A 72,089-nucleotide genomic window follows, 5' to 3' on the forward strand; every position below is an offset into this window, starting at 1 on the left:
GAAATAATATGATTTGTAATAAAATTTGGTCTACTTAACATTCACTAAAAGTGTTTTGTGCATTTCTTTCACAATCTTGGGTTGGTGGGATTTTCTTGGGAATCAGGATCCAGCATCTATGATCAAGCCATGAAGAAGGATATGGAGTCAGAGCTTTGTTAACCCTGTGCTTGAAGACAGAATGGAGCAGAAATGAAAAAGTGTTACTGCACAAGTAGCACAAGTTCACAATCTTCCTTGCATTCAGATAATGGAGGTGGCTGCTGCAGAAAAACATACCCACAGCATGATACTGCAACCACCATGTTTCACTGTGGGGATGGTGTTCTTGGGGTGATGAGCTGTTGGTTTGGTGCCAGACATAGCATTTACCTTGGTGGCCAAAAACTTCAATTTTGGTCTCATCTGACCACAGCACATTCCTCCATATATTTTGGGAGTCTCCAACATGTCTTTTGGCAAACTCAAATCAAGCCTTACAATTTTTAAGCAAAAGCTTTTTTTCTGCCCACTGAAAGAGACAACTGTAGACTGGAAAAGGGGATCAGAGGATGCCCGCAAGCTCGGACACTGAGTTTTCAGCTCCTGCAGTGTCAGTGTGTGCAGGGCTGAGGATTCAATATAGGCAGTGCTGTCAATCATCGTAAGGGGCAGGGCAGAGGATGGAAAGTAAGGGAGGGGTGTAAATGGTTTGTTTGCATAAAAATATAATCTGTACCTAAAGTAGAATTTTTTTTATAGGGGCCAAGATTCCTATACAAATCCATAAATGATTTGAGTATTGGGGGTGACAGACTCCCTTTAAGAAACTGAGACCACCCCATTAACTGGTTGTAGAAAAAACATGAAAGGTGTGAATTAACCAGACAGGTAAAATACAAAAAGGAGATAAACACCAATGGAAATTCTTTGAAAATGTGATCAGTTTATTTTTATTAAGCATAAAACACGTTTTCCTGGAATAGCCCTGTGTTTCCAAATAAATACCAGTAGCGCAGTGAAGGATGGACATGGTGGAACAGGTTTCTATTAAAGTGCTTGAGCATATATTATGGATGCACCAAAATTCTGTAGTATAATAAAGCCTGCATCTTGGAGGGTTTCGTTCATATCTGGAGTAATATTAATAAAAATGTGGAGTTGGTGCATCCCTAGTATACTGCTATATCACTAGTAACACAATGGGACACACACAAAGCACTGTGTGCTGCCACTTAGACAGAGTAGCTGCTCAGCAGTGAGGGGTGCGGATTCGGCACAGATTCTCTATGATGACAGATATGTTGAGCTGTCCTCCACATTTATCTGATCGAAACTAGAGGGCTCCACAGCAAACAGTCTTAGCATATCCAGTTCTAGGGGATGCATGCAGCCGCTGATCACCAGGGAATGAAGAGGACCTCCAAAGTCAACAGTGCTGAGTTGCTGCAGAGTGCCCGCCGCTATATGTTGGCCAGATGCCCCCCACTCGGCCCAGTCCCACGCAGATTGTGTTCTCAGATAGAGCTGAGGATCGCAACAGAAACATTTGTATCTCAATGATATCGCAATACGGTCTTCTATTTAAAAACATTATAAGAAAACTCACATGCAAAAATACTTATTTTATATATATATATTTAATATATATATATATATATACACACAGTTGAAACCAGAAGTTTACATACACTATATAAAAAAGTAAAGAAAACCTTTAAGCACAATGGATATTGATGCAAATCAAGGTATTTATTCAGACAATAAATTGTTCATGAGACAGATGTATGACCAACACTTCGGCCTCAGCCTTTATCAAGGTTTATCTAAAACAATACAAAAATGGGAAGAACTGTATAAAAAACGAAAATCCATCGTCTCATGATAAATCAAATTACAATCATATCTGAGAAAAAGAGGGGGGGTAACAAATAAGTCGACACTCAGCACATGAAAATATCTCATATAAATGAATACAAAGCGGTGCTTCATTCCAGAGTTAACCACTAAAGAGGAAAAATAAAAAATATACACGATTTAGTTATGGATTGTAACACATATATGCTTCAAGTGTAAAACAGCCTCCTTCAAAAGAGTAAAAAGGGGGGACATACTATGAGGTCAGACGTATCACAGGTATCAAAAGAGCCAAAGCGTAATGACACCATATGGTGAGCCACAGCGCAATGGCCCTATATATTGCATTACAGCGTAATGGCCCAATATATGCCCTACAGAATATGCCCCTCATCCTTGTATATGCCCCATCCTGGTATATGGAATATGGTCTCCATCTTGGGTGGGTGTATATGCACCTCCATCCATCCATCCATGCATCCTAGCTAGGTGTAAATGCCCCTCCAGCCATGCATCCTGGATAGATGTATATTCTTTTCCATTCATCCATCCATCCATCCTCGGTAGGTGTATATTCCCCTCTATCCATCCATCCATCCATCCTGGGTAGGTGTATATGCCCCTCCATCCATCCATCCTGGGTAGGTGTATATGCCCCTCCATCCATCCATCCTGGGTAGGTGTATATGCCTCTCCATCCATCCATCCTGGGTAGGTGTAGATGCCTCTCCATCCATCAATTCTGGGTAGTTGTAGATGCCCCTCCATCCATCAATCCATCCTGGGTAGGTGTATCGGCCCCTCCATCCATCCTGGGTAGGTGTATATGCCCCTCCATCCATCCTGGGTAGGTGTATATGCCCCTCCATCCATCCTTTCTGGGTAGGCGTAGATGACCCTCCATCCATCCTGGGTAGTTTATTCTAGTATGTGTTTATGCCCCTCCATCCATCCTGGTTAGGTGTAGATGACCCTCCATACATCTATGCTGGGTAGGAGTATATGCCCCTCCATGCATCCATGCAGGGTAGAAGTATATGCCTCTCCATCCATCCTTGGTAGGAGAATATGCCCCTCCATTCATCCAACCTGGGTAGGTGTATATGCCCCACCTTCCATCCATCCTGGGTAGGTGTATATGCCCCTCCATCCATCCATCCTGGGTAGGTGTATATGCCCCTCCATCCATCCATCCTGGGTAGGTGTATATGCCCCTCCATCCATCCATCCTGGATAGGTGTTTATTCCCCTACATCCATCCTGGGTAGGTGTATACGCCCCCCCCCCCATCCATCCAGGGTAGGTGTATATGCCCCTCCATCCATCCTGGGTAGCTGTAAATGCCCCTCCATCCATCCATCCTGAGTAGGTGTATATGCCCCTCCATCCATCCATCCTGAGTAGGTGTATAAGCCTCTCCATCCTTCCATCCTGAGTAGGTGTATATGCCCCTCCATCCATCCATCCTGGGTAGGTGTAAATGCCCCTCCATCCATCCATCCTGGGTAGGTGTATATGCCCCTCCATCCATCCATCCTGGGTAGGTGTATATGCCTCTCCATCCATCCATTCTAGGTAGGTGTAGATGCCCCTCCATTCATCCATTCTGGGTAGGTGTAGATGCCCCTCCATCCATCAATCCATCCTTGGTAGGTGTAAATGCCCCTCCATCCATCCATGATGGATGTGGATACCCCTCCATCCTTCCTTCCATCCATTATGGGTAGGTGTATATGCCCCTCCATCCATCCATCCATCCTGGGTAGCAGTATTTGCCCCTCCATCAATCCTGGGCAGGTGTATATGCCCCTCCATCCATCCATCCTGGGTAGCTGTATATACCCTTCCATCCATTCATCCTGGGTAGGTGTATATACCCTTCCATCCATCCATCCTGGGTAGGTGTATATCCCCCTCCATCCATCCATCCTGGGTAGGTGTATATCCCCCTCCATCCATCCATCCTGGGTAGGTGTATATGCTCCTCCATCCATCCTGGGTAGGTGTAAATGCCCCTTCATCCATCCTAGGCAGGTGTATATGCCCCTTCATTCATCCATCCTGGGTAACTGTATATGCCCCTCCATCCATCCTGGGTAGCTGTATATGCCCCTTCATCCATCCATCCTGGTTAGTTGTATATGCCCATCCATCCATCCTGGGTAGGTGTATATATGCCCCTCCATCCATCCATCCATCCAGGGTAGTCTATTCTGGTAGGTGTATATGCCCCTCCATCCATCCTGGTCAGGTGAAAATGCCCCTCCATCCATCCATCCTGGTAAGGAATAGATGCCGCTCCATCCATCCATCCACCCTGGGTAGGTGTAGATGCCCCTCCATCCATCCATCCATCCTGGGTAGGTGTATATTCCCCTCCATCCATCCATCCTGGGTAGTTGTATATTCCCCTCCATCGATCCTGGGTAGGTGTATATTCCCCTCCATCCATCCATTCTGAGTAGGTGTATATGCCCCTCAATCCATCCATCCTGCGTAGGTGTATATACTCTTCCATCCATCCATCCTGGGTAGGTGTATATCCCCCTCCATCCATCCATCCTGGGTAGGTGTATATGCCCCTCCATCCATCCACATTGGGTAGGTGTATATGCCCCTCCATCCATCCATCCATCCTGGGTAGGTGTATATGCCCCTCCATCCATCCATCCTGGGTAGGTGTATATGCCCCTCCATCCATCCATCCTGGGTAGGTGTATATGCCCCTCCATCCATCCATCCATCCTGGATAGGTGTTTATTCCCCTACATCCATCCTGGGTAGGTGTATACGCCCCCCCCATCCATCCAGGGTAGGTGTATATGCCCCTCCATCCATCCTGGGTAGCTGTAAATGCCCCTCCATCCATCCATCCTGAGTAGGTGTATATGCCCCTCCATCCATCCATCCTGAGTAGGTGTATAAGCCTCTCCATCCTTCCATCCTGAGTAGGTGTATATGCGCCTCCATCCATCCATCCTGGGTAGTTGTAAATGCCCCTCCATCCATCCATCCTGGGTAGGTGTATATGCCCCTCCATCCATCCATCCTGGGTAGGTGTATATGCCTCTCCATCCATCCATTCTAGGTAGGTGTAGATGCCCCTCCATTCATCCATTCTGGGTAGGTGTAGATGCCCCTCCATCCATCAATCCATCCTTGGTAGGTGTAAATGCCCCTCCATCCATCCATGATGGATGTGGATACCCCTCCATCCATCCATTATGGGTAGGTGTATATGCCCCTCCATCCATCCATCCATCCTGGGTAGCAGTATTTACCCCTCCATCCATCCTGGGCAGGTGTATATGCCCCTCCATCCATCCATCCTGGGTAGCTGTATATACCCTTCCATCCATTCATCCTGGGTAGGTGTATATACCCTTCCATCCATCCATCCTGGGTAGGTGTATATCCCCCTCCATCCATCCATCCTGGGTAGGTGTATATCCCCCTCCATCCATCCATCCTGGGTAGGTGTATATGCTCCTCCATCCATACTGGGTAGGTGTAAATGCCCCTTCATCCATCCTAGGCAGGTGTATATGCCCCTTCATCCATCCATCCTGGGTAACTGTATATGCCCCTCCATCCATCCTGGGTAGCTGTATATGCCCCTTCATCCATCCATCCTGGTTAGTTGTATATGCCCATCCATCCATCCTGGGTAGGTGTATATATGCCCCTCCATCCATCCATCCATCCATCCAGGGTAGTCTATTCTGGTAGGTGTATATGCCCCTCCATCCATCCTGGTCAGGTGAAAATGCCCCTCCATCCATCCATCCTGGTAAGGTATAGATGCCCCTCCATCCATCCATCCACCCTGGGTAGGTGTAGATGCCCCTCCATCCATCCATCCATCCTGGGTAGGTGTATATTCCCCTCCATCCATCCATCCTGGGTAGTTGTATATTCCCCTCCATCGATCCTGGGTAGGTGTATATTCCCCTCCATCCATCCATTCTGAGTAGGTGTATATGCCCCTCCATCCATCCATCCTGCGTAGGTGTATATACTCTTCCATCCATCCATCCTGGGTAGGTGTATATCCCCCTCCATCCATCCATCCTGGGTAGGTGTATATGCCCCTCCATCCATCCACATTGGGTAGGTGTATATGCCCCTCCATCCATCCATCCATCCTGGGTAGGTGCATATGCCCCTCCATCCATCCATCCTGGGTAGGTGTATATGCCCCTCCATCCATCCATCCTGGGTAGGTGTATATGCCCCTCCATCCATCCATCCATCCTGGATATGTGTTTATTCCCCTACATCCATCCTGGGTAGGTGTATACGCCCCCCCCCATCCATCCAGGGTAGGTGTATATGCCCCTCCATCCATCCTGGGTAGCTGTAAATGCCCCTCCATCCATCCATCCTGAGTAGGTGTATATGCCCCTCCATCCATCCATCCTGAGTAGGTGTATAAGCCTCTCCATCCTTCCATCCTGAGTAGGTGTATATGCGCCTCCATCCATCCATCCTGGGTAGTTGTAAATGCCCCTCCATCCATCCATCCTGGGTAGGTGTATATGCCCCTCCATCCATCCATCCTGGGTAGGTGTATATGCCTCTCCATCCATCCATTCTAGGTAGGTGTAGATGCCCCTCCATTCATCCATTCTGGGTAGGTGTAGATGCCCCTCCATCCATCAATCCATCCTTGGTAGGTGTAAATGCCCCTCCATCCATCCATGATGGATGTGGATACCCCTCCATCCATCCTTCCATCCATTATGGGTAGGTGTATATGCCCCTCCATCCATCCATCCATCCTGGGTAGCAGTATTTACCCCTCCATCCATCCTGGGCAGGTGTATATGCCCCTCCATCCATCCATCCTGGGTAGGTGTATATACCCTTCCATCCATCCATCCTGGGTAGGTGTATATACCCTTCCATACATCCATCCTGGGTAGGTGTATATCCCCCTCCATCCATCCATCCTGGGTAGGTGTATATCCCCCTCCATCCATCCATCCTGGGTAGGTGTATATGCTCCTCCATCCATCCTGGGTAGGTGTATATGCCCCTTCATCCATCCTAGGCAGGTGTATATGCCCCTTCATCCATCCATCCTGGGTAGCTGTATATGCCCCTCCATCCATCCTGGGTAGCTGTATATGCCCCTTCATCCATCCATCCTGGATAGCTGTATATGCCCATCCATCCATCCTGGGTAGGTGTATATATGCCCCTTCATCCATCCATACTGGGTAGACGTAGATGCCCCTCCATCCATCCATCCATCCAGGGTAGTCTATTCTGGTAGGTGCATATGCCCCTCCATCCATCCTGGTTAGGTGAAAATGCATCCATCCATCCATCCACCCTGGGTAGGTGTAGATGCCCCTCCATCCATCCATCCATCCTGGGTAGGTGTATATTCCCCTCCATCCATCCATCCTGGGTAGGTGTATATTCCCCTCCATCGATCCTGGGTAGGTGTATATTCCCCTCCATCCATCCATCCTGGGTAGGTGTATATGACCCTCCATCCATCCATTCTGAGTAGGTGTATATGCCCCTCCATCCATCCATCCTGCGTAGGTGTATATACTCTTCCATCCATCCATCCTGGGTAGGTGTATATCCCCCTCCATCCATCCATCCTGGGTAGGTGTATATCCCCCTCCATCCATCCATCCTGGGTAGGTGTACGTGCCCCTCCATCCGTTTATCCTGGGTAGGTGTACGTGCCCCTCCATTCATCCATCCTGGGTAGGTGTACGTGCCCCTCCTTCCATCCATCCAGGGTAGGTGTAGATGCCCATCCATCAATCCATCCTGGGTAGGTGTAGATGCCCATCCATCCATCCATCCTTGGTAGGTGTAGATACCCCTCCATCCATCCTTCCATTCTGGATAGTTGTATATGCCCCTCCCTCCATCCAACCATTCTGGGTAGGTGTATATGCCCCTCCATCTATCCTGGGTAGTTGTATGTGCCCCTCCATCCATCCTGGGTAGGTGTATGTGCCCCTCCATCCATCCTGGGTAGGTGTATGTGCCCCTCCATCCATCCTGGGTAGGTGTATGTGCCCCTCCATCCATCCTGCGTAGTTGTATATTCCCCTCCATCCATCCTGGGTAGGTGTATATGCCCCTCCATCCATCCTGGGTAGGTGTATATGCCCCTCCATCCATCCTAGGTAGGTGTATATGCCCCTCCATCCATCCTAGGTAGGTGTATCGGCCCCTCCATCCATCCATCCTGGGTAGCTGTATATACCCATCCAGCCATCCATCCATCCTGGGTAGGTGTATATGCCCCTTCATCCATTCTGGGTAGGCGTAGATGCCCCTCCATCCATCCATCCATCCTGGGTAGTCTATTCTGGTAGGTGTATATGCCCCTCCATCCATCCTGGTTAGGTGTAGATGCCCCTCCATTAATCCATCCTGGTTAGGTGTAGATGCCCCTCCATCCATCCATCCATCATGGGTAGTCTATTCTGGTAGGTGTATATGCCCCTCCATCCATCCTGGTTAGGTGTAGATGCCCCTCCATCCATCCATCCTGGTTAGGTGTAGATGCCCCTCCATCCATCCATGCTGGGTAGGTTTATATATCCCCCCATCCATCCATCCTTGGTAGATGTATATGCCCCACCATCAATCCATCCATTCTGAGTAGGCGTATATGCCCCACCATCGATCCATCCATTCTGAGTAGGCGTAGATGCCCATCCATCCATCCTGGGCAGGTGTAGATGCCCCTCCATCCATCCTGGGTAGGTGTATATGCCCCTCCATCCATCCATCCTGGGTAAATGCATATGCCCCTTCATCCATCCATCCATCCTGGGTAGGAGTAAATGCCCCTCTATCCATCCATCCATCCATCCTGGGTAGGTGTAAATGCCCCTCCATCCATCCATCCCTCCTGGGTAGGTGTAAATGCCCCTCCATCCATCCATCCATCCTGGGTAGGTGTAAATGCCCCTCCATCCATCCATGCTGGGTAGGTTTATATGTCCCCCCATCCATCCATCCTTGGTAGATGTATATGCCCCTCCATCAATCCATCCATTCTGAGTAGGCGTATATGCCCCAACATCGATCCATCCATTCTGAGTAGGCGTAGATGCCCATCCATCCATCCTGGGCAGGTGTAGATGCCCCTCCATCCATCCTGGGTAGGTGTATATGCCCCTCCATCCATCCATCCTGGGTAAATGCATATGCCCCTTCATCCATCCATCCATCCTGGGTAGGAGTAAATGCCCCTCTATTCATCCATCCATCCATCCTGGGTAGGTGTAAATGCCCCTCCATCCATCCATCCCTCCTGGGTAGGTGTAAATGCCCCTCCATCCATCCATCCATCCTGGGTAGGTGTAAATGCCCCTCCATCCATCCATCCATCCATCCTGGGTAGGTGTAAATGCCCCTCCATCCATCCATCCTGGGTAGGTGTAAATGTCCCTCCATCCATCCATCCATCCTGGGTAGGTGTAAATGCCCCTCCATCCATCCATCCTGGGTAGGTGTAAATGCCCCTCCATCCATCCATCCATCCTGGGTAGGTGTACATGCCTCTAAATCCATCCATCCATCCATGGTAGGTGTAAATGCCCCTCCACCCATCCATCCTGGGTAGGTGTAAATGCCCCTCCATCCATCCATCCTGGGTAGGTGTAAATGCCCCTCCATCCATCCATACAGGGTAGGTGTGAATGCCCCTCCATCCATCCATCCATCCTGGGTAGGTGTATATGCCCCTCCATCCATTCATCCAGGGTAGGTGTAAATGCCCCTCCATCCATCCATCCATCCTGGGTAGGTGTAAATGCTCCTCCATCCATCCATCCCTCCTGGGTAGGAGTAAATGCGCCTCCATCCATCCATCCATCCTGGGTAGGTGTAAATGCCCCTCCATCCATCCATCCCTCCTGGGTAGGTGTAAATGCCCCTCCATCCATCCATCCTGGGTAGGTGTAAATGCCCCTCCATTCATCCATCCATCCATGGTAGGTGTAAATGCCCTCCATCCATCCATCCATCCTGGGTAGGTGTAAATGCCCCTCCATCCATCCATCCTGGGTAGGTGTAAATGCCCCTCCATCCATCCATCCTGGGTAGGTGTATATGCCCCTCCATCCATCCATCCTGGGTAGGTGTATATGCCCCTCCATCCATCCATCCTGGGTAGGTGCACATGCCCCTCCTCCATCCATCTATCCTGGGTAGGTGTATATGCCTCTCCATACATCCATTCTGGGTAGGTGTATATGCCCCTCCATCCATCCATCCATCCTGGGTAGTCTATTCTGGTAGGTGTATATGCCCCTCCATCCATCCTGGTTAGGTGTAGATGCCCCTCCATTAATCCATCCTGGTTAGGTGTAGATGCCCCTCCATCCATCCATCCATCATGGGTAGTCTATTCTGGTAGGTGTATATGCCCCTCCATCCATCCTGGTTAGGTGTAGATGCCCCTCCATCCATCCATCCTGGTTAGGTGTAGATGCCCCTCCATCCATCCATGCTGGGTAGGTTTATATATCCCCCCATCCATCCATCCTTGGTAGATGCATATGCCCCTCCATCAATCCATCCATTCTGAGTAGGCGTATATGCCCCACCATCGATCCATCCATTCTGAGTAGGCGTAGATGCCCATCCATCCATCCTGGGCAGGTGTAGATGCCCCTCCATCCATCCTGGGTAGGTGTATATGCCCCTCCATCCATCCATCCTGGGTAAATGCATATGCCCCTTCATCCAGCCATCCATCCTGGGTAGGAGTAAATGCCCCTCTATCCATCCATCCATCCATCCTGGGTAGGTGTAAATGCCCCTCCATCCATCCATCCCTCCTGGGTAGGTGTAAATGCCCCTCCATCCATCCATCCATCCTGGGTAGGTGTAAATGCCCCTCCATCCATCCATGCTGGGTAGGTTTATATGTCCCCCCATCCATCCATCCTTGGTAGATGTATATGCCCCTCCATCAATCCATCCATTCTGATTAGGCGTATATGCCCCAACATCGATCCATCCATTCTGAGTAGGCGTAGATGCCCATCCATCCATCCTGGGCAGGTGTAGATGCCCCTCCATCCATCCTGGGTAGGTGTATATGTGACGCGCCCCTGGGCCTGTGTCGCGCTGCGTTGCGCACGCGGGAGCTTACCCGGAGCCGGATCTCTTGAGGGTTGTAGTCTCGTGGCGGTGATCCGGTCCGTGCCCAGGGAGTCAAACTGAGCGGCGCTGTTTTAGCAGTAGATGTAGGACGACTACGCCACCCGTTGAATGCAGCTATGGAGCTGCCGCTGCAGGGCAGACCGCTGAGGCCGGTGGTAGGATAGTGCAGCGTAGATGGTATAACCCCCAACGGGAGGGGTATGGCCTCAGGGCAGCCGACGTGGATGATGGGAGTAGCAGGAACCACTCAGAGATGGGTGCGGTGTAATTCAGGGTCTTTACTGGTAACAACGATAGACCCTCCCGGAGTACTTGCTAGCGAACGGGGCCTGGTCAGTCCTTGAGCAGATGGGATCTCCCCTGGCCAGGCGGAGTTGTAGGCCTCCCAAACTGACTGTACTCTTCTGGCTACCTTGCTAGAAGCGGATATAAGTAGCCCACGTCCCTGAGTGTACCGTGTGGTGCTCACCCGTATGGCCGGTGACTCGGGGCCTTCTAATGGCTTCCGCCCCACGATGGCGGTCCTGGTCCCACGCGTGTGACCGTGCCTTCGGGTTTCTGGGCCTGGGGACCTGAAATCCCCTGGCGGTCGGCTTCAGCTGCTGGGTAAGAGTTAGTCCCCACAGCCTCGGACGCCGGGTCCGGTAAGAAATCTTCTCAGTCAGGGCGAGCTCTGCAGCTGCCAGCCCCTGACTCTTAGTAATATTGCTCCCACTGAGCTTCTGCTGTTTCTTCCTATGCTGCTTCTTGTCTCTACTCTCCTTGACTGACTAACCCTGCTTCAGCCCCGGGTTTATATAGGGGAAGTTCTTCCCCTCCCAAGACTGGGCAGGAGGTGTGGCATGCACAGGATCCCTGACCAAAGGACCTCCCACCTGCTCTCAGACATAACATTACATTACTGTGGGAACCAGACCCCTGGGGTGCCACATTCCCCCCTAGTAAAATTTAGTACTCCGGGACTAAACACATTTTAGAAAAACATAACAAGGTAAAAACAATAATAATACAATAAAGAAACACATAAAGGTGGTCACGGCATGTCCGTAACCGGGTGCAGTCTTTGAAGGGAAGCAAGGTGTCCATTTCACCAAAACAGGGAGACGTAACCAGGTAGGGGTCTGTCCTACCCCGAGTCCTTAACAGTCTCTAGTCCATCCTGGGTTACGCTCCAACTATGTACAAGGATTCCCGGTAATCCACCAAGGATTCCTAAAAGTAACTGGAAACACAAAATTATACACAAGCAACAATACACAGATAAACATAAATAAAACAATTTATACACTTTAAATCCTCCAGCGTGCGGGTAACTGGCCTCTAGTGGCCCTAGTGGACCTACGGAGCTGACTGTCTGGCCCTGAACTACAGGGTGTAGGAGCTGTCAAGGGTAAACTGGGCAGCTGTCTACCGGCTCTTTGTCTCACTAGGGGTACGGCAGGCTCACTATAAGCAGAGGGTTGATCCTCCTGTTCTGCTTGTGTGGAGTCTTCTGCCTCCTGGACCGGCTGTTCTTCCAGCTCTACCTGTTGCTCCGTAGGTGCTTGGGATGCTGGTTGGAGGAAGGTGAGTACGGGTACCACAACTGCACCATTGACTTGAGTCCAAGACCGAGGGAAGTCCCCGAGCACAGTACTAACCATATCTTCCCTTTCCTCTACGGGTCGATGATCTTCTTGTTCCTCTTCAGGGTTCCTCAGTTGTTCGGGACACTTCTTCAGGTGGTCCCGGGATACAATGGCTGTGGTTTCCCCTCCGTCTTTACTGATGGTACAAACCTTCGTGTTCTCGTGGCTTGAGGGCAGTACGGTGTACGGGTCCTTCTCCCACTGGTCGTCCAACTTGTGGAGCCGTCTCTTCCTCTTCAAGACCTGCTCTCCGGGTACCAGGGGAACAGCGGGAGCATACTGGTTGTAAGTTTTCTCTTGTCTTTCCCTAGCCTGACAGAGACTTCGCTCCACGCTCTCCTGTACTCTCCGGTACTGCTGCTGCCTCTCTGTGTCCCAGTCTGTTTCTGGTGAAGTGTCCTCGGGTGTCAGGACTCCCATTTCCAGGTCAACAGGTAACTTACCAGGTCTTGCCCTCATTAGGTAAGCCGGGGTACAGTTGGTGGAACCTACCGGGATGTGGTTGTATAGGTCCACCAGATCGGGCAACTTCTCAGGCCACAGACTGCGTTCTTCCAGGGGCAACGTTTTTAGAAGATCCATTACCACCTGGTTCATTTTCTCACAAAGTCCATTAGTTTGCGGATGGTAGGGTGTCGTCCTTATCTTCCGGCAGCCATACAGGTTGCAGAATTCCTGGAAGACCTCCGCTTCAAAGGCAGGTCCCTGGTCCGTCAGCACTTGGTCCGGGTACCCGTGTGGACGGCAAAAGTGCTGCTGGAAGGCTCTAGCTGCTGTTTGAGCCGTTAAGTCCTTGACGGGGACGACAACCAGAAACCGGGAGTAATGATCCACGATGGTTAACGCGTAGACGTAGCCACTTCTGCTTGGGGTCAGTTTTACATGATCCAAGGCTACCAGTTCCAACGGTTGCCGGGTGACGATGGACTGCAGGGGAGTCTTCTGGCTGGCACGGTCCTTCCTTCTCAGGTTGCACGGGCCACAGTCTCTGCACCACTTCTCAATGGTTCCCCTCATGCCTATCCAGTGGAACCGCTCGCGCAGCAGGAACTCCAGCTTCTTCCACCCGAAATGCCCAGCTCCGTCGTGGTATGCCTCCATCACCATGGCTGCGTCCCTTCGTGGCACCACTACTTGCCAGAGTAATTCATGCGTCCGGGAGTTAACCATTCTGCGGCACAACTTTCCTTTGTAAAGGAACAGTCGACTCTCCTCTGCCCATAGTTGTTTGGCTTCCTCCGGAGCGTCTGGTTCAAGGCGAGCCTCCGGCCGAGTCAGCATCTCCTTCACCAGTCGGACGGCAGGGTCGCTGTCTTGCGTTTCCGCCCAGTTGTAGTGGGGTAAGGGGTTCAACGTAGCAGCCTGCTTACTCCTTACCCGGTGGGAATACTGGATAGTCCCATGACGGTGGAACGCAGGGAGTTCAACTTCTTCCAGTCCCTCCAGATCTTCTCCTCCGTCCGGCAGGTTAGGCATCCTGGACAGGGCGTCCGCGTTGGTATTGGAACGTCCTGCCCGGTATTTGATTGTGAACTCGTAGTTGGACAGACGGGCCATCCACCTCTGCTCCAGGGCACCGAGTCTTGCCGTGTCCAGGTGTGTCAACGGGTTGTTATCCGTGTACACGGTGAACCGGGAAGAAGCGAGGTAATGCTTAAAGCGCTCGGTGACTGCCCATACTACGGCCAGGAACTCTAGCTTAAATGAGCTGTAATTCTCGGGGTTCCTTTCGGTGGGTCGCAGTTTTCGGCTGGCGTAGGCGATTACTCGTTCCTTCCCCTGCTGGATCTGGGACAGTACGGCTCCTAGCCCGATGTTACTGGCGTCGGTGTAGAGGATAAAGGGCTGGCTATAATCCGGGTACGCCAGGATTTCGTCCCCCGTGAGGGCCATCTTCAGCTGGCGGAAGGACTCTTCTTCCAGCTCCTCCCATTTGAAGGGCGGCTTCTGGTTCTTGGCCTTCCGGGACTGGCCTATCAGGAGGTCCTGCATAGGTGCTGCCTTTTTGGTGAAACCGGGAATAAACCTTCGGTAGTAGCCTACCAACCCGAGGAACTGCCGCACTTCTTTTACGCTGGAGGGGCTTGGCCATTCCTTAATTGCGGTGATCTTATCAGGGTCGGGAGCCACTCCGTCAGCGCTCACCACGTGTCCCAGGTACTGCACCTTTGGTTTCAGGAGGTGACACTTGGAGGGTTTCACCTTTAGGCCGTAACTCGCCAGAGCCTCGAACACTTCCGCCAGGTGTTTCAGGTGGTCCTCATACGTCTTGGAATATACGATGACATCGTCCAGGTACAACAGGACCGTCTCAAAGTTTTTGTGTCCCAGACAGCACTCCATTAATCGTTGGAAGGTTCCTGGTGCGTTACAAAGTCCAAACGGCATGCAGGTAAACTCACTAAGTCCCATCGGGGTGGTGAATGCGGTCTTCTCCCGGTCCGCCTCTGCTACAGGAACCTGCCAGTACCCGCTAGTGAGATCCAAGGTGGAGAAGAAGTTAGCAGATCTTAAAGCAGCCAAAGACTCCTCTATCCTTGGTAAAGGGTACGCATCCTTGTGTGTGATACGGTTGATTTTCCGGTAATCTACACACATCCTCATAGTGTTGTCTTTCTTTTTGACTAAAACTAGTGGGGCTGCCCAGGGGCTACAGCTATCCCGGATTACCCCAGCCTCCTTCATGTCTCTAAGCATCCCCTTGGCGTGTTGGTAATGTGCAGGGGGTACGGGTCGATACCTCTCTTTTATGGGAGGATGATCTCCCGTGGGGATGCGGTGTTCTACCCCCTTGACTCGCCCGAAGTCTAACGGGTGTTTACTAAACACTCTCTCATACTCTTGAACCACCCGGTAGACTCCCTGTTTCTGGTGGGAGGGAGTGGAGTCAGTTCCCAAGTGTAGTTGCTGACACCAATCCTCCATTACTTTCTTAGAGCCGTTACCTTCCTCCGGGTGAGATGGAGGCAAGGGTTCCACAGACTGTATAGAGTTTTGGTTGATGGTATATAATTTGGCTAGCGTGGCATACCGGGGCAGGTACACTTCCCTCTCCCCGATATTGATTATGCGAACGGGCACCCTCCCATGGCGTACATTGACCACCCCCCGTGCTGTCAAAATGGTGGGCCTACTGTCTGAGTAAACTGGTTCTACCATTGCCTGGTAATCTCTACCTCTCAGACCAATAGCTGCCCGGCACCAAATCATCATTTCACTTTTTGGGGGCATGGCAATAGGAAAAGGGTCACACATTCTTACGCTACCAATCTCACCGCCGGAGAGTTCCACCTGTTGCCGTCGCATCAGTGCCCGGATCTCTTTCTGGAGCACCCGCTGCTCGCCGGAGCTGGCGTTCTTGGCAACCTGCTGTAAAAGGAAAATCACCTCTGCAAGACAATTTTCAATTACATTAGTTCCTAGAGTTATTTTTGGGTGACTCTCATGTTTGTCAATATCTACAATGATCAGTCCCTGTGCTGCCAGTTCGACTCTACCGATTTTGATGGTCACCTCTTTAAATCCGATCTGTGGCACGGGCTGGCCATTGCTGGCGATGATACTCAAGTCGTCGTCAGGGTAGCGGGTAATATCCGAGTCATTCCAGTACTGCTTAAAGAGCACGTACGGGATGGTGGTGACCTGTGACCCAGTGTCCAGTAGGGCACTCATGGGAATGCCATCCAGTACAACAGGCAAGACTGGACATCCTCCCACATATCTGTCGCGCCAGTTCGATGGGCCTGGTGATCTTTTTCCTGGGGGTTGGCCCTCTACCCCAGGTTGTGCCCGTTTAAAGAACAGTACCTTGCCATATGTCCGGGTTGATTGCAGCGGCGGCAGATGGGTCGTCCGTCCTCGCTGTATCGGTCACTGGGTCTTCCTCTGGCCGGTGGGGTCCTCCTTGGTCGACGCCACGGGATGTCCTCCGGTCCGGATGCCAGCTGGATCTTCCCTGGGGTGGAAGCCTGTAAAGACTGCACAGTTCGGGTTAGCGCAGCAATGCTCTTAGCTAGCTCTTGGACCTGATGGTGTAGGTCTGGAGCCGGGTCATTGTCCAAAGCCTGCGCATCAGCTCCCACAGGCCCTGCCGACAAGGGCGCCGCCTCCTGGTGGTAAGTGATAGCAGGGCGCTTGTGGGTCACAACGCCACCCGGTGCCGGTTCTCGGAGCACCCGGATGGCTCTGTCCTTGAACTGTGCAAAGCCCAGATGGGGATCCTGTAAGGCCATTGCCCGCAACTGGGTTCGGTGGGTATTACAATACAGTCCCTCTATAAACTGTTCGGTCAACAGCCTGTCCTCGTTTCCCACTCCATCAGGGTCGGTCTGCTTAATGGCCCTCAGGGCCTCTTGTAGGTTTAGTGCATAGTCCCTTATACTCTCATGCGCTCGCTGCTTGCACCCGTAGAATCTAAGCTTAATCTCGGCTGAGGTGCGGGTATCAAAGGTGTCCTTCAGCCGGGTTAGTATCCCTGCGACAGTCTTCCTCCCAGGTGGCCAGGATTTTACTTCCCTTTTGGCTGCCCCGGTTAGTTGGGCCACCAGGATGCTCACTTTTTGCTCCTCTGTGAGGGGGTACACCTGGAAGAGGCTATCCAGCTTTTCTCTAAAGTCATGCAGGGTATGTGACTCCCCTGAGTACTGGGGTAGCCAAGCTGCTCCCGGGATATAGGGCATGGTGAAGGGCATAACTGCAGCAGCGGTAGCGCTGGCGGGGGTTGAAGCGGTGAAGCTCTCCTCCGTATCCGACATCTTCCTCCCCCCTAGTGGACCGTGGCCTACCTTGCGATGATCCTCTTCCGTAGGCCGCGGCTCCGCAGTGGATCGTCAGGGTTGAGGACCTTCCGTCGTGCTCCTGTGACGTCGGCGTCTGCTGGGCTCCTTCCAGGACCTTACGCAACGTCCGGACGTGAGGCGGGGCTTCAGTTCTCGCGCGCTTTCGGAGTCCACGCCCCTCTTCTACCCGCGTGGCGTGCTCAAGATGGCGTCCAATGGCGGGAAAACTCCACGGATGGCGGGAAGAAGGCAGAAGATGGCGCCGGATGGCGGGAAACTTCACCGATGGCGGGAAGAAGGCTGAATATGGCGCCGGATGGCGGGAATCTTCACCACAGGTAAGTTTGGAAAGTCTCTTTTTCAGGCACGCAGTACCCAGTGGTTGCGGGCACGAGATCCTGCCGACTACGCCAAAGTTGACGCGCCCCTGGGCCTGTGTCGCGCTGCGTTGCGCACGCGGGAGCTTACCCGGAGCCGGATCTCTTGAGGGTTGTAGTCTCGTGGCGGTGATCCGGTCCGTGCCCAGGGAGTCAAACTGAGCGGCGCTGTTTTAGCAGTAGATGTAGGACGACTACGCCACCCGTTGAATGCAGCTATGGAGCTGCCGCTGCAGGGCAGACCGCTGAGGCCGGTGGTAGGATAGTGCAGCGTAGATGGTATAACCCCCAACGGGAGGGGTATGGCCTCAGGGCAGCCGACGTGGATGATGGGGGTAGCAGGAACCACTCAGAGATGGTGCGGTGTAATTCAGGGTCTTTACTGGTAACAACGATAGACCCTCCCGGAGTACTTGCTAGCGAACGGGGCCTGGTCAGTCCTTGAGCAGATGGGATCTCCCCTGGCCAGGCGGAGTTGTAGGCCTCCCAAACTGACTGTACTCTTCTGGCTACCTTGCTAGAAGCGGATATAAGTAGCCCACGTCCCTGAGTGTACCGTGTGGTGCTCACCCGTATGGCCGGTGACTCGGGGCCTTCTAATGGCTTCCGCCCCACGATGGCGGTCCTGGTCCCACGCGTGTGACCGTGCCTTCGGGTTTCTGGGCCTGGGGACCTGAAATCCCCTGGCGGTCGGCTTCAGCTGCTGGGTAAGAGTTAGTCCCCACAGCCTCGGACGCCGGGTCCGGTAAGAAATCTTCTCAGTCAGGGCGAGCTCTGCAGCTGCCAGCCCCTGACTCTTAGTAATATTGCTCCCACTGAGCTTCTGCTGTTTCTTCCTATGCTGCTTCTTGTCTCTACTCTCCTTGACTGACTAACCCTGCTTCAGCCCCGGGTTTATATAGGGGAAGTTCTTCCCCTCCCAAGACTGGGCAGGAGGTGTGGCATGCACAGGATCCCTGACCAAAGGACCTCCCACCTGCTCTCAGACATAACATTACATTACTGTGGGAACCAGACCCCTGGGGTGCCACATATGCCCCTCCATCCATCCATCCTGGGTAAATGCATATGCCCCTTCATCCATCCATCCATCCTGGGTAGGAGTAAATGCCCCTCTATCCATCCATCCATCCATCCTGGGTAGGTGTAAATGCCTCTCCATCCATCCATCCCTCCTGGGTAGGTGTAAATGCCCCTCCATCCATCCTGGGTAGGTGTAAATGCCCCTCCATCCATCCATCCATCCATCCTGGGTAGGTGTAAATGCCCCTCCATCCATCCATCCTGGGTAGGTGTAAATGTCCCTCCATCCATCCATCCATCCTGGGTAGGTGTAAATGCCCCTCCATCCATCCATCCTGGGTAGGTGTAAATGCCCCTCCATCCATCCATCCATCCTGGGTAGGTGTATATGCCACTCCATCCATCCATCCATCCATCCATCCAGGGTAGGTGTAAATGCCCCTCCATCCATCCATCCATCCTGGGTAGGTGTAAATGCTCCTCCATCCATCCATCCCTCCTGGGTAGGAGTAAATGCGCCTCCATCCATCCATCCATCCTGGGTAGGTGTAAATGCCCCTCCATCCATCCATCCCTCCTGGGTAGGTGTAAATGCCCCTCCATCCATCCATCCTGGGTAGGTGTAAATGCCCCTCCATTCATCCATCCATCCATGGTAGGTGTAAATGCCCTCCATCCATCCATCCATCCTGGGTAGGTGTAAATGCCCCTCCATCCATCCATCCTGGGTAGGTGTAAATGCCCCTCCATCCATCCATCCTGGGTAGGTGTATATGCCCCTCCATCCATCCATCCTGGGTAGGTGTATACGCCCCTCCATCCATCCATCCTGGGTAGGTGTACATGCCCCTCCTCCATCCATCTATCCTGGGTAGGTGTATATGCCTCTCCATACATCCATTCTGGGTAGGTGTATATGCCCCTCCATCCATCCTGGATAGGTGTATATGCCCCTCCATCCATCCTGGGTAGGATTATCTGCCCCTCCATCTTTCCTGGGTAGGTGTATATGCCCCTCCATCCATCCATCCTGGGTAGGTGTAAATGCCCCTCCATCCCTCCATCCATCCTGGGTAGGTGTAAATGCCCATCCATCCTGGGTAGGTGTAAATGCCCCTCCATCCATCCATCCTTCGTAGGTGTAAATGCCCCTCCATCCATCCATCCTGGGTATGTGTATATGCCCCTCAATCCATCCTGGTTAGGTGTATATGCCTCTCCATCCATCCAGTCTGGGTAGGTGTATATCCCCCTCCATCCATCCATCCTGGGTAAGTGTATATGCCCCTCCATCCATCCATCCTGAGTAGGTGTATATGTACCTCCATCCATCCTGGTTAGGTGTATATGCCCTTCCATCCATCCCGGTCAGTATATGCCCCCCTCCATCCATCCATCCTGGTGGGTATATCCCCCAATCCATACTGGTGGGTATATGCCCCCCTCCATCCATCCTGGTGGGTATATGCCCCCCCTCCATACTGGCTTGTATATGGTCCCCCTACATCCATCATGGTGGGTATATGCCCCCCCTCCCTCCATCCTGGTGGGTATATGCCCCCCCATACTAGTGGGTATATGCCCCCCCCATCCATCCTGGTGGGTATATGCCCTTCCTCCATCCTGGTGGGTATATGTCCCCTCCATCCTGGTGGGTATATGCCTCCTCCTCCATCCTGGTGGGTATATGCCCCCCTCCATACTGGTGGGCTTATGCCCCCCCCCATCCATCCTGGTTGGTATACACCCATCCTCCATCCTGGTGGGTATATGCCCCCTCTATCCTGGTGGGTATATGCCTCCGCCTCCATCCTGGTGGGTTTATGACTCCACCTCCATCCTGGTGGGTATATACCCCCCTCCATACTGGTGGGTATATGCCCCCCCTCCATGCATCCTGGTGGGTATATGCCCTTCCTCCATCCTGGTGGGTATATGCCCCCTCCATCCTGGTGAGTTTATGACTCCTCCTCCATCCTGGTGGGTTTATGCTCCCATATATTAAATGCAAAGGAAAAAAAAGCAAAACAATAAACGCTTCTACTCACCTTCCACGTTCCCACGCAGCGCTGTGTCTGTGTTGCCTGAAGATGTCGGCAGTGATAACAGCAGAGAAGCTGAGATCACCGCACGGCGCCGCCGCAGATACTCACTCGGGGCCTCCACTCCCAGGCATTTCCTCCCCGGCAGCTCCTGTCATGGCACGCTCTGACTGAGCAGTGCGTGCGACAACAGGGGGAATGTACAGCTTACACTGCAGGCTCCACAAAGATGGCTGCAATCTTCTCCCACGGCTGCGACCTGAACAGCCAAGGGGGCGTGCCCAGGTCACAGCTAGAGGCAGGAGGAGCGGCCTCTAATGTTAGAGATAGGGTCGGTGACAGACTACTGTCTCTTATGGCCAGGGCTGCCGTAAATGAGGTGTGTAAGAGCGCTTCTTACACCCCCCAAATAAAAATGGCAGCGCCTAGTGGCCAATGTCAACATAAATAACTAAAAAACTAATAAAGTGGTACATTTAATTTTGTATTAAAAATAATTGATTACATAATTAATAATACAAAACATAAAATGGTGGCCCCTTCCCTGTAAGAATAGCACACGGCTCTTTTCACGTCTGGTTATTTCTCTAACAGGTAGAATATGCTCCGTTATAGACCGGGGACAGGTTTACAGATCTATTTTTTGTGGACGATTGATCTGTAAATCAGAACTGAGACCGGTCCGATTTTCATCCGATTTGTAGATAAAGATCATCTATTGAAGTCAATGAGTCTGTCAGAAAAATGGCCAGAACCAACCATGTTGCCTGTACTGCTTGTTCTCCAGGGTCTATAGGCCGGGCAAGCGAGGCTAGGAAACCTTTAGCTTTTTACTTTACATATAAAAAAAATATGCCCCACTGAGGAGAAAAACTGCCACACTGACCAAAATCAGATGAAAATGAGAAAAAAACACTGATTAAAACCTGACATGTGAACGGGGCCTTAGGCCTTAATCAGATGTCAGTGACTTATCGTATATGCAAAAAATGTCTGAAAGTGGTCAGTTTTTATCTTCAGCGTTTCATCAGCTTTTCTTGTATGCAAAATAAATCCATAAATTGAGAAGCTTCTCCTCTGGTGACAGTGTTATCACAGACAGCACATGGATGGCAATGCCAGCTGTCAGCGATGTCATGGACCCATAGATCTGACTGGAGAATTTTCATCAACCACTAGGATAAAAAACGGACACTACGCGGTTTTCAACAAAAAAATGACATGTGGACGACTCCACAGATTATATTGTGTATGTGATCTATCCGTAACAAATATGGAGAGGACACAAACATGAAAAACAGGCGTCTGAATGAGGCCAAAGATAAATGTTTCCACCCTGATAAGGGAGCGAGAAATATCTATTTCAGATTTGCCAATGAGTCCATGGCAGAAAATTCCAGTTAACCCCTTTATCACCTCAGGTTTTTCCGTTTTTGCGCTTTCATTTTTTGCTCCCCTTCTTCCCAGAGCCATAACTTTTTTATTTTTCCGTCAATATGGCCATGTGAGGGCTTGTTTTATTGTGGGATGAGTTATTCTTTTGAACACCACCATTGATTTTACCATATTGTGCACTGGAAAATGGGAAAAATATCCAAGTGCAGTGAAATGGCAAAAAAAGTGCAATTCCACAAAAGTTTTTTTTTACCATGTTCAGTAAATGCTAACACTGACCGGCCATTATGATTCTCCAGGTCATTACGAGTTCGTAGTTACCAAACATGTGGAGCTTCTACTTTATTTAAGTGGTGAAATCAAAATTCAAAGCTTGTAAAAAAAAATAATCATTTTTCCGAGACCCGTAGCGTCTCCATTTTTCGTGATCTAGAGCCGGGTCAGGGGTTATTTTTTGCGCACTGAGCTGACATTTTTATTGATAGCGTTTTGGTGTAGATATGATGTTATGATCGCCTGTTATTACATTTTAATGCAATGTTGCGGTGACCAAAACAACTTAATTTTGGAGTTTTGTTTTTTTTCTCGTTATACGGTTTACTGATGGAAGTCATTCTTTTTATATATTGATAGATCGGGCGATTCTAAATGCAGCGATACCAAACGTGGATTTTTGATTGTTTTATTTTGAATGGGGTAAAAGGGGGGTGATTTGAACTTTTAAATATTTTTTTTTACTTTTTACATGCTTCAATAGTCTCCTTAGCAGACTAGAAGCTGTGATCTTCCGATCGCTTGTGTTACACAAATGGCCGCCTGAGGCAGCAGATGCGCAATTGAGACCTCAGTAGCCGAGATCTCAGGAGACATTTACTTGGTTTGGCTTTCTACTTCTTTATCTAACTGTATTGCCCTCTATATCATCCATTCTGTATGGACTGCCCTGTACTCATATTGGACATTTATGCATTTAGTAGGGCTTAAGGGGATTATTGTGCTTGTTACCCATCAAATCTGTAGATGCGCTCACTAATTAGACTTTGTTTAGGGCAATTTTAAAGTATAATATTGATAACGGTCCTGCATAGTGACAAGATTATGTTACAGGATTCTGGACAAATGTACAATGCCAGTCATTCAAGGGTTAATTCTTTGGAACACTGAGAGAGACTTTCTAGCCAGTGAAGCACCAGTAATGAACACCTGTGGTAACTACGGCAACTGTGCTGATGTCATAAACACATACATCTATGATATAGAAGATGATTCCGGAACCACAGGTCATTCAGCCGTATGAAGCGCCGTACTTGATGTGTCTGGAGACCTGGAGCTTCATCACTCCATAACCTGTAAGGGAGGAAGGGGATACGGCCTAGCCAGCCAGATCAGCCATACCGCCTAGCCAGCCAGATCAGCCATACCGCCTAGCCAGCCAGATCAGCCATATCGCCTAGCCAGCCAGATCAGCCTAACCCTAGCGATCAATGGGGTGACAGATGTTGCAGCCAGATCTCCCTCACGTCCGGTACTAGTTGCCTTCACCTTTATGTGTACGGCCTGGAGATGTCGCATTAGACTTCTCCATATGGTGCTCGCACAGGGCACCTACTTTGACCTTCTCCATTACTGTCTGTTTTCTGATGATGTAATGTGTAACTTGTGTGACTATGTGATGTCACTGCTATCATATCTATAGTGGATGTATATTATGTCTCACTGTAAATATGATAGAATGTACAAATTCTAGTACAATTTGCTGTTACTTGTTGGCACTATCCTTCTAAGCCCGAGGGATGGGCAAGTCCTCCAGCCATGGTTCCCTAGAGGTTTCCTCCACAGGGGGTTTTCCTCTCCTGAGTGCTGACGGATGATTCTTCGTGAGTCGGAGGTTTGCCATTTTCAGTGTCTTTTTCATAGCAATTGGCTGATTCTAAATTTCAGACACTGAATGAAATAATATGATTTGTAATAAAATTTGGTCTATTTAACATTCACTAAAAGTGTTTTGTGCATTTCTTTCACAATCTTGGGTTGGTGGGATTTTCTTGGGAATCAGGATCCAGCATCTATGATCAAGCCATGAAGCCGGATATGGAGTCAGAGCATTGTTAACCCTGTGCTTGAAGACAGAATGGAGCAGAAATGACAAAGTGTTACTGCACAAGTAGCACAAGTTCACAATCTTCCTTGCATTCAGATAATGGAGGTGGCTGCTGCAGAAAAACATACCCACAGCATGATACTGCAACCACCATGTTTCACTGTGGGGATGGTGTTCTTGGGGTGATGAGCTGTTGGTTTGGTGCCAGACATAGCATTTACCTTGGTGGCCAAAAACTTCAATTTTGGTCTCATCTGACCACAGCACATTCCTCCATATATTTTGGGAGTCTCCCACATGTCTTTTGGCAAACTCAAATCGAGACTTACAATTTTTAAGTAAAAGCTTTTTTCTGCCCACTGAACGAGACAACTGTAGACTGGACAAGGGGATCAGAGGATGCCCGCAAGCTCGGACACTGAGTTTTCAGCTCCTGCAGTGTCAGTGTGTGCAGGGCTGAGGATTCAATATAGGCAGTGCTGTCAATCATCGTAAGGGGAGGGGCAGAGGATGGTAATTAAGCGTGGGGTGTAAATGCTGTTTTTGCATAAAAATATCTATACCTAAAGTATATTTTTTTTATAGGGGCCAAGATTCCTATACAAATCCATAAATGATTTGAGTATTGGGGTGACAGACTCCCTTTAAGAAACTGAGACCACCCCATTAACTGGTTGTACAAAAAACATGAAAAGTGTGAATTAACCAGACAGGTAAATTACAAAAAAGGAGATAAATACCAATGGAAATTTTCTGAAAATGTGATCAGTTTATTTTTATTAAGCATAAAACACGTTTTCCTGGAATATCCCTGTGTTTCCAAATAAATACCAGTAACGCAGTGAAGGATGGACATGGTGGAACAGGTTTCTATTAAAGTGCTTGAGCATATATTATGAATGCACCAAAATTCTGTAGTATAATAAAGCCTGCATCTTGGAGGGTTTCGTCCATATCTGGAGTAATATTAATAAAAATGTGGAGTTGGTGCATCCCTAGTATACTGCTATATCACTAGTAACACAATGGGACACACACAAAGCACTGTGTGCTGCCACCTAGACAGGGTAGCTGCTCAGCAGTGAGGGGTGCGGATTCGGCACAGATTGTCTATGATGACAGATATGTTGAGTTGTCCTCCACATTTATCTGATAGAAACTAAAGGGCTCCACAGCAAACAATCTTAGCATATCTAGTTCTAGGGGATGCATGCAGCCGCTGATCACCAGGTAATGAAGAGGACCTCCAAAGTCAACAGTGCTGAGTTGCTGCAGAGTGCCCACCGCTATATGTTGGCCAGATGCCCCCCACTCGACCCAGTCCCACGCAGATTGTGTTCTCAGGTAGAGCTGAGGATCGCAACAGAAACATTTGTATCTCAATGATATCGCAATACGGTCTTCTATTTAAAAACATTATAAGAAAACTCACATGGAAAAATACATATATATATATATACATATATATATATATATATATATATATATATATATATATATATATATAAAAACCTTTAGGCACAATGGATATTGATGCAAATCAAGGAATTTATTCAGACAATAAATTGTTCATGAGACAGATGTATGACCAACACTTCGGCCTCAGCCTTTATCAAGGTTTATCTAAAACAATACAAAAATGGGAAGAACTGTATAAAAAACGAAAATCCATCGTCTCATGATAAATCAAATTACAATCATATCTGAGAAAAAGAGGGGGGGTAACAAATAAGTCGACACTCAGCACATGAAAATATCTCATATAAATGAATACAAAGCGGTGCTTCATTCCGGAGTTAACCAATAAAGAGGAAAAATAAAAAATATACACGATTTAGTTATGGATTGTAACACATATATGCTTCAAGTGTAAAACAGCCTCCTTCAAAAGAGTAAAAAGGGGGGACATACTATGAGGTCAGACGTATCACAGGTATCAAAAGAGCCAAAGCGTAATGACACCATATACGCCCTACAGTATATGCCCCTCATCCTTCTATATGCCCCATCCTGGTATATGGAATATGGTCCCCATCCTGGGTAGGTGTAGATGCCCCTCCATCCATCCATCCATCCAGGGTAGGTGTATATGCCCCTCCATCCATCCTGGGCAGGTGTATATGCCCCTCCATCCATCCATCCTGGGTAGGTGTATATCCCCTTCCATACATCCATCCTGGGTAGGTGTATATCCCCCTCCATCCATCCATCCATCCAGGGTAGGTGTATATCCCCCTCCATCCAGGGTAGGTGTATATCCCCCTCCATCCATCCATCCTGGGTAGGTGTATATCCCCCTCCATCCATCCATCCTGGGTAGGTGTATATGCCCCTCCATCCATCCATCCTGGGTAGGTGTATATGCCCCTCCATCCATCCATCCTGGGTAGGTGTATATCCCCCTCCATCCATCCATCCTGGGTAGGTGTATATCCCCCTCCATCCATCCATCCTGGGTAGGTGTATATCCCCCTCCATCCATCCATCCATCCTAGGTAGGTGTATATCCCCCTCCATCCATCCATCCTAGGTAGGTGTATATGCCCCTCCATCCATCCATCCTAGGTAGGTGTATATGTCCCTTCATCCATCCATCCTGGGTAGGTGTAGATGCCCCTCCATCCATCCATCCATCCTAGGTAGTCTATTCTGGTAGGTGCATATGCCCCTCCATCCATCCTGGTTAGGTGAAAATGCCCCTCCATCCATCCACCCTGGTTAGGTATAGATGCCCCTCCATCCATCCACCCTGGGTACGTGTAGATGCCCCTCCATCCATCCATCCTGGGTAGGTGTATATTCCCCTCCACCCATCCATCCTAGGTAGGTGTATATTTCCCTCCACCCATCCTAGGTAGGTGTATATTCCCCTCCATCCATCCATCCTGGGTAGGTGTATATGCCCCTCCATCCATCCATCCTGGGTAGGTGTATATGCTTCTCCATCCATCCATCCTGGGTAGGTGTATATGCCCCTTCATCCATCCATTCTGGGTAGGCGTAGATGCCCCTCCATCCATCCTGGGTAGTCTATTCTGGTAGGTGTATATGCCCCTCCATCCATCCTGGTTAGGTATAGATGCCCCTCCATCCATCCACCCTCGGTAGGTGTAGATGCCCCTCCATCCATCCATCCTGGGTAGGTGTATATTCCCCTCCATCCATCCATCCTGGGTAGGTGTATATTCCCCTCCATCCATCCATCCTGAGTAGGTGTATATTCCCCTCCAACCATCCTGGGTAGGTGTATATGCCCCTCCATCCATCCTGGGTAGGTGTATATGCCCCTCCATCCATCCATCCTGGGTAGGTGTATATGCTTCCCCATCCATCCATCCTGGGTAGGTGTAGATGCTTCTCCATCCATCCATCCTGGGTAGGTGTAGATGCCCCTCCATCCATAAATCCATCCTGGGTAGGTGTATCGGCCCCTCCATCTATCCTGGGTAGGTGTATATGCCCCTCCATCCATCCTGGGTAGGTGTATATGCCCCTCCATCCATCCTGGGTAGGTGTATATGCCCCTCCATCCATCCTGGATAAGTATATATGCTCCATCATCTATCCATCCTGGTTAGGTGTAGATGCCCCTTTATCAATCCATCCATCCTGGGTAGGAGTATATGCCCCTCCATCCATCCTTGGTAGGAGAATATGCCCCTCCATCCATCCTAGGTAGGAGAATATGCCCCTCCATCCATCCATCCTGGGTAGGTGTATGTGCCCCTCCATCTATCCATCCTGGGTAGGTGTATATGCCCCTCCATCCATCCATCCTGGGTAGGTGTATATGCCCCTCCATCCATCCATCCTGGGAAGGTGTGTATGCCCCTCCATCCATCCTAAGTGTATATGCCCCTCCATCCATCCATCCTGGGTAGGTGTATATGCCCCTCCATCCATCCATCCTGGGTAGGTGTATATGCCCCTCCATCCATCCATCCATCCTGGGTAGGTGTATATGCCCCTCCATCCATCCATCCATCCTGGGTAGGTGTATATGCCCCTCCATCCATCCATCCATCCTGGGTAGGTGTATATGCCCCTCCATCCATCCATCCATCCTGGGTAGGTGTATATGCCCCTCCATCCATCCATCCATCCTGGGTAGGTGTATATGCCCCTCCATCCATCCATCCTGGGTAGGTGTATATGCCCCTTCATCCATCCTGGGTAGGTGTATATGCCCCCTCTCTCTATTCTGGTGAGTATATGCCACCTCTCCATCCTGGTGGGTATATGCCACCTCTCCATCCTGGTGGGTATATGCCCCCCCTCCATCCATCCTGGTGGGTATATGCCCCCCCTCCATCCATCCTGGTGGATATATGCCCCCTTCATCCATCCTGGTGGGTAAAAGCCCCCCTTCATTGGTGGGTATATGCACACTCCCTCCATCCTGGTGGGTATATGCCTCTTCCATCCATCCTGGTGGGTTTATGCCTCCTCCTCCATCCTGGTGGGTTTATGCCCCCATATATTCACTGCAAAGGAAAAAAAAACAAAAAACAATAAACACTTCTACTCACCTTCCACGTTCCCACGCAGCGCTGTGTCTGTGTTGCCTGAAGATGTCGGCGGTGATAACAGCAGAGAAGCTGAGATCACCGCACGGAGCCGCCACACATACTCATTCGGGACGTCCACTCCCAGGCATTTCCTCCCCGGCAGCTCCTGTCATGGCACGCTCTGACTGAGCAGTGCGTGCGACGACAGGGGGAATGTACAGCTTACACTGCAGGCTCCACAAAGATGGCTGCAATCTCCTCCCACGGCTGCGACCTGAACAGCCAAGGGGGCGTGCCCAGGTCACAGCTAGAGGCAGGAGGAGCTGCCTCTAATGTTAGAGATAGGGTCGGTGACAGACTACTCTCTCTTATGGCCAGGGCTGCCGTAAATGAGGTGTGTAAGAGCGCTTCTTACACACCCCCCAAATAAAAATGGCAGCCCCCAGTGGCCAATGTCAACATAAATAGCTAAAAAACTAATAAAGTGGGACATTTAATTTTGTATTAAAAATAATTGATTACATAATTATTAATACAAAACATAAAATGGTGGCCCCTTCCCTGTAAGAATAGCACACGACTCTTTTCACGTCTGGTTATTTCTCTAACAGGTAGAATATGCTCCGTTATAGACCGGGGACAGGTTTACAGCTCTATTTTTTGTGGACGATTGATCTGTAAATCAGAACTGAGACCGGTCCGATTTCCATCCGATTTGTAGATAAAGATCATCTATTGAAGTCAATGAGTCTGTCAGAAAAATGGCCAGAACCAACCATGTTGCCTGTACTGCTTGTTTTCCAGGGTCTATAGGCCGGGCAAGCGAGGCTAGGAAACCTTTAGCTTTTTACTTTACATATAAAAAATATGCCCCACTGAGGAGAAAAACTGACAACCTGACCAAAATCAGATGAAAATGAGAAAAAAACACTGATTAAAACCTGACATGTGAACGGGGCCTTAGGCCTTAATCAGATGTCAGCAGGGTCGGACTGGGGTGTCTGGGGCCCACAGGGGACATTGACTCTAGGGGCCACCTACAGCAATATGCAGATCTCTTTTCTCTGCTCTCCCTGTTATAACAGTATAAGACACTGATCATATTCAGACCCGCAAATCAACGGGCCGGTAAGTAATCGTGTACTTATTATATGGACCAACGTGAAATGGCAGACCATTCGGTAAGACACATAATATAAGAGAACCACCGAATGATAGGTCCAATACAACAAAAGCAATTCAAAAATACCTTTATTCAAGTTATGGTTAAAGTGACACTACATACACAAGGAAAGCCGCATTATAATAGTCATACAGCAATGTTATAATATATACTGGACTCTAAGATATATAGATGAATAAGAATAGATAAACATCAAGCAGGTTAATACATGGAAGGAAGGGGACAAACGGAAAGGGGTTATATCACCGAAATGGCAACTAAGAAAACATGTGAATGGCCAAATCATAAATATATATATATGTACATGGCAGTGTGGAGAGGAAAATTCCCGTGTGCTCCATGTCATTTAATAGTACATATACCCCATGCTTATCCATACAGTCCAGAGTAATCAGTGTGTAAGCCCAAATATAGAGTGTATCTACCTGCACAGAAGTCCAGTGTGTATAAATGGCATCAAGCGGCGCAGCCCCGACGTGCGTTTCGGACACACGTCCTTCGTCAGGGGGTAGCGTCCATATGAACCAGCACGTATAAAAATACTAATGTGACCAATCGGTAAGCACCGGGTGTCCTACATAATTAGGATCGCCCGCAATTAAGCTCCAAATTGAGGCGGGCGCATACAGCTGGTTATCCGCCGGTGTATACAGGCAGCGCTTGATGTGCACGCATGCGGCGGCCGGAGGGACCGGAAGTCGCGGGCATCGCGTCATGCATCAGCAGACGACGGGAACACACGTGACCCGGGTCACCTGATGCATAGAGACACGTGACCGCAGCCTCACGGAGCACAGACGGCGCATGCGCGCAGCGCTTACCCGTAGAATGGGCATCAAATTGTCCTCTGTATCCAAGCAACCACGGGAGATCAGGAAGCCAGAATGGAGAAAGGAACACAAGAGGAATAAGGATCACGCAGATAGAGACAACTCGGGGAATCAGAGTGACAATAAGTAAGTGTGAGACTAGTGAAGTGACTGTGCAAATCATACAAATATAATCATATGTTATGTATATACACATCGACCACAATGGGAGATATGCATAGAGAGGAAGAGGGATAAAGTGAACATGTGCTATATATCAAAGACCTATAATGGCCAGTTAAAACATTAAGGTGTGTGTATATAGAGTATAACACAGTGTATATATCCATATTTGAATATATTTGCGTATACATACATATCAAATATAAAGTGTTTACGTGCAATAAATAGAGTAACATGAAAAAAAGGGGGGGGGGGGAGAAAAAAAGAGAAGAGAAAAAAAAATATATATAAAAGATATATATAAAAAATAAAATAAAAAATTTTTTTTACATATAAATATATAGATAGATAGTAAAAACAATCAGATAATACATCATCATACGTATGGAAATAATATACAGGTGAGACATTCTATCCCATCAAGAAAAAATTACATTTTTATATATAAAATATATAAAGAAAGAAAAAAGGGGGAGAAAGAGAAGAACAATATAATAACGGCTTCCAATCTTCAATCCCGAAATATGTCATAACACTAGGATCCCACTCCGATGCTAGATCAAAGGCCACATCAGAAATAAACTATAAGAGGGGAGAGAGAGTTAAAATTACTATCATATAGAAAATAAATAAAAACATGTTAAAAACAAATTAAAAACAAACAGGCAGGTTCAAGGACTAGATTGGTCACAGAAATGGAACGTAACTCATGTTCTCATTGAGTCCCAAAGGACAGACAGTTTTCAATGTCCAGATCCATCTTGTTTCTAATTGGGCCAGACGTTTACTTATCTTACCTCCTCTAATGTTAGGTGGAACCATATCAATCCCAATTACTCTAAGTAATGAGGCGTCACATCCGTGAAATGTCTTGAAGTGTCTCGGTATTGTCTTCAAGAGCGATGGATCATTGATTTCTTTTGCTGCTATAATACCAAGAACATGCTCGCGTATCCTAACCTTTAATTGGCGGGTAGTTAATCCCACATAGATTAATGAGCATGGGCAAGTGGCATAATAGATCACTGCAGTTGTGGTACATGTAATGAGGTGTTGGATATTATATATTGTAAGTCCGTCCGAGCTTTGAAATGTGTCGGATCGCACCACATTTGAACATGCCACACATTTACCACAGGGTCTACAGCCTTTGAGTGGTTTCACTTTAGACATAAAAGTTGTTCTTTCATTGGTATAGTGACTTTTCACTAGATCGTCCCGTAAATTACGTGACCGACGAAAAGTGATATTGGGTTTCGGGCTCAAATATCTCGAGCGCACAGGGTCAGATTGTAGGATGGGCCAAGATTTGTTTAGAAAATAGCGCATCAGATTAGTTTGACCATGATACTGTGTGATGAATCTAACAGTTCTGTTCGTTGGCTGTGTCTTATTTGAATATAATTCATTGTGTCTAGAGGTATGTTTAGCCCTATTAAATGCTCTTTTGACGGAGCGACGGCTGTAGCCTCTCTCCAAGAATCGCATCTTTAATATATCGGCCTGTTGTATAAAATCCGCATCACTGGAGCAGATTCTCCTTAATCTAAGGAATTGGCCTACCGGTATTGACATGAGTTACGTTCCATTTCTGTGACCAATCTAGTCCTTGAACCTGCCTGTTTGTTTTTAATTTGTTTTTAACATGTTTTTATTTATTTTCTATATGATAGTAATTTTAACTCTCTCTCCCCTCTTATAGTTTATTTCTGATGTGGCCTTTGATCTAGCATCGGAGTGGGATCCTAGTGTTATGACATATTTCGGGATTGAAGATTGGAAGCCGTTATTATATTGTTCTTCTCTTTCTCCCCCTTTTTTCTTTCTTTATATATTTTATATATAAAAATATAATTTTTTCTTGATGGGATAGAATGTCTCACCTGTATATTATTTCCATACGTATGATGATGTATTATCTGATTGTTTTTACTATCTATCTATATATTTATATGTAAAAAAAAATTTTTATTTTATTTTTTATATATATCTTTTATATATATATTTTTTTCTCTTCTCTTTTTTTCTCCCCCCCCCCCCTTTTTTTCATGTTACTCTATTTATTGCACGTAAACACTTTATATTTGATATGTATGTATACGCAAATATATTCAAATATGGATATATACACTGTGTTATACTCTATATACACACACCTTAATGTTTTAACTGGCCATTATAGGTCTTTGATATATAGCACATGTTCACTTTATCCCTCTTCCTCTCTATGCATATCTCCCATTGTGGTCGATGTGTATATACATAACATATGATTATATTTGTATGATTTGCACAGTCACTTCACTAGTCTCACACTTACTTATTGTCACTCTGATTCCCCGAGTTGTCTCTATCTGCGTGATCTTTATTCCTCTTGTGTTCCTTTCTCCATTCTGGCTTCCTGATCTCCCATGGTTGCTTGGATACAGAGGACAATTTGATGCCCATTCTACGGGTAAGCGCTGCGCGCATGCGCCGTCTGTGCTCCGTGAGGCTGCGGTCACGTGTCTCTATGCATCAGGTGACCCGGGTCACGTGTGTTCCCGTCGTCGGCTGATGCATGACGCGATGCCCGCGACTTCCGGTCCCTCCGGCCGCCGCATGCGTGCACATCAAGCGCTGCCTGTATACACCGGCGGATAACCAGCTGTATGCGCCCGCCTCAATTTGGAGCTTAATTGCGGGCGATCCTAATTATGTAGGACACCCGGTGCTTACCGATTGGTCACATTAGTATTTTTATACGTGCTGGTTCATATGGACGCTACCCCCTGACGAAGGACGTGTGTCCGAAACGCGCGTCGGGGCTGCGCCGCTTGATGCCATTTATACACACTGGACTTCTGTGCAGGTAGATACACTCTATATTTGGGCTTACACACTGATTACTCTGGACTGTATGGATAAGCATGGGGTATATGTACTATTAAATGACATGGAGCACACGGGAATTTTCCTCTCCACACTGCCATGTACATATATATATATTTATGATTTGGCCATTCACATGTTTTCTTAGTTGCCATTTCGGTGATATAACCCCTTTCCGTTTGTCCCCTTCCTTCCATGTATTAACCTGCTTGATGTTTATCTATTCTTATTCATCTATATATCTTAGAGTCCAGTATATATTATAACATTGCTGTATGACTATTATAATGCGGCTTTCCTTGTGTATGTAGTGTCACTTTAACCATAACTTGAATAAAGGTATTTTTGAATTGCTTTTGTTGTACTGGACCTATCATTCGGTGGTTCTCTTATATTATCTCCCTGTTATAGTGGAGCAGTGACCGGCGGCTCCTCACATCTACTGTGCACAGACTAGAACAGGGATGGACAATTTCTGGAGTTTGCATGAAAGAGCTTCTGCGGTTAAAACAAGTGATCACAGATTCATGGGCTACACAGGATAGGTGATCACTTATTGATTGGAAACTGCACCGATTGGAAGAATGGATCAGTGGTCGAGTCGCACATGAGCTCCAGTCTAATGGGGAGAAAAGCTCCACATTCTGCCGATCGGTGCAGGTCCCAGTAGTCAGACCCCCACCAATCAATAAGTTATCACTGATCCTGTGGAGAGGTGATTACTTGTTTTCCCCGGAGAACCCCTGTAAGTGCATCTCTGACGCTCTGCTCCAAGTATTTCATCTCTAAGGCCACAGCCCCACTATCAGTATTCAGTCAGGATTATTCTCAGGAGTGGGAGCCAAAACCAGGTGAGGAACAATCAGAGAAAAGGTATAATAGAAACAAGTCACCAATTCTGCATTTATCACCCACTCCTGCTTTTGCCTCTCACTACTGAGAAAAAATACTGACCAAATACGGATAGTGAAGCCGTGGCCTCATTGAAAAAAATCTTTTCCTAGTTAATCTCAGCGAGAACAAATGACCGCCATACACAACATAATCCACTATAACAACACCAATAATACCACATACAAAAGGGACAAATATCACCACACCATGACCAGACCACATATTACCACCACATAGTGACCAAATACTACAATACTGATCAGGAATACAAACCACAATACTAACAACACTGTCACTATACATATGAGCTCTGTATATAGTGTCAGTGTACAGGTAATACAGTGATCACCAGTGACATTATACACAGGAGCTCTGTATATAGTGTACAGGTAATACAGTGATCACCAGTGACATTATACACAGGAGCTCTGTATATAGTGTCAGTGTACAGGTAATACAGTTATCACGAGTGACATACACAGGAGCTCAGTATATACTATATAGTGTAAGTGTACAGTAATACACTGACTCACCAGTGATGTCTCTAGGTGAAGTTCTTCATCTTCGCTTTTCTTCATCTGGCACAGTCCGCCATCACTTCTTCCAGCCAGGAATCATCTCTGCAGAAAATAACACACAGTTATCAATAACTGATCTCTTTTAGAGCACATTCCCACTTTTCCCCAGGATTCTACACTACACCAGTTGAAGAAATAAAGCGACATAGTGGCGCCCTGCACAGTAACAGGACCCCCCTTTTGTCCCCTCTTATGGAAAACAGTTTCCTAAAAAGTAAATTATATTACAGAAGTAATAATGTCCCTAATTGGACTCTAAAGTAATAATGTTCCCCATTCGCCATCATAAACTAATAAAGTTCCTCAATCTGGCCCCTAAACAGTAATAAAGTCCCTTGTCCAGCGTGGCCACCCAGCTATCCAACCTGACCCCCCCCCCCCCATATATCCATTCTGGTCTCCATGTGTCCAGCCTGCCCCTCCCATATAACCATCCGGGCCTCCATGTGTCCAGCCCGCCCCCCTTCATATATCCATCCTGTCCCCCTCATATATGCATCCCACCCCACCCCATATATCTATCCAGGTCCCCATGTGTCCAGCTTGCCGCCCTTCACCTCCATGTGTCCATCCAGGTCCCCAACTTGGCCACCTTCACCTCCATGTGTCCGATCATGCGTCCAGCCAGCCCCCCCCTTCAGCCCCGTGCCTCCATCCATAAGTCTCCCCATGCGTCCAGCCAGCCCCCCCCTTCAGCCCCATGCCTCCATCCATGTCTCCCCATGTGTCCAGCCAGCCCCCCCTTCAGCCCCCTGCCTCCATCCATATGTCACCCCATGCGTCCACCCAGCCCCCCTTCAGCCCCATGTCCCCATCCATGTCACCATGGGTCCAGCCAGCCCCCCCCCCCCTTCAGCCCCATGTCCCCATGGGTCCATCCAGCCCCCCTTTCCGCCCCATGTCGCCCTCCATGTCCCCATGGGTCCATCCAGCTCCCCTTTCCGCCCCATGTCCCCCTCCATGTCCCCATGGGTCCAGCCAGCCCCCCCCATCAGCCCCATGTCCCCATCCATGTCCCCATGGGTCCAGTCAGCCCCTCCTTCAGCCCCATGTCCCCATGGGTCCAGCCAGCCCCCCATTCAGCCCCATGTCCCCATCCATGTCCCCATGGGTCCAGCCAGCCCCCCCATTCAGCCCCATGTCCCCATGGGTCCAGCCAGCCCCCCCATTCAGCCCCATGTCCCCATGGGTCCAGCCAGCCCCCCCATTCAGCCCCATGGGTCCAGCCAGCCCCCCCATTCAGCCCCATGGGTCCAGCCAGCCCCCCCATTCAGCCCCATGGGTCCAGCCAGCCCCCCCATTCAGCCCCATGGGTCCAGCCAGCCCCCCCATTCAGCCCCATGGGTCCAGCCAGCCCCCCCATTCAGCCCCATGGGTCCAGCCAGCCCCCCCATTCAGCCCCATGGGTCCAGCCAGCCCCCCCATTCAGCCCCATGGGTCCAGCCAGCCCCCCCATTCAGCCCCATGTCCCCATGGGTCCAGCCAGCCCCCCCATTCAGCCCCATGTCCCCATGGGTCCAGCCAGCCCCCCCATTAGCCCCATGTCCCCATGGGTCCAGCCAGCCCCCCCATTCAGCCCCATGTCCCCATGGGTCCAGCCAGCCCCCCCATTAGCCCCATGTCCCCATGGGTCCAGCCAGCCCCCCCATTAGCCCCATGTCCCCATGGGTCCAGCCAGCCCCCCCATCCAGCCCCATGTCCCCATGGGTCCAGCCAGCCCCCCCATTCAGCCCCATGTCCCCATGGGTCCAGCCAGCCCCCCCATTCAGCCCCATGTCCCCATCCATGTCCCCATGGGTCCAGCCAGCCCCCCCATTCAGCCCCATGTCCCCATCCATGTCCCCATGGGTCCAGCCAGCCCCCCCATTCAGCCCCATGTCCCCATCCATGTCCCCATGGGTCCAGCCAGCCCCCCCATTCAGCCCCATGTCCCCATCCATGTCCCCGTGGGTCCAGCCAGCCCCCCCATTCAGCCCCATGTCCCCATCCATGTCCCCGTGGGTCCAGCCAGCCCCCCCATTCAGCCCCATGTCCCCATCCATGTCCCCGTGGGTCCAGCCAGCCCCCCCATTCAGCCCCATGTCCCCATCCATGTCCCCGTGAGTCCAGCCAGCCCCCCCATTCAGCCCCATGTCCCCATCCATGTCCCCGTGGGTCCAGCCAGCCCCCCCATTCAGCCCCATGTCCCCATCCATGTCCCCGTGGGTCCAGCCAGCCCCCCCATTCAGCCCCATGTCCCCATCCATGTCCCCGTGGGTCCAGCCAGCCCCCCCATTCAGCCCCATGTCCCCATCCATGTCCCCGTGGGTCCAGCCAGCCCCCCCATTCAGCCCCATGTCCCCATCCATGTCCCCGTGGGTCCAGCCAGCCCCCCCATTCAGCCCCATGTCCCCATCCATGTCCCCGTGGGTCCAGCCAGCCCCCCCCATTCAGCCCCATGTCCCCATCCATGTCCCCGTGGGTCCAGCCAGCCCCCCCATTCAGCCCCATGTCCCCATCCATGTCCCCGTGGGTCCAACCAGCCCCCCCATTCAGCCCCATGTCCCCATCCATGTCCCCGTGGGTCCAGCCAGCCCCCCCATTCAGCCCCATGTCCCCATCCATGTCCCCGTGGGTCCAGCCAGCCCCCCCATTCAGCCCCATGTCCCCATCCATGTCCCCGTGGGTCCAGCCAGCCCCCCCATTCAGCCCCATGTCCCCATCCATGTCCCCGTGGTTCCAGCCAGCCCCCCCATTCAGCCCCATGTCCCCATCCATGTCCCCGTGGGTCCAGCCAGCCCCCCCATTCAGCCCCATGTCCCCATCCATGTCCCCGTGGGTCCAGCCAGCCCCCCCATTCAGCCCCATGTCCCCATCCATGTCCCCGTGGGTCCAGCCAGCCCCCCCATTCAGCCCCATGTCCCCATCCATGTCCCCGTGGGTCCAGCCAGCCCCCCCATTCAGCCCCATGTCCCCATCCATGTCCCCGTGGGTCCAGCCAGCCCCCCCATTCAGCCCCATGTCCCCATCCATGTCCCCGTGGGTCCAGCCAGCCCCCCCATTCAGCCCCATGTCCCCATCCATGTCCCCGTGGGTCCAGCCAGCCCCCCCATTCAGCCCCATGTCCCCATCCATGTCCCCGTGGGTCCAGCCAGCCCCCCCATTCAGCCCCATGTCCCCATCCATGTCCCCGTGGGTCCAGCCAGCCCCCCCATTCAGCCCCATGTCCCCATCCATGTCCCCGTGGGTCCAGCCAGCCCCCCATTCAGCCCCATGTCCCCATCCATGTCCCCGTGGGTCCAGCCAGCCCCCCCATTCAGCCCCATGTCCCCATCCATGTCCCCGTGGGTCCAGCCAGCCCCCCCATTCAGCCCCATGTCCCCATCCATGTCCCCGTGGGTCCAGCCAGCCCCCCCATTCAGCCCCATGTCCCCATCCATGTCCCCGTGGGTCCGGCCAGCCCCCCCATTCAGCCCCATGTCCCCATCCATGTCCCCGTGGGTCCAGCCAGCCCCCCCATTCAGCCCCATGTCCCCATCCATGTCCCCGTGGGTCCAGCCAGCCCCCCCATTCAGCCCCATGTCCCCATCCATGTCCCCGTGGGTCCAGCCAGCCCCCCCATTCAGCCCCATGTCCCCATCCATGTCCCCGTGGGTCCAGCCAGCCCCCCCATTCAGCCCCATGTCCCCATCCATGTCCCCGTGGGTCCAGCCAGCCCCCCCATTCAGCCCCATGTCCCCGTGGGTCCAGCCAGCCCCCCCATTCAGCCCCATGTCCCCATCCATGTCCCCGTGGGTCCAGCCAGCCCCCCCATTCAGCCCCATGTCCCCATCCATGTCCCCGTGGGTCCAGCCAGCCCCCCCATTCAGCCCCATGTCCCCATCCATGTCCCCGTGGGTCCAGCCAGCCCCCCCATTCAGCCCCATGTCCCCATCCATGTCCCCGTGGGTCCAGCCAGCCCCCCCATTCAGCCCCATGTCCCCGTGGGTCCAGCCAGCCCCCCCATTCAGCCCCATGTCCCCATCCATGTCCCCGTGGGTCCAGCCAGCCCCCCCATTCAGCCCCATGTCCCCGTGGGTCCAGCCAGCCCCCCCATTCAGCCCCATGTCCCCATCCATGTCCCCGTGGGTCCAGCCAGCCCCCCCATTCAGCCCCATGTCCCCATCCATGTCCCCGTGGGTCCAGCCAGCCCCCCCATTCAGCCCCATGTCCCCATCCATGTCCCCGTGGGTCCAGCCAGCCCCCCCATTCAGCCCCATGTCCCCATCCATGTCCCCGTGGGTCCAGCCAGCCCCCCCATTCAGCCCCATGTCCCCATCCATGTCCCCGTGGGTCCAGCCAGCCCCCCCATTCAGCCCCATGTCCCCATCCATGTCCCCGTGGGTCCAGCCAGCCCCCCAATTCAGCCCCATGTCCCAATCCATGTCCCCGTGGGTCCACCAGCCCCCCCATTCAGCCCCATGTCCCCATCCATGTCCCCGTGGGTCCATCCAGCCCCCCCATTCAGCCCCATGTCCCCATCCATGTCCCCGTGGGTCCAGCCAGCCCCCCCATTCAGCCCCATGTCCCCATGGGTCCTACCAGCCCCCCCATTCAGCCCCATGTCCCCATCCATGTCCCCATGGGTCCAGCCAGCCCCCCCATTCAGCCCCATGTCCCCATCCATGTCCCCATGGGTCCAGCCAGCCCCCCCATTCAGCCCCATGTCCCCATCCATGTCCCCATCCATGTCCCCATGGGTCCAGCCAGCCCCCCCATTCATCCCCATGTCCCCATCCATGTCCCCATGGGTCCAGCCAGCCCCCCCATTCAGCCCCATGTCCCCATCCATGTCCCCATGGGTCCAGCCAGCCCCCCCATCCATGTCCCCATGGGTCCAGCCAGCCCCCCCATTCAGCCCCATGTCCCCATCCATGTCCCCATGGGTCCAGCCAGCCCCCCCATTCAGCCCCATGTCCCTATCCATGTCCCCATGGGTCCAGCAAGCCCCCCCATTCAGCCCCATGTCCCCATGGGTCCATCCAGCCCCCCCATTCAGCCCCATGTCCCCATCCATGTCCCCATGGGTCCATCCAGCCCCCCCATTCAGCCCCATGTCCCCATCCATGTCCCCATGGGTCCATCCAGCCCCCCCATTCAGCCCCATGTCCCCATCCATGTCCCCATCCATGTCCATCCAGCCCCCCCATTCAGCCCCATGTCCCCATCCATGTCCCCATGGGTCCATTCAACCCCATGTCCCCATGGGTCCATTCAGCCCCCCCTTCAGACCCATGTCCCCATCCATGTCCCCATGGGTCCATCCAGCCCCCCCTTCAGCCCCATGTCCCCATGGGTCCATCCAGCCCCCCCTTCAGCCCCATGTCCCCATGGGTCCATCCAGCCCCCCCTTCAGCCCCATGTCCCCATGGGTCCATCCAGCCCCCCCTTCAGCCCCATGTCCCCATGGGTCCATCCAGCCCCCCCTTCAGCCCCATGTCCCCATGGGTCCATCCAGCCCCCCCTTCAGCCCCATGTCCCCATCCATGCCCCATGGGTCCATCCAGCCCCCCCTTCAGCCCCATGTCCCCATGGGTCCATCCAGCCCCCCCTTAAGCCCCATGTCCCCATGGGTCCATCCAGCCCCCCCTTCAGCCCCATGTCCCCATGGGTCCATCCAGCCCCCCCTTCAGCCCCATGTCCCCATGGGTCCATCCAGCCCCCCCTTCAGCCCCATGTCCCCATGGGTCCATCCAGCCCCCCCTTCAGCCCCATGGGTCCATCCAGCCCCCCCTTCAGCCCCATGGGTCCATCCAGCCCCCCCTTCAGCCCCATGTCCCCATGGGTCCATCCAGCCCCCCCTTCAGCCCCATGTCCCCATGGGTCCATCCAGCCCCCCCTTCAGCCCCATGTCCCAATGGGTCCATCCAGCCCCCCCTTCAGCCCCATGTCCCAATGGGTCCATCCAGCCCCCCCTTCAGCCCCATGTCCCCATCCATGTCCCCATGGGTCCATCCAGCCCCCCCTTCAGCCCCATGTCCCCATCCATGTCCCCATGGGTCCATCCAGCCCCCCCTTCAGCCCCATGTCCCCATCCATGTCCCCATGGGTCCATCCAGCCCCCCCTTCAGCCCCATGTCCCCATCCATGTCCCCATGGGTCCATCCAGCCCCCCCTTCAGCCCCATGTCCCTATCCATGTCCCCATGGGTCCATCCAGCCCCCCCTTCAGCCCCATGTCCCCATGGGTCCATCCAGCCCCCCCTTCAGCCCCATGTCCCCATGGGTCCATCCAGCCCCCCCTTCAGCCCCATGTCCCCATGGGTCCATCCAGCCCCCCCTTCAGCCCCATGTCCCCATGGGTCCATCCAGCCCCCCCTTCAGCCCCATGTCCCCATGGGTCCATCCAGCCCCCCCTTCAGCCCCATTTCCCCATCCATGTCCCCATGGGTCCATCCAGCCCCCCCTTCAGCCCCATGTCCCCATCCATGTCCCCATGGGTCCATCCAGCCCCCCCTTCAGCCCCACGTCCCCATCCATGTCCCCATGGGTCCATCCAGCCCCCCCTTCAGCCCCATGGGTCCATCCAGCCCCCCCTTCAGCCCCATGGGTCCATCCAGCCCCCCCTTCAGCTCCATGTCCCCATCCATGTCCCCATGGGTCCATCCAGCCCCCCCTTCAGCTCCATGTCCCCATGGGTCCATCCAGCCCCCCCGTTCAGCCCCATGGGTCCATCCAGCCCCCCCTTCAGCCCCATGTCCCCATGAGTCCATCCAGCCCCCCCTTCAGCCCCATGTCCCCATGGGTCCATCCAGCCCCCCCTTCAGCCCCATGTCCCCATGGGTCCATCCAGCCCCCCCTTCAGCCCCATGTCCCCATGGGTTCATCCAGCCCCCCCTTCAGCCCCATGTCCCCATGGGTCCATCCAGCCCCCCCTTCAGCCCCATGTCCCCATGGGTCCATCCAGCCCCCCCTTCAGCCCCATGTCCCCATGGGTCCATCCAGCCCCCCCTTCAGCCCCATGTCCCCATGGGTCCATCCAGCCCCCCCTTCAGCCCCATGTCCCCATGGGTCCATCCAGCCCCCCCTTCAGCCCCATGTCCCCATGGGTCCATCCAGCCCCCCCTTCAGCCCCATGTCCCCATCCATGTCCCCATGGGTCCATCCAGCCCCCCCTTCAGCCCCATGTCCCCATCCATGTCCCCATGGGTCCATCCAGCCCCCCCTTCAGCCCCATGTCCCCATCCAGCCCCATGTCCCCATCCATGTCCCCATGGGTCCATCCAGCCCCCCCTTCAGCCCCATGTCCCCATCCATGTCCTCATGGGTCCATCCAGCCCCATGTCCCCATGGGTCCATCCAGCCCCCCCTTCAGCCCCATGTCCCCATCCATGTCCCCATGGGTCCATCCAGCCCCATGTCCCCATCCATGTCCCCATGGGTCCATCCAGCCCCATGTCCCCATCCATGTCCCCATGGGTCCATCCAGCCCCATGTCCCCATCCATGTCCCCATGGGTCCATCCAGCCCCATGTCCCCATCCATGTCCCCATGGGTCCATCCAGCCCCATGTCCCCATCCATGTCCCCATGGGTCCATCCAGCCCCATGTCCGCATCCATGTCCCCATGTCCCCATCCATGTCCCCATGGGTCCATCCAGCCCCATGTCCCCATCCATGTCCCCATGGGTCCATCCAGCCCCCCCTTCAGCCCCATGTCCCCATGGGTCCATCCAGCCCCCCCTTCAGCCCCATGTCCCCATCCATGTCCCCATGGGTACATCCAGCCCCATGTCCCCATCCATGTCCCCATGGGTCGATCCAGCCCCCCCTTCAGCCCCATGTCCCCATGGGTACATCCAGCCCCATGTCCCCATGGGTCCATCCAGCCCCCCCATTCAGCCCCATGTCCCCATCCATGTCCCCATGGGTCCATCCAGCCCCCCCATTCAGCCCCATGTCCCCATGGGTCCATCCAGCCCCCCCATTCAGCCCCATGTCCCCATGGGTCCATCCAGCCCCCCCATTTAGCCCCATGTCCCCATCCATGTCCCCATGGGTCCATCCAGCCCCATGTCCCCATCCAGCCCCATGTCCCCATCCATGTCCCCATGGGTCCATCCAGCCCCATGTCCCCATCCATGTCCCCATAGGTCCATCCAGCCCCCCCATTCAGCCCCATGTCCCCATCCATGTCCCCATGGGTCCATCCAGCCCCCCCATTCAGCCCCATGTCCCCATCCATGTCCCCATGGGTCCATCCAGCCCCCCCATTCAGCCCCATGTCCCCATCCATGTCCCCATGGGTCCATCCAGCCCCCCCATTCAGCCCCATGTCCCCATCCATGTCCCCATGGGTCCATCCAGCCCCCCCATTCAGCCCCATGTCCCCATGGGTCCATCCAGCCCCTCCATTCAGCCCCATGTCCCCATGGGTCCATCCAGCCCCCCCATTCAGCCCCATGTCCCCATCCATGTCCCCATGGGTCCATCCAGCCCCCCCATTCAGCCCCATGTCCCCATCCATGTCCCCATGGGTCCATCCAGCCCCCCCATTCAGCCCCATGTCCCCATCCATGTCCCCATGGGTCCATCCAGCCCCCCCATTCAGCCCCATGTCCCCATCCATGTCCCCATGGGTCCATCCAGTCCCCCCATTCAGCCCCATGTCCCCATCCATGTCCCCATGGGTCCATCCAGCCCCCCCATTCAGCCCCATGTCCCCATCCATGTCCCCATGGGTCCATCCAGCCCCCCCATTCAGCCCCATGTCCCCATCCATGTCCCCATGGGTCCATCCAGCCCCCCCATTCAGCCCCATGTCCCCATCCATGTCCCCATGGGTCCATCCAGCCCCCCCATTCAGCCCCATGTCCCCATGGGTCCATCCAGCCCCCCCATTCAGCCCCATGTCCCCATGGGTCCATCCAGCCCCCCCATTCAGCCCCATGTCCCCATCCATGTCCCCATGGGTCCATCCAGCCCCCCCATTCAGCCCCATGTCCCCATCCATGTCCCCATGGGTCCATCCAGCCCCCCCATTCAGCCCCATGTCCCCATCCATGTCCCCATGGGTCCATCCAGCCCCCCCATTCAGCCCCATGTCCCCATCCATGTCCCCATGGGTCCATCCAGCCCCCCCATTCAGCCCCATGTCCCCATCCATGTCCCCATGGGTCCATCCAGCACCCCCATTCAGCCCCATGTCCCCATCCATGTCCCCATGGGTCCATCCAGCCCCCCCATTCAGCCCCATGTCCCCATCCATGTCCCCATGGGTCCATCCAGCCCCCCCATTCAGCCCCATGTCCCCATCCATGTCCCCATGGGTCCATCCAGCCCCCCCATTCAGCCCCATGTCCCCATCCATGTCCCCATGGGTCCATCCAGCCCCCCCATTCAGCCCCATGTCCCCATCCATGTCCCCATGGGTCCATCCAGCCACCCCATTCAGCCCCATGTCCCCATCCATGTCCCCATGGGTCCATCCAGCCCCCCCATTCAGCCCCATGTCCCCATCCATGTCCCCATGGGTCCATCCAGCCCCCCCTTCAGCCCCATGTCCCCATGGGTCCATCCAGCCCCCCCTTCAGCCCCATGTCCCCATGGGTCCATCCAGCCCCCCCTTCAGCCCCATGTCCCCATGGGTCCATCCAGCCCCCCCTTCAGCCCCATGTCCCCATGGGTCCATCCAGCCCCCCCTTCAGCCCCATGTCCCCATGGGTCCATCCAGCCCCCCCTTCAGCCCCATGTCCCCATCCATGTCCCCATGGGTCCATCCAGCACCCCCGTCAGCCCCATGTCCCCATCCATGTCCCCATGGGTCCATCCAGCCCCCCCTTCAGCCCCATGTCCCCATCCATGTCCCCATGGGTCCATCCAGCCCCCCCTTCAGCCCCATGTCCCCATCCATGTCCCCATGGGTCCATCCAGCCCCCCCTTCAGCCCCATGTCCCCATCCATGTCCCCATGGGTCCATCCAGCCCCCCCTTCAGCCCCATGTCCCCATCCATGTCCCCATGGGTCCATCCAGCCCCCCCTTCAGCCCCATGTCCCCATCCATGTCCCCATGGGTCCATCCAGCCCCCCCTTCAGCCCCATGTCCCCATCCATGTCCCCATGGGTCCATCCAGCCCCCCTTCAGCCCCATGTCCCCATCCATGTCCCCATGGGTCCATCCAGCCCCCCTTTCAGCCCCATGTCCCCATCCATGTCCCCATGGGTCCATCCAGCCCCCCCTTCAGCCCCATGTCCCCATCCATGTCCCCATGGGTCCATCCAGCCCCCCCTTCAGCCCCATGTCCCCATCCATGTCCCCATGGGTCCATCCAGCCCCCCCTTCAGCCCCATGTCCCAATCCAGCCCCATGTCCCCATCCATGTCCCCATGGGTCCATCCAGCCCCCCCTTCAGCCCCATGTCCCCATCCATGTCCTCATGGGTCCATCCAGCCCCATGTCCCCATGGGTCCATCCAGCCCCATGTCCCCATCCATGTCCCCATGGGTCCATCCAGCCCCATGTCCCCATCCATGTCCCCATGGGTCCATCCAGCCCCATGTCCCCATCCATGTCCCCATGGGTCCATCCAGCCCCATGTCCCCATCCATGTCCCCATGGGTCCATCCAGCCCCATGTCCCCATCCATGTCCCCATGGGTCCATCCAGCCCCATGTCCCCATCCATGTCCCCATGGGTCCATCCAGCCCCCCCTTCAGCCCCATGTCCCCATGGGTCCATCCAGCCCCCCCTTCAGCCCCATGTCCCCATGGGTCCATCCAGCCCCCCCTTCAGCCCCATGTCCCCATGGGTCCATCCAGCCCCCCCTTCAGCCCCATGTCCCCATGGGTCCATCCAGCCCCCCCTTCAGCCCCATGTCCCCATGGGTCCATCCAGCCCCCCCTTCAGCCCCATGTCCCCATGGGTCCATCCAGCCCCCCCTTCAGCCCCATGTCCCCATCCATGTCCCCATGGGTACATCCAGCCCCATGTCCCCATCCATGTCCCCATGGGTCGATCCAGCCCCCCCTTCAGCCCCATGTCCCCATGGGTCCATCCAGCCCCATGTCCCCATGGGTCCATCCAGCCCCCCCATTCAGCCCCATGTCCCCATCCATGTCCCCATGGGTCCATCCAGCCCCCCCATTCAGCCCCATGTCCCCATCCATGTCCCCATGGGTCCATCCAGCCCCCCCATTCAGCCCCATGTCCAAATCCATGTCCCCATGGGTCCATCCAGCCCCATGTCCCCATCCATGTCCCCATGGGTCCATCCAGCCCCATGTCCCCATCCATGTCCCCATGGGTCCATCCAGCCCCATGTCCCCATCCATGTCCCCATAGGTCCATCCAGCCCCCCCATTCAGCCCCATGTCCCCATGGGTCCATCCAGCCCCCCCATTCAGCCCCATGTCCCCATCCATGTCCCCATGGGTCCATCCAGCCCCCCCATTCAGCCCCATGTCCCCATCCATGTCCCCATGGGTCCATCCAGCCCCCCCATTCAGCCCCATGTCCCCATCCATGTCCCCATGGGTCCATCCAGCCCCCCCATTCAGCCCCATGTCCCCATCCATGTCCCCATGGGTCCATCCAGCCCCCCCATTCAGCACCATGTCCCCATCCATGTCCCCATGGGTCCATCCAGCCCCCCCATTCAGCCCCATGTCCCCATGGGTCCATCCAGCCCCCCCCATTCAGCCCCATGTCCCCATGGGTCCATCCAGCCCCCCCATTCAGCCCCATGTCCCCATCCATGTCCCCATGGGTCCATCCAGCCCCCCCATTCAGCCCCATGTCCCCATCCATGTCCCCATGGGTCCATCCAGCCCCCCCATTCAGCCCCATGTCCCCATGGGTCCATCCAGCCCCTCCATTCAGCCCCATGTCCCCATGGGTCCATCCAGCCCCCCCATTCAGCCCCATGTCCCCATCCATGTCCCCATGGGTCCATCCAGCCCCCCCATTCAGCCCCATGTCCCCATCCATGTCCCCATGGGTCCATCCAGCCCCCCCATTCAGCCCCATGTCCCCATCCATGTCCCCATGGGTCCATCCAGCCCCCCCTTCAGCCCCATGTCCCCATCCATGTCCCCATGGGTCCATCCAGCCCCCCCTTCAGCCCCATGTCCCCATCCATGTCCCCATGGGTCCATCCAGCCCCCCCTTCAGCCCCATGTCCCCATCCATGTCCCCATGGGTCCATCCAGCCCCCCCTTCAGCCCCATGTCCCCATCCATGTCCCCATGGGTCCATCCAGCCCCCCCTTCAGCCCCATGTCCCCATCCATGTCCCCATGGGTCCATCCAGCCCCCATCCATGTCCCCATGGGTCCATCCAGCCCCATGTCCCCATCCATGTCCCCATGGGTCCATCCAGCCCCCCCTTCAGCCCCATGTCCCCATCCATGTCCCCATGGGTCCATCCAGCCCCCCCTTCAGCCCCATGTCCCCATCCATGTCCCCATGGGTCCATCCAGCCCCCCCTTCAGCCCCATGTCCCCATCCATGTCCCCATGGGTCCATCCAGCCCCCCCTTCAGCCCCATGTCCCCATCCATGTCCCCATGGGTCCATCCAGCCCCCCCTTCAGCCCCATGTCCCCATCCATGTCCCCATGGGTCCATCCAGCCCCCCCTTCAGCCCCATGTCCCCATCCATGTCCCCATGGGTCCATCCAGCCCCCCCTTCAGCCCCATGTCCCCATCCATGTCCCCATGGGTCCATCCAGCCCCCCCTTCAGCCCCATGTCCCCATCCATGTCCCCATGGGTCCATCCAGCCCCCCCTTCAGCCCCATGTCCCCATCCATGTCCCCATGGGTCCATCCAGCCCCCCCTTCAGCCCCATGTCCCCATCCATGTCCCCATGGGTCCATCCAGCCCCCCCTTCAGCCCCATGTCCCCATCCATGTCCCCATGGGTCCATCCAGCCCCCCCTTCAGCCCCATGTCCCCATCCATGTCCCCATGGGTCCATCCAGCCCCCCCTTCAGCCCCATGTCCCCATGGGTCCATCCAGCCCCCCCTTCAGCCCCATGTCCCCATGGGTCCATCCAGCCCCCCATGGGTCCATCCAGCCCCCCCTTCAGCCCCATGTCCCCATGGGTCCATCCAGCCCCCCCTTCAGCCCCATGTCCCCATCCATGTCCCCATGTCCCCATCCATGTCCCCATGGGTCCATCCAGCCCCATGTCCCCATCCATGTCCCCATGGGTCCATCCAGCCCCATGTCCCCATCCATGTCCCCATGGGTCCATCCAGCCCCATGTCCCCATCCATGTCCCCATGGGTCCATCCAGCCCCATGTCCCCATCCATGTCCCCATGTCCCCATCCATGTCCCCATGGGTCCATCCAGCCCCATGTCCCCATCCATGTCCCCATGGGTCCATCCAGCCCCATGTCCCCATCCATGTCCCCATGGGTCCATCCAGCCCCATGTCCCCATCCATGTCCCCATGGGTCCATCCAGCCCCATGTCCCCATCCATGTCCCCATGGGTCCATCCAGCCCCATGTCCCCATCCATGTCCCCATGGGTCCATCCAGCCCCATGTCCCCATCCATGTCCCCATGGGTCCATCCAGCCCCATGTCCCCATCCATGTCCCCATGGGTCCATCCAGCCCCATGTCCCCATCCATGTCCCCATGGGTCCATCCAGCCCCATGTCCCCATCCATGTCCCCATGGGTCCATCCAGCCCCATGTCCCCATCCATGTCCCCATGGGTCCATCCAGCCCCATGTCCCCATCCATGTCCCCATGGGTCCATCCAGCCCCATGTCCCCATCCATGTCCCCATGGGTCCATCCAGCCCCATGTCCCCATCCATGTCCCCATGGGTCCATCCAGCCCCATGTCCCCATCCATGTCCCCATGGGTCCATCCAGCCCCATGTCCCCATCCATGTCCCCATGGGTCCATCCAGCCCCATGTCCCCATCCATGTCCCCATGGGTCCATCCAGCCCCATGTCCCCATCCATGTCCCCATGGGTCCATCCAGCCCCATGTCCCCATCCATGTCCCCATAGGTCCATCCAGCCCCCCCATTCAGCCCCATGTCCCCATGGGTCCATCCAGCCCCCCCATTCAGCCCCATGTCCCCATCCATGTCCCCATGGGTCCATCCAGCCCCCCCATTCAGCCCCATGTCCCCATCCATGTCCCCATGGGTCCATCCAGCCCCCCCATTCAGCCCCATGTCCCCATCCATGTCCCCATGGGTCCATCCAGCCCCCCCTTCAGCCCCATGTCCCCATCCATGTCCCCATGGGTCCATCCAGCCCCCCCTTCAGCCCCATGTCCCCATCCATGTCCCCATGGGTCCATCCAGCCCCCCCTTCAGCCCCATGTCCCCATCCATGTCCCCATGGGTCCATCCAGCCCCCCCTTCAGCCCCATGTCCCCATCCATGTCCCCATGGGTCCATCCAGCCCCCCCTTCAGCCCCATGTCCCCATCCATGTCCCCATGGGTCCATCCAGCCCCCCCTTCAGCCCCATGTCCCCATGTGACCAGCCTGCGACCCCTCCATATATGGATGATGACCAATGCTGGGAACACTCACCCAGAAAAACGTGGCTATTGCACTTGACTTGAAGGTGAAGCAGGGAGAGCTGTAGCCAGGCCTGCAGCCTTGTTTCCAGGGTGATGGTGAGAGAGCAGAGTGCAGGTCACCGTATACTCAGCCCAGGAGCCGGCTTAAAAGGCCAAGAGAGCAGGAGAGAAGAGGGCGGTGCGCGGTGCTGGTGCGGTGTTACATACCCGGACGGGAGCCGGTGTTACAAGGCCAATTCCAAGGGAGCAGGAGCCGGGACTGGAGAGCAGAGCGCGGCGTCGGCGTATCAAAAGCCGGCAGGGGAGCAGAGAGAGGAGAGCGTGACGTCAGCGTGTCACCTGACACCACACAACTGCCAGCCACCAGCGGGAAAGCAGAGCGCGGTGCGTGTCACCGCCCACCAAGATCACGTCCTCCTGTCATGTGACTATGCGCGTCACCCGCTGTCGCCACTGAATAGTAGGAGCGCCGCACGCGACGCTACATTTCCTTCTGCTGCGCTTTTAAAGGGTCCGCACTTTTTGAGAGCCCCCGCTACCAATTCTCTCACTCTCTCATCGGGGCCCACCGGGAATTTTTCCCGCTATCACACCAGGCCAGTCCTACACTGCATGGGCCCATCAGGTAAAGTGATGGAATGACGTTTTCTCTCCTGTTGAAAAATGACATTTTCTGCCACCTATTGATGAGAGAAAAAAAGTGATGAAGATTTACAAACTTCTAACATTAGTCAGTGAAAAACATACAGAACAAGGATGCAAATGGATCTTTTTTTGTCAATCCAATCATTTGAATGGGCCAGTTTTATCTGCAAATCAGATTACAATCAAACATGTCTCAAATTTCTTTTGTGAACCATCAGCATCAGAAAAGGTCCATAGACTATAATTATTATGTTTTTATAAGCAAAGAAAAGGAACACAATGCAAACTCTAAAATCAGACATTTAAATGGATGAGTTTGGTGGGCATACAGGGTCTGACTGGAGCACCGGGACACTGGACGATTATCCGGTGGGCCAGGGTCCTTGGCAGGACCTTGAGCAGGACGTAGAGGGGGCCCACTGGTTTCAACTGAATGTGCGTCCGAGGACATTTCATTAATGATCAGTATTGTAATATTCGGTCACTATGTTGTAATATCTGGTCCGGTCATGGTGTGGTATTTATCCCTGTATGTGTTATTATTTGGTCACTATGTGGTGTGGACATGGTGTGGTGGTATTTCTCCCTTGTATGTGGAATTATTTGGTCGCTATATGTTGGTAATATCTGGTCTGGTCATGGTGTGGCGATATTTCTCCCTTTTACAGTATGAGGTATTGTTCGGTCACTATGTGGTGGTCATATATGGTCTGCTCACGGTGTGACGGTAGTTCTCCCTTCTATGTGGAATAATTTGGTCGCTATATGCTGCTAAAATCTGGTCTGGTCATGGTGTGGCGATATTTGTCCCTTTTACAGTATGAGGTATTGTTCGGTGACTATGTGGTGGTCATATGTGGTCTGCTCACGGTGTGACGGTAGTTCTCCCTTCTATGTGGAATAATTTGGTCGCTATATGCTGCTAAAATCTGGTCTGGTCATGGTGTGGCGATATTTGTCCCTTTTACAGTATGAGGTATTGTTCGGTCACTATGTGGTGGTCATGTGGTCTGCTCACGGTGTGACGGTAGTTCTCCCTTCTATGTGGAATAATTTGGTCGCTATATGCTGCTAAAATCTGGTCTGATCATGGTGTGGCGATATTTGTCCCTTATACAATATGTGGTATTATTCGGTCACTATGTGGTGGTAATATGTGGTCTGGTCACGGTGTGGCTGTATTTCTCCCTTCTACGTGGGATTATTCGGTCGCTTTATGCTGGTAATATGTGGTCTGGTCACAGTGTCACGTTAGTTCTCCCTTGAATGTGGTATTATTGGTCTTGAAAAAGTGGATTGTGTTGTGTATAGCAGTCAATTGTTCTCTCTGATATTAATTAGGAGAATAATCTTTATTTAGATTTCTGATTAAATACTTGGAACAAGATGCACTTACAGGAATTCTACTGTGAAAACAGGTAATCACCTTTCCAAAGGATAAGTGATGAGGTATTGATTGGTGGGGGTCTGACTGCTGGGACCCGCACCGATTGGTAGAATGTGGAGCTTTTATCCCCACTAGACTGGAGCAGCATGTGCGACTTCACCACTGATCCATTCATTCCCTCAATGGCTGCGAGCGCTGCTCTTGTTTTTTTCTGGAAGCCCCAAAGAGAATGAATGGATCTGCGGTCAGACATCCCACCTGCCACTGCATTTTAAAATGGGGATAAAAGTGTCCTGTCAGGGATAAAACTTCCCAATTCTGATCAGTGCGGTTTCCAATGGTCGGACCCAAACGATCATTAAGTTATCACCAATCCTGAGGAGCCCATGGTTCTGTGATAACTTGTTTTCACCAAAGAAGCCCTTTAATGCAAACGACCGTAATTGTCCATCCCAGTTGTGCTGTGCGCACAGTAGATGTGCAGGAGCCGCCTGTGTTTTACAGTCGAGGTCCCACTATAACGGGGATAAAGGCTAACAGGTATCTGCATCTAGCTGTAGGGTGGGCCCCAGTCTCCCCAGTCCCACGCTGTGGGCAAATATAACCTGTCTGGGCAATTGTAGCCAATTTTGCTGCAAAAAAAGAAAAGTCTTTTTACCTTTTTAGCCATAACTTTCAATGTCTTGGATAAATGTGTAACCCTTTATTAAATTCTGCCTTTATTATGGGGATCTCATGGTAGTAGAGCATACCAGAGGTTGACTATATTTTATTTATTTATTTTTTACAGAAAGATCCACGTAAAGGAAAAAAAAAAAGTAAAACAAAATGGAAACCAAAAGAAAATAAACAGACCACACCTTTTTGGTAAATGTTTATACTTTGAGCAGCCCCATGATATAAGCTGGTGCAGGTCACTAATCAGACAAATCCACATGAATGAGTGTAAGAAGTGAATGCAGCACTCACCGCTATAATAAAACATTGTATTCCATCATTAATAACCATCAGCTTCTCACAGAGGGAGGTCGGCGAGTGGTAGATACACTGCATTGTGAAAGGATTTGGCCCCATTGAACTTTTCCACCTTTTGCCACATTTCTGGCTTCAAACATAAAGATATAAAATTCACATTTTTGGGAAGAATCAACAAGTGGGAATGAAATTTATTGGATATTTTAAACTTAAAAATAAAAAATGAAAAGTGGGGCGTGCAATATTATTCGGCCCCTTTACTTTCAGTGCAGCAAACTCACTCCAGAAGTTCAGTGAGGATCTCTGAATGATCCAATGTTGTCCTAAATGACTGGTAACGATAACTAGAATCCACTGATCCAATGTTGTCCTAAATGACTGGTAACGATAACTAGAATCCACCTGTGTGTAATCAAGTCTCTGTATAAATGCACCTGCTCTGTGATAGTCTCAGGGTTCTGTTTCAAGTGCAGAGAGCACCATGAAGACCAAGGAACACACCAGGCAGGTCCGAGATACTGTTGTGGCGAAGTTCAAAGCCGGATTTGGATACAAAAAGATTTCCCAAGTTTTAAACATCTCAAGGAGCACTGTGCAAGCGATCATATTGAAATGGAAGGAGTATCAGACCAATGCTAATCTACCAAGACCCGGCCGTCCCTCTAAACCAGTGTTTCCCAAACTCCAGTCCTCACGGACCACCACAGGTCATGTTTTCAGGATTTCCTTAGTATTGCATAGATGATGGAAGTATCATCAAGGCATCAGGAATTTTCTCACCTGTGCAATACTATGGAAATCCTGAAAACATGACCTGTGGGGTCTGTGAGGACTGGAGTATGGGAAACACTGCTCTAAACTTTCATCTCGAACAAGGAGAAGACTGATCAGAGATGCCGCCAAAAGGCCGATGATCACTCTGGATGAACTGCAGAGATCTAGAGCTGAGGTGGGTTAGTCTGTCCATAGGACAACAATCAGTTATACACTGCACAAATCTGGGCTTTATGGAAGAATGGCAAGAAGAAAGCCATTTCTCAAAGATATCTATAAAAAGTCTCGTTTGAAGTTTGCCACAAGCCATCTGGTAGACACACCAAACATGTGGAATAAGGTGCTCTGGTCAGATGAAACCAAAATCAAACTTTTTGGCCACAATGCAAAACGATATGTTTGGCGTAAAAGCAACACAGCTCATCACCCTCAAAACACCATCCCCACTGTCGAACATGGTGGTGGCAGCATCATGGTTTGGGCCTGCTTTTCTTCAGCAGGGACAGAGAAGATGGTTAAAATTGATGGGAAGATGGATGGAGCCAAATACAGGACCATTCTGGAAGAAAACCTGTTGGAGTCTGCAAAAGACCTGAGACTGGGACGGAGATTTATCTTCCAACAAGACAATGATCCCAAACATAAAGCAAAATCTACAATGGAATGGTTCAAAAATAAACATATCCAGGTGTTAGAATGGCCAAGTCAAAGTCCAGACCTGAATCCAATCGAGAATCTGTGGAAAGAGCTGAAAACTGCTGTTCACAAACGCCCTCCGTCCAACCTCACTGAGCTCGAGCTGTGTGCAAGGAAGAATGGGCAAGAATTTCAGCCACTCGATGTGCAAAACTGATAGAGGCATACCCCAAGCGACTTGCAGCTGTAATCGCAGCAAAAGGTGGCGCTACAAAGTATTAACTCAAGGGGGCCGAATAATATTGCACGCCCCACTTTTCAGTTTTTAATTTGTTAAAAAAGTTTAAAATAGCAAATAAATTTCATTCCACTTCACGATTGTGCCCCACTTGTTGTTGATTCTTCCCCCAAAAAATAGAATTTTATATCTTTATGTTTAAAGCCAGAAATGTGGCAAAAGGTAGAAAAGTTCAAGGGGGCCAAATCCTTTCACAATGCACTGTATAGGTGACGGCAGTGCTGTGTATCTGCAGTATTCCAGGCCAGTATCTGCCACCCGCTGGATTTCCCATGGGAGAAGCTCTGGGATTTTATTACAGGGAAACTGTCATCAGGTTTATGCTATGTAATCTAAAAGCAACAAGTCGGGGCAGAGGACCTTATCCCAGCGATGTGTCACTTGCTGGTCTGCATGATGGCATTTTGATATAATCCCTCTTTTATCTGCTGCAGATCTAGCAGTTCCCTGAATTCACAGATTATGTAGAGACCAATGCGGGAAAGTTACCCCAAATGTTCTAGAAGTCAGCATTGGATTTTCTGCTTTCAGATCACCTCACAGACCAATGTAAGTTAAGGGACAAGTTCAGATGACTGTTTATCCCACTGTTTTTTGAAAGAAATTCGCCATTAAAACTCATGCATACAGTACAAAAAGAAATAGATGCCACAACCAGGGCCGGCTCCAGGATTTCATGGGCCCCGGGCAAAAGTCTCAGTGGGCCCCATTCACACCTACCACGATTCATGATGCACAGGAATATAGGTATAGTACAATGCTAAAGATTTCACTTACTTCTCACATTACATGAGTGATATCTATTGTAAAGTCTACAACAGCTCAGAACCCGGCGAATCCTCCCAGCGCACAGTTCAGACCAGACAATATAGTCCTCTATACAGTATTATGGGCACCACGTGGTCCTCCATATACAGTATTATGGGCACAACGTGGTCCTCCATATACAGTATTATGGGCACCACATGGTCCTCCATATACAGTATTATGGGCAGCACATGGTCCTCCATATACAGTATTATGGGCAGCACATGGTCCTCCATATACAGTATTATGGGCAGCACATGGTCCTCCGCATACAGTATTATGGGCACCACGTGGTCCTCCACATACAGTATTATGGGCACCACGTGGTCCTCCACATACAGTATTATGGGCACCACGTGGTCCTCCACATACAGTATTATGGGCACCACGTGGTCCTCCACATACAGTATTATGGGCACCACGTGGTCCTCCACATACAGTATTATGGGCACCACGTGGTCCTCCACATACAGTATTATGGGCACCACGTGGTCCTCCACATACAGTATTATGGGCACCACGTGGTCCTCCACATACAGTATTATGGGCACCACGTGGTCCTCCACATACAGTATTATGGGCACCACGTGGTCCTCCACATACAGTATTATGGGCACCACGTGGTCCTCCATATACAGTATTATGGGCCCCACGTAGTCCTCCATGTACAGTATTATGGGCACCACGTGGTCCTCCATACAGTATTATGGACACCACGTGGTCCTCCATATACAGTATTATGGGCACCACGTGGTCCTCCATATACAGTATTATGGGCACCACATGGTCCTCCACACAGTATTATGGGCACCACATGGTCTTCCATACAGTATTATGGGCACCACATGGTCCTCTATACAGTATTATGGGCACCACATGGTCCTCCATACAGTATTATGGACACCACATGGTCCTCCATACAGTATTATGGACACCACATGGTCCTCCATATACAGTATTGTGGGCACCACATGGTCCTCCACACAGTATTATGGGCACCACATGGTCCTCCACACAGTATTATGGGCACCACATGGTCCTCAATACAGTATTATGGACACCACATGGTCCTCCATACAGTATTATGGACACCACATGGTCCTCCATACAGTATTATGGATACCACATGGTCCTCCATACAGTATTATGGACACCACATGGTCCTCCATACAGTATTATGGGCAGCACATGGTCCTGCATCCAGTACTATGGGCACCATATATTGCTCCATACAGAATAATGGACCGCATATAATGCTCCATACAGTATGATCCCCATATATTGCTCCATTCAGTATAATGGACCCCATATATTGCTCCATAAAGTAAAATGAGCCCCATATATTGCTCCATACAGAATAATGGAGCCCAAATATTGCTCCATACAGTATGGGCCCCATATATTGCTCCATACAGTATGGGCCCTATATATTGCTCCATAAATAGTGGGCCCTATATATTGCTCCATAAATAGTGGGCCCAATATATTGCTCCATAAAGAATAGGCCCCATATAATGCTCCATAGATAATGGGCCCTATATAATACTCCATACATAATGGGCCCCATATATTGTTCAACAGATAATGAGCCACATATAATACTCCTTACATAATGGGCCCCATATATTGTTCAATAGATAATGAGCCCCATATAATACTCCATACATAATGAGCCCCTTATATTGTTCAATAGATAATGAGCCCCATATAATACTCCATACATAATGAGCCCCTTATATTGTTCAATAGATAATGAGCCCCATATAATACTCCATACATAATGAGCCCCATATAATACTCCTTACATAAAAAAAAAAATCAAATACCGCTCCTTGCTGGAAGCAGGCCTGTCTCATCAGCGTCTTCCGACTCTCTGCACTGGGACTGCTCAGCAGATGGCGCTCTGTAGTGACATCATCGTACCCTCTGCCCTGAGATGTCACAGAGTAAGAAGACGCAGAAGACAGAGGAGCAGCAGAGGAACAGGGAGAGGTAAGTATTGAAAACAGTTTAAAGCACTGGGGAAGGCCCAGTGCAAGTGCCCATTCGCTGGCATCAGGCCCCGCTGACTCATGGGCCCCATAGCGCGCTGGTGTCCCAGAGGGTGAGTGGGCCCCCTGCTCGCTCAGGGCCCAGGCACTTGCCCGGGTGGTGATGCCGGCCCTGGGTACAACACATACAGCACCCGTTTTTAACTGATCCGCTGCAATGATTATGTAGGAAACTGTATTCATTTACAATCATCCACAGCGTGAGAGAAAACAGCTACAACATTACTGAATAAGCAGAAACCCTGCAAGTATAAGAAAATGATTTTATTAAAAATATTTTGCATATCAATCCAGTTTGAAAAAAAATAACTTATTAAGCATTTTTTGCAACGTAGCAGTCCACATCTGACAGAGTCCTGTAACTCTGGACACAGTATAATAGTGTGGCCGCTGTTCTCTAGCAGGACCCTCTAATGATAGAAGCAGGACGGCATACTGGATCTCGCACAACGCTACCTGCATGCCATCTGATTGGCTACTGTAAGTGCTCCAGCCGTATAAAGATCACTATGTATACAATATACTCCGAAAAGATGTCAGTGATTACTGTGAAGTCAAAATATTGTGCCCCCATTGAGCAGGAATGATTAGAGATGGACAAGCTCCAGTTGGCAGACAGTCAGTGATGGCGGAGAGCTGACCATCTTTACTCGCTGCTCATTAGGAAAGTGGTCGCTTTCTGAAACCATTTGACTCTGAACTCGGCGTCAGACGGCATTATGTAAGAGGCCAATGTCTGAGCGGTTTTTGTGTCCATTTGTCCTTCCTCTGTTCTTTCTGCCAAAAGATCCTCACCCATAACCCAAGGACTAAAATAAAGTTGAATTGTTACTAATATTTTTGTAAATTTAGCACATGAATTGAATTTCATAAATTAAAAGAAAAAACTTTCCCTCCGATGTCCACAAAACTGAGCGCCACTACATAAGCCACAAATAGTCTCCCCTCTCTCTCCCAGTCTGTGCAGCGGACGGGAACCATTTAAATGGGTGCAGGGCCGATTTTAGATACAGTGGGGCCCTGGGGAAAAGTTTAAAGTGGGGTCCCAAATGCTGACATACAGCACCACACAAACATTTAGCTTGTATGTACATGCGCTGAGATCAGGCCGCTAAACGAGCGCAATCCACAATACTGAAGCCGTTCGACGCTTGTTTCCCGGCCTCTTTACACCAGCTGAGGAAGAATGATGGATACAGAACAATCACTAATAGATCAATCTGTCCCCATACAGCATCATGTTATCAGCAGCACATCTGCAGGTTACACCGGCCGATGTGCTGCTGAGAACAAGGATTTTTGTTCTGGCATAAACAATCCAATTACTCGATGAATAGGCAGCATTTTGCTTGTTTAGTACAATACATGCCATAGTCCTCCATATTTTATAATGTGCCCCACAACCCCCCATATTGTATAATGAGGCCCATAGTCCTCCATATAGTATAATACACTCCCGATAGCCCTCCATATAGTATAATGCACTCCCCATAACCCTCTATATAGTATAATATACTCCCCATAGTCCTCCATATTGTATAATGTGCCCCACAGCCCTCCATATTGTATAATGCACTCCCCATAGCCCTCCATATTGTATAATGCACTCCCCATAGCCCTCCATATTGTATAATGCACTCCCCATAACCCTCTATATAGTATAATATACTCCCCATAGTCCTCCATATTGTATAATGTGCCCCACAGCCCTCCATATTGTATAATGTGGTCCATATTCCTCCAAATAGTATAATACACTCCCCATAGCCCTCCATATAGTATAATATACTCCCCATAGTCCTCCATATAATGGAATGCACCTCATAGTCCTCCATATAGTATAATGCACTCCCCATAGCCCTCCATATAGTATAATGCACTCCCTATAGCCCTCCCTATAGTATAATGCACTCCCCATAGCCCTCCCTATAGTATAATGCACTCCCCATAGTCCTTTATAGTGTATAATGCACTCCCCATAGTCCTTCATATAGTATAATGCATTCTCCTCAGTCCTTAATAGAGTATAATGCAGCCTCCCTATAGTATAATGCAGCCAAACATATAGTACATATAATATAATGCAACCCATAGTCCTCGATAAAGTATAATACAGCCACTCCATACAGTATAATGCAGCCCCCCAGTTCTGCAGTATTATGGTCACCACATATAAAAAACAAATACATACAATACTCACCTCTCCTCGTTCTCCAGCTGCTCCATGCTCTGCAGAGCGTCTCAGCAGCTCCACTCTGCAGGCACAGTCATTCCCCCGCTACCGATACAGTTCAATGCGCGATGCGGGGGGACGAACTCACAGGCCCTATAGCGGCACGCCACGGGCTGGAGGCCCCAGGAAGATGCCTAGTCTGCCTGCCCTTACGCCGGCCCTGAATGGGTGTCTCATGCTGGGGACGTGTTTTTCTGCTTTTTTTCTTGCCATAGTCCTACTGAATAGAATTTGTACTATCAGCTGTGTATCCACCAGACTTCTGCACAACACAACTGATGGTCCCAACCCCATTTATAAGGCAAGAAATCCCACTTATTAAACCTGACAGGGCACACCTATGAAGTGAAAACCATTTCTGGTGACTACCTCTTGAAGCTCATCAAGAGAATGCCAAGAGTATGCAAAGCAGTCATCAAAGCAAAAGGTGGCTACTTTGAAGAACCTAGAATATAAGACATATTTTCAGTTGTTTCACACTTTTTTGTTACGTATATAATTCCACATGTGTTAATTCATAGTTTTGATGCCTTCAGTGTGAATGTACAATTTTCATAGTCATTGAAAATACAGAAAAATCTTTATATGAGAAGGTGTGTCCAAACTTTTGGTCTGTTACTGTATATATCCAGGATGTGTGATCAAGGGTTGCCATACATACCAGAATGGGGGATCAAGGGGTGTCATGCATACCAGGATGGGTGATCAAGGGATGCCATGCATACCAGGATGGGGGATCAAGGGGTGCCATGTATACCAGGATGGGGGATCAAGGGGTGCCATGAAAACTAGGATGGGGATCAAGGGGTGCCATGCATTCCAGGATTGGGATGAGGGCCACGTATACCAAGATGGGATGGGGGCCACATATACCAGGAAGGAGGGACCATACATACCAGGATGGAGGATATTAACAGAATTGGGGGACATTACCGCAATACCAATGTCAGCAGCAGACTCCTATTAGACAAAGATAGCACAAGTATACACAAAATGCAGTTTTTAAAAGGAAGTATTTTATGATTAAGGGAAAAGGAAATCCAAACCTACAGGGCCCTGTGTGTGTGAAAAAGTGATGCCCCTCCCTCCTTAAAATATAAATTAACTGTGATTTGTCACATCTTTGGGAAGCTGAGTTCAATTTCCGTAGCCCCACACAGCCCTGTTTACTGCCACACGTGTTCTCAATCAAGAAATCACTTAAATAGGACATGCCTGACAAAGTGAAGTAGAACAAAAGATCCTCTAAAGCTAGACATCATGCTGCGATCCAAAGAAATTCAGGACCAAATGAGAAACAAAGTAATTGAGATCTATCAGTCTGGAAAAAGTTCTAAAGCCATTTCTAAAGATTTGGGACTCCAGCGAACCACAGTGGAAGTCATTATCCACAATAGGCGAAAATATGGAACAATGGTGAACTTTCCTAGGCGTGGCCAGCTGATCAAAATTACCCCAAGAGCGGAGCAACGACTCATCCAAGAGGTCACAAAAGACTCCACAACAACATCCAGAGAACTGCAGGTGTCAATTGCCTCAGTTAAGGACAGTGTTCATGACTACACCATAAGAAAGAGACTGGGCAAAAACGACACGCATAGCAGAGTTCCAAGACGAAAACCACTGCTGAGCAATAAGAACAAAGGCTCATCTCAGTTTTGGCAGAAAACATCTTGATGATCGCCAAGACTTTTGGGAGAATACTCTGTGGACTGGCAAGACAAAAGTTGAACTTTTTGGAAGGTGTGTGTTCCATTACATCAGGCGTAGAAGTAACACTGCGTTTCAAAAAAGGAACATCATACCAACAGTAAAATATGGTGGCGGTAGCGTGATGGTCTGGGACTGTTATGCTGCTTCAGGACCTGGAAGACTTGCTGTGGTAAATGGAACCATGAATTCTGCTGGTTAACCAAAAAATCCTGAAAGAGAATGTCCGGCCATCTGTTCATGACCTCAAGCTGAAGTGCACTTGGGTTATGCAGCAGGACAATGATCCAAAACACACTATTAAGTCCACCTCTGAGTGGCTTAAGGAAAACAAAATTAAGACTTTGCAGTGGCTTAGTCAAAGTCCTGACCTTAAGAAAGAGGTTCATGCTCGGAAACCCTCCAATGTGGCTAAATTACAACAATTTTGCAAAGATGAGTGGGCAAAAATTCCTCCAGAGTGTTGTAAAAGACTCATTGACAATTATCCCAAACACTTGATTGTAGTTGTTGCTGAGGGTGCTTCAACCAGTTATTAGGTTTAGAGGGCAATCACTTTTTCACACAGGGCCCTGTAGGTTTGGATTTCTTTTTCCCTTAATAATTAGGATCTTCATTTAAAAACTGCATTTTGTGGTTACTTGTGTTATCTTTGTCTAATATTAAAATTTGTTTTGAGATCTGAAATATTTAAGTATGACAAACATGCAAAAGAATGAGAAATCAGGAAGGGGCAAACAACTTTTCACACATACACATATACATATATATATATATTCATCCCACAATGTGACATTCATGGTAGAAGAGAGGGATTGGTAAGATGGGACAACCATTACAAACCAGCCACCTGATCAGACGTTATTGAACACCTTTCCAGAAGCTTTAATCAATCTTATCTACTGTTATTTTCTGAAGAGAGGAAACAAATGTCCTAAAAATAAAAAAATATAAAAATGAAAGTTAAGAAAAAAAAAAATAAAAATAATAATAGTCTCACCTCCACTATGAGCATTTTTTGCTCTTCTAATAATCCAAGCTTTCCTAATTGTTCTTCCATTTGCTCCTGCGTCTTCATATTCCTCTCCAGCACAAATGATGCATGCTGGGGCTGTAAGAGCTGTAATAGAAGCCTAGAAGAACCATCAGAGGTCAGGCCCATCTGGTTACAGAAAGAACACAGATACACGCTGTATAAGACAATGGGATGGAAACAAGATTTTAAAAGGAGTTATCAAACACTTTTATACTCCACTGGATAGGTCATTAATATAAGATAGGTGGGGGTCCAACCATCGGCCCCCCGATGATCAGCTGTCATCACCTCTGGCAAGATGCAGGCAATGTTCAAAGTGGAACAAAACCGCTCCGTACACTGCGGCCGCTGCCGGGTGCAGACCAGCTATTGAGGAGTACCGGAGGTGATCTGCAGCACCAGGCAGTGGCCACTGGGGTGCGCTCTGTTCACAAGTTACATCCGGCCGTTGCCAGAGCTATAAACAGCTTATTGGTGCGGAGCCAAGAGTCGGACCTACAACGATCTGATATAGACCACCTATTTTATGCATAAATCATCTGCATTAAAGTATTAGAGAACGTCTTTAAGAGCCCGGCATTTTCAGAGCCAAACTTCAGTCAACATCTAATAACCAATTACAATGTCTTTCTTAGGACTCGTTCACACGAATGTATTTTCAGTAGGAAAGTTGTCTGTGGAACAAATGGACGGCACTCAGACCAATGGTATTCAATGGGAAAGTGCAGAGGAGTCATTTTTCTTTTTTGTCACTGATCGAATCTGTGTGTGAGCAAAAAATAAAGAAAGAAAATGGCAGCATGTCCTCGTTTCATCCGTCAGACAAGATTCACCCATTCAAGTCTATGGGTACAGAAAAAAATCTGCTTTATACAGATACATTGCAATCCTGTAGCCCTGGAAACTGTAAATGGTTAAAAAGCCAGATTAGATCTGGACTGCACATGGACGACAAGTGAGAAAAGAATTCTCCCACTTTTCTGGATGAAACTCTGAATGATATTTTATCTGCTTGTGTGAACAGGCCCTTAGAGGTCTCGACAAGACGGAGGAGCTGATCCAGAGTGTCCAGGGAAAGCTAGCAGTCCAGGTAATGGCGGATACGGAGGCAACCATCCACATCATGCTCCATGCCCTTCTAATCTGACCTCCGTGACAGTGATGCTCAGTGTAAAGCCTGAGCTCAGGAGATGTGGGCTCGGACCCTGTTCAGACACACTGGAACTGATCAATCTCCATTCAACATTATGAACGTAAAACTGGAGCACTGGTCCCACTCAAATATATTGTATTGTGGTCAAATCATTCCCTTTAGGAACTGAGTGCTGTGTAATAGAGGAGGATAAGGCCCCCCGTATACAGCCATCTATTCTCTGCTAGGCGAGAGGGAAGAGACGTCATCTCCTCCTTTCTGATAATGTCCCCTGTATCCTGCTGACAGTGATTGTGCCATCCCAGCAGGTGACACTAGAGCCGCTCCCCGCTCTTAGGCTATGTGCCCATGTAAAACCGTCTGCCATGCAAAGCAATGTGAATTGGGATGTGCTGTGCACATGATGCGCTAATTAGCGCGCCGAAATTGCATTGCGTTGTAACACGCAGCATGACCATTTCTACCGCGATTACGCGGCCATTGAAAAGCAGCAAATCCGCAGGTATATGTGGATTTGCTGCGTTTCAATTAAATTCAATGGCCGAGAATTTGCAGCGTAATCGGGGTGCGTGTGGTACCCAGGATGAAGAAGAGACTACAACTCCTCTTCATCCCGGCTACCAAGCGGTGAAAAAAAGAAATAAATAAGTTAAAAATAAAAAACCCTGTATACTCCCCTCTCCGGTCTGCTCCCGGCGGCGATCCTCTCTCCTCGGCGTCCAGCGGTGTACTGGCAGGACCTGCGGTGACGTCATCTAGTCAGCTGATGGTCACGCGACCGCTGACGTCAGAGGTCAGGTGATGGTCGCGTGACCATCAGCTGACTAGATGACGTCACCGCAGGTCCTGCCAGTATACCGCGGGACGCTGAAGAGCGAGAACGCCGCCGGGAGGAGACTGGAGAGATGAGTATACAGGGTTTATTTTATTTTTAACTTTTTAATTCTTTTTTTTTTTACTATAGATGCAGCATTTAAAGCATCTAAGTTGGTCACACAATATAAATCCATACCGGTTGCATGGATTTATATTGTGTGACCAACTTGTCAAGCACTTTTCCAAGTGATGCTCAAAATCACTTGGAAAAGTGCTTGAAAAAACGCTGAAAAAATGCTGAAAAAAACACTTCTCTCTGGCAGAAAATCTGCATGTAAATCTGCATATGTTTTTTTCTGCCAGAGAGAGGCAAAAACGCTCTGCATCAAATCTGCTACGTGTGCACATAGCCTTAGCGTGTATGTGCTGTACTTATCATTCAGGACTGTGCAAAGACCTGCCTGTGACCAAAAGAACAACAAGGCTGTGTGCACACGCTGCAGATTTGGTGCGTTTTTCAATGGAACAGGCTGCCACGAGAGGTGGTGAATTCTCCTTCAATGGAAGTCTTCAAACAGAGGCTGGACAGACATTTGTCTGAGATGGTTTAGTGAATCCTGCATTGAGCAGGGGTTGGACACTAGGACCCTGGAGGTTCCTCCAATTCTAATGTTCTAGGATTCTATGTATAAACACCAGCTGCAATCTTCCATGGAGAAGTAACTGTGGTTTCAGGAGAACTTGCAGCAGAAGGTCTGTGCCTTCCGCTAGCTCCTCCCCCTTCCGCTAGCTCCTCCCCTTCCTTCTGTAAAGAGTATAATAGCACTAACTGTCATCTATCTCACTAATAGGAAAGTTTGTCTTCACTGAATACAGATTTTACAGATGTTACCGCGAATTGAGACTGAAAGATCAATCCAGCAGGAAAAAGAAGACTTCTCTGATAAGATTATAAAATTACTTATTTTCATGTGTAATATTAATTTACAAAACAAAAATTAAAACAACGGTTATTCTTTAACTAATAAAGCACTTAGGACACGGATTCATTAAGACTGGCCATATTCAAGCTGCTCTTGATGAGGGAGCGTGCTGGAGTCAGACGGTCCAGATTCATTAAGTGGCGCATGAATTATGCGCTTCTGACAAGTGGTGTGTGCACCTTGCCACAAATCTTACTCCAGTCACGGACTGGAGTAAGATTTCTGGTGTAAGGAAAGCCACAGTTCGCTATGAATTAGACAAGCTGTGGTGCCACACTTCCATCCTGCCCCAACTCTGCCCATTTTGGTGAAGCTGGGCAAAACTGACGTGAAAACACCAAACGTCACAACATTTTTGATCAACTCAATAATGTACGAGGTATATGAAGCGGAGCCGCGCGAGGACAAGGTGTGCGGAGCTGCGCGTGTACGAGGTGTGTGGAGCGGAGCCGCGCATGTACGAGGTGAGTGGAGCCGCGCGTGTACGAGGTGTGCGGAGCAGAGCCCCGCGTGTACGAGGTGTGCGGAGCAGAGCCGCACGTGTACGAGGTGTGCGGAGCAGAGCCGCACGTGTACGAGGTGTACGGAGCGGAGCCGCGCGTGTACTAGGTGTACGGAGCAGAGCCCCGCGTGTACTAGGTGTATGGAGCGGAGCCGCTCGTGTACTAGATGTGCGGAGCGGAGCCGCGGGTGTACGAGGTGTACAGAGCAGAGCCGCGCATGTATGAGGTATGCGGAGCGGAGTCGAGCGTGTACGAGGTGTGCGGAGCAGAGCCACACGTGTACGAGGTGTGCGGAGCGGAGCCGCGCGTGTACGAGGTGTGCAGAGCGGAGCAGCGCATGTACGAGGTGTAAGGAGCGGAGACGCGCGTGTACGAGGTGTGCGGAGCAGAGTCGTGCATTTACGAGGTGTGCAGAGCAGCGCATGTACGACGTGTAAGGAGCGGAGACGCGCGTGTACGAGGTGTGCAGAGCAGAGCCGTGAATGTACGAGGTGTACGGAGCGGAGCCACACGTGTCCGAGGTGTGCGGAGCGGAGTGGAGCCGCACGTGTACAATGTGTACGGAGCGAGGCTGCGCAAGTACGAGGTGTACAGCGCGGAGCCGCGCGTGCACGAGGTGTGCGGAGAGGGGCCGCGCGTGCACGAGTTTTACGGAATGGAGACGCGCATGTACGAGTTGTACGGAGCGGAGCCGAGCGTGTATGATGTGTGCGAAACGGAGCCGCGCGTGTACGAGGTGTATGGAGCAGAGCTGCGCATTTACGAGTGTGCGGAGCGGATCCGCGCTTGTACAAGGTATACTGAGCGGAGCTGTGCGTGTACGAGGTGTGCAGAGCGGAGGCACGCGTGTATGAGGTGTATAGAGCGGAACTGTGCGTGTACGAGTTGTGCGGAGCCGCGCGTGTACAAAGTGTACAGAGAAAAGCTGCGCGTGTACGAGCTGTACGGAGCAGAGCAGCGCGTGTACAAGTGTGCGGAGCGGAGCCGCGCGTGTAAGAGTGTGCGGAGCCGAGCATGTATGAGGTGTGCAGAGCAGAGCCGCGCGTGTACTAGGTGTGTGGAGTGGAGCTGCGCGTGTACAAGGTGTGCAGAGTGGAGCTGCGCGTGTACGAGGTGTGCGGAGCGGAGCCGCGTGTGTACGAGGTGTATGGAGCGGAGACACGCGTGTACAAGGTGTGCAGAGCAGAGCCGTACGTGTACGAGGTGTGTGGAGCAGAGCCGTGCGTGTACGAGGTGTGTGGAGCAGAGCCGCGTGTGTAAGAGGTGTGCGGAGCGGAGCCGTGCGTGTACAAGGTGTGCGGAGCAGAGCCGCACATGTACGAGTGTGCGGAGGGGAGCCATTGGTGTACAAAGTGTGCGGAGTGGAGCGGATCCACACGTGTACAAAGTGTACGGAGCGGAGCCGCGCGTGTATGAGCTGTACAGAGCGGAGCCGTGCATGTACGAGGTGTGCAGAGCGGAGCTGCACGTGTACAAAGTGTATGGAGCGGAACCATGCGTGTACAAGGTGTACGGAGCAGAGCCAATCGTGTATGAGTTGTACGGAGCGGAGCCGCATGTGTACGAGGTGTGCGGAGCGGATCCGCGTGTGTACAAAGTGTACAGAGAAAAGCCGCGCGTGTACGAGGTGTACGGAGCAGAGCAGCGCATGTACGAGTGTGCGGAGCGGATCCACGCGTGTACAGGGTGTACGGAGCGGAGCTTAGCGTGTACGAGGTGTGCAGAGCGGAGCCGTGCGTGTACGAGGTATGTGGAGCAGAGCCGCGCAAGTACAAGGTGTGGAGAGGAGACACGCGTGTACGAGGTGTGTGGAGTACAGCCGCGCGTGTACGAAGTGTGCGGAGCGGAGTCGCGCGTGTACGAGGTGTGCAGAGCAGAGCCGCACATGTACGAGTGTGCGGAGCGGAGCCAATCGTGTACGAGGTGTGCGGAGCGGATCCGCGCGTGTACAAAGTGTATGGAGCGGAGCCGCGCGTGTATGAGCTGTACGGAGCGGAGCCGTGCATGTGCGAGGTGTGCAGAGCAGAGCTGCGCGTGTACAAAGTGTATGGAGCGGAGCCGCGCGTGTACGAGGTGTGCGGAGCGGATCCGCGAGTGTACAAAGTGTACGGAGCGGAGCCGCGCGTGGACGAGCTGTACGGAGCGGAGCCGCACGTGTACGAGCTGTACAGAGCGGAGCCGTGCATGTACAAGGTGTGCAGAGCGCAGACATGCGTGTACGAGGTGTGCTAAGCGGACCCACGCGTGTACGAGGTTTGCGGAGCAGAGCCGCAAGTGTACGAGTGTGCGGAGCTTAGCCGCTCGTGTACAAGGTGTACGGAGCAGAGCCGCGTGTGTATGTGGTGTGTGGAGCGGATCCGTGTGTGTACAAGGTGTACGGAGTGGAGCCGCGCGTGTAGGAGCTGTACGGAGCGGAGCCGTGCGTGTACGAGCTGTACGGAGCGGAGCCGTGCATGTACGATGTGCAGAATGGAGCTGCGCGTGTACAAAGTGTATGGAGCGGAACCGTGCATGTACGAGATGTGCGGAGCAGAGCTGCGCATGTACGAGTGTGCGGAGTCACGCGTGTACGAGGTGTGCAAAGCGGAGTTGCGCGTGTACAAGGTGTGCGGAGCGGAGCCGCGAATGTACGAGGTGTGTGGAGCGGAGCCGTGTGTGTATGAGGTGTACACAGCAGAGCAGCGCGTGTACGAGTGTGTGGAGCGGATCCGCGCATGTACGAGCGGAGCTGCGCGTGTACGAAATGTGCAGAGCGGAGCCGCGCATGTACGAGGTGTGTGGAGCGGAGACACGCATGTACGAGGTGTGTGGAGCTGAGCCGCACGTGTACGAGGTGTGCGGAGCGGAGCCGCGCGTGTACGAGGTGTGCAGAGTGGAGACAAGCGTGTATGAGGTGTGTGGAGCAGATCCGCACGTGTACAAGGTGTACGGAGCGGAGCCGCGCATGTACGAGCTGTACGGAGCGGAGCCGCGCATGTACGAGCTGTACGGAGCGGAGCCGCGCATGTACGAGCTGTACGGAGCGGAGCCGCGCATGTACGATGTGCAGAACGGAGCTGCGCGTGTACAAAGTGTACGGAGCGGAGCCACGCGTGTACGAGCTGTACGGAGCGGAACCTTGCATGTACGAGGTGTGCGGAGCAGAGCTGCGCTTGTACGAGGTGTGCGGAGCGGAGCCACGCGTGTACGAGGTGTACAGAGCAGAGCAGCGCGTGTACGAGTGTGCGGAGCGGAGTCGCGCGTGTATGAGGTGTACGGAGCAGAGCCACGCGTGTACGCGGTGTACAGAGGGGTATTGCGCGTCTATGAGGTGTACGGAGCAGAGCCGCGCGTGTACGAGGTGTATAGAGCGGAGCCGCGCTTCTACGAGTTGTACGGAGTTGAGTCGCACATGTACAAGGCGTACAGAGCAGCGTCGCGTGTGTACGATGTGTGCGGAGCAGAGCCACCCATGTACGAGGTGTACAGAGCAGAGCAGCATGTGTACGAGTGTGCAGAGCTGGAGAGGAGCCGCGCGTGTACGATATGTACGGAGCGAAGCAACGCGTGTACGAGGTGTACGGAGCGGAGCCACATGTGTACTAGGTGTACAGAGCAGAGCAGTGAGTGTACGAGTGTGCGGAGCAGATCCGCGCTTGTACTAGGTGTACGGCGCGGAGCCGCACGTGTACTAGCTGTACGGAGCATAGCTGTGCATGTACGAGGTGTACGGAGCAGAGCCGCACGTGTACGAGTGTGCAGAGCGGAGCCGTGCGTGTACGAGGTGTGCAGAGCGGAGCTCAGCGTGTATGAGGTTGTGGAGCAGAAACACACGTGTACGAGGTGTGCGGAGCGGAGCCGCTCGTGGACGAGGTGGGCGGAGCGGAGCCGTGCGTGTGCGAGGTGTACGGAGCGGAGCCACGAGTGTATGAGGTGTACGTAGCGGAGCCGCACGTGTACTACGTGTAAGGAGCATAGTCGCGCGTGTACGAAGTGTGCAGAGCGGAGCCGCGCATGTACGAGGTGTACAGAGCAGATCCGCGCGTGTACGAGCTGCACGGAGCGGAGTCGAGCGTGTACGAGTTGTACGGAGCGGAGTCGCACATGTACGAGTGTTTGAAGCGGAGCTGCGTGTGTACGAGGTGTACGGAGCTGAGTCGCGCTTGTACGAGTGTGCGGAGCAGAGTCGCGCGTGTACGAAGTGTATGGAGCAGAGTCGCGCGTGTACGAGTGTGCGAAACGGAGCTGCGTGTGTACGAGGTGTACAGAGTGGAGCCGAGTGTGTACGAGGTGTACGGAGCTGAGTCGCGCTTGTATGATGTGTGCAGAGCATAGCCGCGCGTGTACGAGTGTGCAGAGCTGGAGCGGAGCCGCACGTGTACGAGATGTACGGAGCGAAGCCACGCGTTTACGAGGTGTACGGAGAGGAGCCACGCGTGTACGAGGTGTACAGAGCGGAGCCGCGCGTGTCCGAGTGTGCGGAGCAGAGTCGGACGTGTACGAGGTGTACGGAGCGGAGCCACGCGTGTAGGAGGTGTACGGAGCGGAGCCGCGTGTGTACTAGGTGTACAGAGTGGTGCCGCGCATGTACGATTTGTACGAAGCTGAGCCGCGTGTGTACAAGACGTACGGAGCAGCGTCGTGTGTGTACGATGTGTGCGGAGCAGAGACGCGCGTGTACGAGTATGCGGAGCGGAGCCGCCCATGTACGAGATGTGCAGAGCGGAGCCGCGCGTGTACGAGATGTGCAGAGTGGAGCCGCGCGTGTACGAGATGTGCAGAGCGGAGCCGCGCGTGTACGAAGTGTACAGAGCAGAGCAGCGCGTGTACGAGTGTGCGGAGCTGGAGCGGAACCTCGCGTGTACGAGATGTATGGAGCGGAGACACGCGTGTATGAGGTGTGCGGAATGGATCCACGCGTGTAAGCTCACGCTGCCGGGAACACGTCCGCTCCCGGCAGCGGGAGCCACTGACTGAGGTCACCGGAGTGCATTCAGTCAGCGCAGCTCCGGAGACCTCCTTTACGGCAGTGCTGTTCCGTGGGAATTTCTCACGATACAGCAGGGCCGTAAAGGAGCTAACCGGAGCAGCGCTGCCTGAACTCCGGCGAAAGCGCTTATGCAATGACGGGGCTGCTTTACGGCCCCATCATTCTAGCGGCGGCAGCGGTTCAGAGCGGTCACATTCTATGTGGCTGCTCTAAACTGGAGATCATCATGGGACACTCGTGGACTACTACGGAGGGGTAAGGATAAGGTTGTGGTTTATTATTTTATATTTTATTACAGGAGATCGATGGCTTCGGGGAATTAGGTGTCTAGGTGAGTATAGGTGTAGTTTTTTATTTTTTACTTTATTTTAGGTGGCGATCGGCGGAGACAGGTAATGTATGAACTAATTTATTGTAGGTAACCACTGGCCACCAATGACATGTATTTAAAATTTATTGGGGACCATGGGGCAGTTTAAATAGCAGGATCAGGCTGATGGGAACTATTGCTCCCATCGAGCTGATCCTGCTGGGACGAGTGGACGGGGGACAGACATAGGCCGATGGGAGTAGTAGTGTCACATCGGCCTATGTCTGCCTGCACGCACACACCCGCAGACATCGCACAGACACCGCACACACCCGCAGACATCGCACAGACACCGCACACACCCGCAGACATCGCACAGACACCGCACACACCCGCAGACATCGCACAGACACCGCGCACACACTCGCAGACATCGCACAGACACCGCGCACACCCCTGCAGACATCGCACAGACACCCGCACACACCAATCATGACGGGTCTGATGGTCTGCGAGGTGTGGCTGACCTGAGCGGCCGTGGGAAAGTTCATGTGAGTTCATGCAGTCAAGCATGAACTCACATGAACCCTCTGAGGGCACCGCGGCGACTTCAAATGAACAGCTGATCGGCATCACCTGATACCTCAGCTGTTCATTTGAAATAACCGGCGGGAAAGCGCAGCACAGAACGGGAAAGCCGGCGGTGAAGTCTTTTCACTGCCGGCTTTCCCGCCCGGGTCCTTCGCTCCCCGCTCCTTGGTGCTTTGCTCCCCGCCCGGTCCTAACTTACGATCAGGATGGGAGGTGGCGAGGGGAGCGGAGGATCGGGGTGGGAGGCTGCGGGGAAGCAGTATGGGGCTGTGTGATTGTTTAAAAGCCAGCGGCTTTTTACCGCGCGCCGGCTTTTAAACAATCAGGAGAATTCTCTCACGC

General features: G+C 52.0%; 1 long non-coding RNA gene across 1 annotated transcript; it reads right to left on the minus strand.

The window, feature by feature from the left end:
• Positions 1 to 31,530: 31,530 nt before the first annotated feature.
• On the minus strand, positions 31,531 to 50,215 carry LOC141206904 (uncharacterized). Its single transcript, XR_012277421.1, has 3 exons — positions 49,881 to 50,215; positions 35,318 to 35,404; positions 31,531 to 31,601 (listed from the first exon to the last, which is right to left on the minus strand). It is a non-coding gene; the product is annotated as an uncharacterized lncRNA (long non-coding RNA).
• Positions 50,216 to 72,089: the final 21,874 nt, after the last annotated feature.

Source organism: Phyllobates terribilis, unplaced genomic scaffold (assembly GCF_046119375.1).
Source record: "Phyllobates terribilis strain yellow unplaced genomic scaffold, ASM4611937v1 Scaffold_144__1_contigs__length_4642544, whole genome shotgun sequence".
Classification (NCBI taxonomy): Eukaryota; Metazoa; Chordata; class Amphibia; order Anura; family Dendrobatidae; genus Phyllobates; species Phyllobates terribilis.